General features: G+C 33.3%; 3 protein-coding genes, 1 long non-coding RNA gene and 1 other non-coding gene across 5 annotated transcripts; 1 reads left to right on the top strand and 4 right to left on the bottom strand.

Annotated features, from left to right (window-relative positions):
• Positions 1-4,372: 4,372 nt before the first annotated feature.
• LOC120195600 (dof zinc finger protein DOF5.7-like) lies at positions 4,373-5,465 on the bottom strand. The gene has a single exon (XM_039197574.1). It carries the CDS (start codon positions 5,336-5,338, stop codon positions 4,373-4,375), a length of 966 nt encoding a protein of 321 aa, XP_039053505.1. The 5' UTR covers positions 5,339-5,465.
• A 2,798-nt stretch (positions 5,466-8,263) lies between these two features.
• Positions 8,264-12,875, bottom strand: LOC120195540 (rhamnogalacturonate lyase B-like). Its single transcript, XM_039197537.1, has 14 exons — positions 12,685-12,875; positions 11,213-11,276; positions 11,014-11,135; positions 10,889-10,927; positions 10,705-10,815; positions 10,509-10,628; positions 10,092-10,404; positions 9,857-10,015; positions 9,619-9,725; positions 9,293-9,525; positions 9,036-9,192; positions 8,837-8,953; positions 8,622-8,748; positions 8,264-8,535 (listed from the first exon to the last, which is right to left on the bottom strand). The coding sequence occupies exons 1-14, from the start codon at positions 12,816-12,818 to the stop codon at positions 8,290-8,292; spliced, it is 2,049 nt and encodes a 682-aa protein (XP_039053468.1). The 5' UTR covers positions 12,819-12,875; the 3' UTR covers positions 8,264-8,289.
• A 31,970-nt stretch (positions 12,876-44,845) lies between these two features.
• LOC120195458 lies at positions 44,846-45,555 on the bottom strand. The gene is made up of 3 exons (XR_005523056.1): positions 45,437-45,555; positions 45,040-45,124; positions 44,846-44,956 (listed from the first exon to the last, which is right to left on the bottom strand). It is a non-coding gene; the product is annotated as an uncharacterized LOC120195458 (long non-coding RNA).
• A 4,714-nt stretch (positions 45,556-50,269) lies between these two features.
• LOC120195631 lies at positions 50,270-50,376 on the top strand. Its single transcript, XR_005523085.1, has one exon. It is a non-coding gene; the product is annotated as a small nucleolar RNA R71 (small nucleolar RNA).
• A 17,503-nt stretch (positions 50,377-67,879) lies between these two features.
• On the bottom strand, positions 67,880-70,445 carry LOC120195500. The gene is made up of 4 exons (XM_039197510.1): positions 69,923-70,445; positions 69,152-69,277; positions 68,252-68,898; positions 67,880-68,137 (listed from the first exon to the last, which is right to left on the bottom strand). Exons 1-3 carry the CDS (start codon positions 70,140-70,142, stop codon positions 68,759-68,761), a joined length of 486 nt encoding a protein of 161 aa, XP_039053441.1. The 5' UTR covers positions 70,143-70,445; the 3' UTR covers positions 67,880-68,137; positions 68,252-68,758.
• Between the last annotated feature and the right edge of the window lie 1,644 nt (positions 70,446-72,089).

Below are 72,089 nucleotides of genomic sequence, written 5' to 3'. Positions count from 1 at the left end.
ATGATGAGCGGGTAATGTGTCTAGTGTACCGACCTACATCATCGTGTCCGAAGCGTAGACCGGTGATTAAGCAAAACTCCTCCCGCCCAAAACACGTATACGCCGGTGGAAAATCAAACCATATCTCTTCATCACGACGTTGTATAGTCTCTGGTAGATCGCTAGTCATGGTTTGAAGAAACAGGTGTGTCAACATCGCATCTCCACCGGGATGTTGTACTTTCAGCCATGGCCCGAAGCATATATCCTCAAACATTTTTCTTTGTGCAGGTGAAAGCTTCGACGCAATTGTTTTGGCCAGGCTGACTTTATTTCTCAAGGTCAATTGAGCCGAATAAAAGTTCTACAAAAACAATAAACATACTAAATTAGATATACCAAAAACTACACTGTGAAGATATACCAAAAACAATAAACATAAATAGTAGTAGTTTATTCTTCAAACTTAAATATGCAACACTATGAATTTCGTATTTGTCTTTGTTTTTTGGTTGAAGTAATGCAATTCATTCAAGTTTCAATTTGCAGAAGAAGAATAGTTTCTGAAAATGAAAATCGCAACACGAAAATGACTATCGCAACGAGAGAATCGCAACGCGAAACTAAAATCGCGTTGCGATTTGTATTTCGCGTTGCGATTCTTGGTTGATTTAATAAGCAATCTAAGTGAAATGGTTAATCTATTATTGAAATTACCAGTAAACTTATCATCAATTTCAATATGAAAAACCTAATAATAATGCAAAAATTTCAAAAAGAAAATAATTAAAAAAACTAACCCTCGTTGGTTGATTTGGTTGATTTTCCATTTCTGATTGTGAGGGTGGCTCTGAGAGATGGAGATAGACGGATTTCGCCGGAGATGGGGACGAATTTCGTCGGAGATGGGTGAGAGAGTGAGAGATGGAGATGGGACTGAGTTGTGATTTTAGGTTTTAGGTTATGAGTTGCGATTACGGGATATACTGTGGACAGTTCAGTGTTCCAATATATTAATATTCATGTTTGGAATTTAAAAATAAAATACTTGGCCAGGATACTAATGGCGCTTTGAAAATCGCATTGCGATTATGTATTATCGCGTTGCGAAAGTCAGTATCGCGTTGCGAAAGTAAGTATCTCGTTGCGATTTTTTATTATCGCATTGCGATAGTCAGTATCGCATTGCGGTTTTCCCAATTCGCGTTGCGATTTACTTATTCGCATTGCGATTTTCCCAATTCGCGTTGCGATTTACTTATTCGCATTGCGAATTGGGAAAATCGCAACGATACTGTAGACCATCGCAACGCGATTTTCAACTATCGCATTGCGAAAATGCAACGCGAATTTGCGATAATGGAGATCGCGTTGCGAATTAGCGATCGCATTGCGATTTTGTTGGTCATTTTGGCAAATCCGGAAAAAGTTGGTTAAAATCGTATATTATATGGGATTTTTGGTCACTGAGGTTATTTTCTCTAATATATATATATAGATGTTAAAGTAAATAACATAAATATAATAATAATATATAGTATTTAAAAAGGAAAAAGAAAAATAAATAAATAAATTGACTTTTTAAAAAGGGATTAAATTGAAAGAAACGAAACGTGTAGGCCAAATTTCAGATAACAGTCTTTTCAGATTGGTGAAGACTAAGCTCAATGTTCTTCAATATATTTGTGCAGCCAAAATGCATGTTGCATCTGAAACTAATATTGAGCGCTTTTCGGCTCCTAGATTCGTAGATTTACAATGCAAATGTTTATTGGTGTTGCTTTTCTCCTAATATTTCTTAAGATATGATCTATCTATGTGCTTTTGCAGCAATACTCGGAGCCACCTCCCACGTTATCATCTATGCACGCATTTATTTATATCCAAAACGAGGACCCCAAGTCCAAAGCGAAATCGTGAGGTGAGGAGTTGAAGTTAAGGTGGTTATAAATGTTTTGGGAGTAGTGAAGGTTGTTGGAATTGGGCCCTGCAAAATAATAAAAATATTAATAATAATAATAAATAATATTAATAATATTTTTTGTCTACAGAATGAATGGAGGAGGCTTAAGACTAGCTAGGGTAATGTTTTACAAGATATGGAACCATAATTTTTCTCATATAAAATGGTGAAAAAGTAAAGAGAAAAAAACAGATGGGGCAAACTGCAAAAGGCAGAAGCAAAGCTTTATCTGTCTCTCGATCGGACCAATCACCAACAATGCTGACGATCAGTAGGGGCTCGAACCCATCTCAAAGACCCTACTAAAAACCTAAGCCAAAAACCATTCACTTTCTTTAATTTCTTTAGAGTGGACAGTCTTTACTTGAATTCACTTAGAAACCACCACCTTTTTTTACATACCAAATCACAGACACTGCAACGAATTATTTAAGAGCTCTCGGCATCGAGAGAGGGAAAGCAGTGACAGGCTTAAACACTGCAAGGCTAGGCTAAGGCAAGGAAGAGGGGGGCTTGAGCGGAGCAGCTACTCCAGCAGCTCGTGGTGTTTCATTTATATGGTGACAAACTGACATTGTTCAGTGGCCTCGATCAGCCTGAGTCTCACTCGGTTCCTTAATTTAGTAGGGAGAGAAAATTGAGTGAGACAGTACCGAGTCACTGAGAGTTTTGGACACTGACTCAAGATCAAACAAAGCGCATTTACTTAACTGACACTTTTTATCTGTAATATTCTCTTTTTAACACTTGTTAACTAATATTTCTCGAAGTAACACCCTTTCGGCTGACGTGGCGCAAAGACGCATCTCCGGGGACTCTCTTTCACGAGATTCTGATGACTCGGATGCTACGTGTGGAAGGCGCATCCCCGGGAACGCGCCTTCAATTTGGGTTCTGCTGAGTTAGATGCCACACTGGTATTTGTTTTAATAATAAATATTTTATTTTTATTATTATTATAAATAATTAATATGTTATGTAAAGTGTTTCGATTATAATTTAAGAATTATCGAATGTATTTTTTAAATGTATGAAATTATAATATTACACGTATTGTTATATATCTATTATTTTTTTATTATCAATCTATTAATTTTATCAATTAATTATTTAAATGTTATCAATCTAGTCATTTGTTATCAATATTTAAAGAAAATATTGATGCATAAGTTAATAAAATTAGTATAATTACACATTTAATATTTAATAGTTACATATTTTATCAATTTAGTCTTACTTTTAATTTGTTTAATTTAAGAGATGATTATCCAGCTCAGTTGGTAGAGCACAATGTTCTTAACCTTGAGGTCGTGGGATCGAGTCCCACGAGGGCATTTCATAATTCGGAGGTCTTCTACGGAAGCTGCTCTCAACCTGGTGTTGGGGGCAGCCTACTATCTTACCTCCCCTTACCCCATTATATATGGGAACAAGGGACAACCATTTTAATTTGTTTAATTTAACATTTTTTCTCTACTTAGAAGGTAGAATGATTATAATATTTTAAAATTAATAATTAATTTTTTATAATAAATATTATAAATGTTTGGAGATATGGTCAGCATCCAATCGCATCAACATTTCACTTTCCATTATAACTGTAGACAAAAAAAAATATAATTAGCACAAAATATAATTAATTAATAAATTTAAATAAATAATAATTATATAAATATTATTTTAATAAAAATAATATTTATATAATTATATTACTATAAAATATAAAACTATTTAAAAAAATACTAACTTAAAAATAAATTTTTTACCACTAATAAGAAATTTAAAACTCAAATAGTTGAAGAATTTGAGTTATATAAGAGAAGAGAAGATGATTTTGGTGTGAAGAATAAGGTAGGGTTGAGGGAGTTTATATAGGGGAGGAGGATGGGTAGTTGGGGAAAAACGGATGGGAGCATTTATGACATTTAATGGAAGGCGCGTCTCCGGAGATGTGCCTTCCACATGTGGCATCCGAGTCATCAGAATCCCGTGAAAACGTGTCCCCGAAAATGCGTCTTTGTGCCACATCAACTAAATAATGTTATTTCGGGAAATATTAGTAAACGTGTGTTAAAAAAAAATATTACAGACAAAAGATATTTGAGGCGCCTCAAACAAATGCCATATCAATGTCTTCAACGCAAACAGTTACCCACCCAAACGATATCTATCGATAGATTGAGTCTTTAAAAAACACATTTAATTTTACCATATATCAAACACAAACAATTAGTGGAAATAAAATGGAAAATTATATAGTGATTAAGTGAATGACGGTAAAAAAAAACCCCAAAATCTCACTCTTTTACATGTTGATAACTGAAAGAACCCAATGAAAGATATTAAACAGATGATTAACTAAATGGGTTCTTTTTGTAGAAAATATATTAGTTTTCTTCCTTTTGTTGCCTTCATGTATCATTCACGTTTTTAGAGCAACGTGCTGTACTGATGCAGATCATTCCACGGTTGAACCCCGTTCCAGTTGCAGCTTGTATTATCATTGCCATTCCCGCTATTGGTGGGAGTTTGAGTTACTGGTGCAGCATAAGAATTCCCCAAGAACCATTCATTGCTTGTGTCTTTCCTTGGAGTCCCAGCGGCCGAAATGTTTTCAGCTTTTGAAACCTCCATATTCTGGAACAAAATGGGCAATGGCTTTTGTGCTTGGTTCTCATCGAGTACCGGAGCTGAATAAGCAGTGGTGCTGCTATTTTCCTTTTGATTCTCACCATAAAAGAGCATAGCTAATCTTTGCTGCTGCAACTTCCAGTGTAAATATTGGTTTATGGAACTTAAAAACTCGATTGAAGAAGCAAGACTACTGTTAACATTCAACGAAGATTCCACCTCCTGAATTGCACAACTAAGGTCACAGTTGGGATAATTACTAAACCCCATGAAAGAACTCGAGCTTCCCGATGGATCAAGACATAAAGAAGGACTATTCCCATCTCCAAATGAAACAAACTGGTTGTAAATACCAGTTGCTGGTGAAGGGTTAAACCTAGGAAACGACAACCCACCGAGCTGAAAATCCACGGCAGGAGAAAGCTCATGAAGGAACTTCAATCCACCCATTTCTGAAGCTGAAGCGGAGGCTCTGGACTCACCTGACAGCCTTGAAGACGGTTTCATCTTCTTGTTCTTCCGGCTACCACCGCCTATGGGCACGTTACGCAGGGAACCACCTTTAGTCCAGTACCTCCTACAAGTCTTGCAGAAATGCCTGGGCTGAGAGAGACTGTAGTTGTTGAAGTAACAAAACTTTATGTTGGGAGATTCACATCTGGGACACTTTAGGGTTTGCTCTTGTGTCCTTGATGAACTTGTTTTTCTGTTGCCACTCTTTTGAGTTTCTTCTTTAGAACTACCTGGTTTTGCTGGAGACATCATGGAAATACAGCAGAATAAGAACAAGGAAAGAAGGTGAAGGAAAAGACAAAGAAATTGTGGGTTTATCTCAGTTTACTTTTGCAGAGCCAATACTGATACTCAATTGATTGGTTTCATGCATGGGTTAGATAGAATGCACCAGGAACTTATAATATTCATCAAAGAGCTTTATATATATATATATATGCTATGGTTTAATCTTTGAGGTTTGATATAGTGAAAATTGGAATAAATAAAGTTACACTAAAGACAAAGGGAAAGGAAATGAGAAAAAGAAACTATACATGATATCTGAATCATTTGGAAGAATGCCAAGAGATACACAACTAGATACTAAAAATAATGAGTCATAATCATTTTCTAAATAATATTTAATTATTTTTCAAAAAATGGTTATAACAGCTTTGATTTGGAATTAATTTGAATAAAATGGAAAAGAGCCGTCATCGACCTTTGAGTTGGGTAGGTCGAATACCTAAAAACATCTTTTAAAATAAAATTTAGTTATTTTTCAAAAAAAATGATTATGACAGAATGGATAAAGACCTGCTTAGGATTTTTTCTTCAAAATGTTATTATATTTAAAGTTGAAATTGAGAAAGTTCTACAGTGTGACACTATTAATATACGGCTAAAAAGGTGTTACTGGTTTTGTTATTAAATAACAAAATGGGTAAAAATTACCTAAAACATTATTATTTCTACCTAAAACATCAAGACTTTTTAATATTTTCGGTAAAGTGCCCAACAATAACAAAACCGGTAGCGATTTACCGATTTTGTTAACAAACCCGATAAAACGTCCAATAATAACAAAACCGGTAAAAATAATATTGTTTCCGATAATTTTTTATCGACTTTTTTGTTTAAATAATAACAAAATCGATAGCGCTTTTTTTTAACCGTATATTAAAGCGCAGCACGTGATCATTTCCCTTGAAATTGATCTCTAAATAAAGATAGGTTTTATTAGGTTGTAAATGAAATCAAACAAATTATAAATTATTTGAGTTTGATTAAGTTAAAATTCAATTAATATTTAATTTGAATGGAGTAGGATTCGAGTTTGAATTATGTTCGAATTCTTAACGAGCTAAAGTAAATTAATTAATATTCAACTCAAAAAAATTTCGAGCAATTCAAAAAATAATATATTAACTTTTAATTTTTTAAATTAAATTAAATTGTTAATTATGTTAACTTTTAAATGTTGTTTTTTTAAATGTAATATAAGATTTTAATGTTCAGGTTTGAGCTTGAACCGAGTTTAAGTTTGAGCTTCAATCAAACTAAAACTACAAATGTTTCAAGTTTTCTTAAGCTTGGGTCGAGCTTCATTTTTTTTTTCAAGTTCGAGTCAAACTTGACAATTTTAAGCTCGAGAACTTTCGAGTCGAGTCAAACTCAACTCTAACTTTTTTAAAATCAAATAGAGTTTAACAATACTTAAACTCAACTTGACTTATTTACAACCCTAATTTTATGAATATAGTTTTTTTAATACTTAAATAAAAAAGAAGACATGGGATTTTTGAGGACTAAATTTATAAATAGAGGTGATGTGCTTACATCTTTGATGCATGGTTAATTAATGATTTGCGAAATAATGGAGAAATTTTCGTTGGCAGTAGTCTAATTCATGGTAACAATTAAGACAAAAGAGATGCACTAAAACAAGAGGGACTAAATGTAGGTTTGATTACTGTAATGTAAAGGAAGCCTATATGGTTTTTGTCAGAGGAGGTGCTACTCTTATCTCCTTTGTGTCTTGTCCATCTCCCAGAACTACACATACAAAATGTCAATCTATTAACCCTAAATGGAACTTCAGATATACATTCATGTACTACCCTTCCTACACTCACCACCTATCTCTATCCTATATTTGACAATCTATTAACCCAAAAAGTATGTGAATTTTATTAAAAAAAACAAAAGTGTGCATCCTTTTATGCAACTAATTATCCATATAAAATAAAAAGTATGTGAGCTTACAAAATAAAATAATAAACAAGACGCTCTTTTACATTTAAATAAAGCTCGTACCCTCTTTTTAGACATAGAAACTGGCAACACCAGTCCCCCTTATATATATATATATATTTTAGATAATTTAAAATTTTATTACCCAAAAACACAATCAAACTACAACCAATAATCAATCAACAAAATAACAAAAGCCTAAATACACACCAATAATTGGTTAGATTATACCCTAAGCATTACAAAGGTTAAAGTTAATAATATCTAGTTTGTTAATAGCTTTGTCCCTAAGTCGGATACCAACAGTATCAATTACGTCTTTAAGAATTGCATCAACCGCTCGAAAACGACCCCGAAATATTCTCTGATTTCGTTCATGCCACAAGTAATAGATGAACGCATTCCACGAGATTTTCAAGATGGTGGTAAGAACTTTCCCTTTCAAGTTAAGCTAACACGATTAACCATATCTTCCCATGTCAAAAAATTATGATTAATTCTGTTCAAGTTTAAGATGGATTTCCAAAGACGAACAGCCATGGAGCAGTTGAAAAAGAGATGGTCTCTAGTTTCTTGGTATAAATTGCAATTAACACAGAGACCATATGTGGGAACTCCCATTCTGTGTAACCGATCTTTGATTGGTAACCTGTTCAAAATGGCCATCCAAGTGATTAAGCTATGTTTAGGAATATGCATAGGATACCAAATGAGACGATGCCAAGGAACTTTCTGCCCTTGCAACCGAATTCTGTCCCAAATTTCCTTTGTCTACAACGAACCAGTAGAAATAAGAGGAAAAGCAGTATGTCCCCTTATATTTTCATTTTACACTTCATGTAATAGATTACAGTTAAAATAAATAAATTAGTCATTGAATAAATGAACTAATTTAACAATCAATGAATGTAAGCCAGAATCAGGCTTGAATTACAGTATTTCTTCCGAATTCTAGTTGAATATTATAGCTATTTGACTAAACTGTTTGGCCCTTCTAATCGAATGTAGTCGTACATAACAGCTACGAAAGAGTTGAGGCTTCTTGTCTGAGTCAGATATATGGTGTTGTCCCCTTTATGAAATATATATCCTGGTACGTTAATATTATACAATCTGTACAGTCCATGAATTCCATGCCTTGCTACAGCGTTATCGTTACCGATTCTTTTCGTAGTGAAATAAGGTCGAACGGCATTCGGATCGTTGAATCTAACCTATGAATGCATCCGTAGAAAATTCATCAGTAAACATATCACTGATAAAATGATGGATGTGAGATGAGATTTTTATAGTTATATACCTGTACTTCAGCAAAAGAAGCTGCTGCTAATGCCAATTGGAGAGTGTAAGTTCCATTCTCGTTTACATCTTGGAGATTGTACTTGATTTGCCATGTCGTAGGCCGGTTCGTATTGTTCCCTGTTTTCCTGTAATTGAAAAACCAGACAATTAAAACAAGAAAAATCACGAACGACATAGGAGGATGTTGCAGAATTAGTGAGCTGAACATGTTACCTAGGAACATGAGCAAAGAACCAATCCCTCGAATAATTGCTAGTGCCCACAGTGTAGACGAGATCACCTTCACGATAAATATCCGAGTACCGGTCCCACAATCCGTATTGTCTGAATCTGTTCATTGTAGCAACATTAACAGTAAATTGATGAACATTGTGTTGAAACCTTAGGAAAAAGGGTTTTTGACCATGGTTACTTGTCAGTGTCATCTTTCGTAATTGAGTTCATAAACTGTGGGTACGGTTCCGGTATGAAGAACTCGGCGGCCGACCTGTCCGGAACTCCGATTTCCCACAATGTAGGGCCATTTCTTGGAGGATCATATATAAGTGTACCCAACTCGATCTTATTTCCTGTATTCAGACATTGTTTAAGGATGAATTTTCCTATGAAAGGTTGTTGAAATGGGAAAAGAAAGGCAAGACCATGAGGCCAATAATATATAAATTTTACCAGGATGGATGATGATGTTGAGGTCTAATTTGTAGTCTCCAATGAAACCAGGGACCCAGGCGTAGAAACTGTAATTCCCTGGTCGGACATTTTTTATACTGAAATGACCAATATTGTCAGTTTGAGTCCAGAATTGGTAGCCCTTTCCTTCTGTTTGCCATGAACCTGCGTCTCCATGGGCAGCCAACCCCACAAAGGCAGATTTCGCCTGCATTAATGGCCTAACCATATACCTAAACACCAACAAGATTGAAGTAAGATAAGCATTATGCAACACTCAGTTGAATTAGATGAAGTGTGACAAAATAGAAGAGCTAAACACATACCGATCTTGCACCAACAATTGCCCATTAACTTGTCCTCGTTGTTCAGAGTGAGGAAAATCTTCTGATCCAGTGAAATTGTAAGGCCAACTTTCGATTTCATCACTCAACTAATTGAACCAAAAAAGAAAATACATGTCAACATGATGAATAGCACCCGCTATTATTGCAATCACGATAAACGCAACCGAAAATACAACCATAACGGTAATTTAAATCCCTGGTTGAGAGAGATAAAAACCTGTCTTTTAGCGTCATTCCAGAGGATGTTGCGGTGGTCATCGTTTGAAGGAGCGGAATTAAGGTAGATTAAAACCGGACCAAAAACCTTTTTCCAGGCCTCTCCTTGCTTATAGAATGTGTCTATTTCGGTCCCGGTATAATGTGTACTGACAAACATCTACATCAAAAAAAGAAAACATAAGTCCAATCAGATCATACACTACAAGAATGCGTTGGCTTATAAGTAGACTTACCGAAAGTGCAGTCGGACCAACATGAGAAGTGAGGTCCTGTTTGTGCGGGCCACCAGTTCGGAACTCGTTGCTCGGGGTGATTATCCAAAAACCGACACCATCGTCATCAGATATCCAACCGTGAAGCTTGTTATCTTTGTTCTCAGTAGAGTATTGGTACTTGTCATCAACCTCTCCTTTAAGGCTTGGATTGGATGGATTGGTCAATACAACAGCTTCTTTGAAGTCAAGAGTCTTACTGCGATGTTCGTCCCGATCCTCACTCCGAGGCATGATCCTCTGTATCATATCCGATACGGCCACAAACCGAAACCTGATTCGAAACATCACATGAAACATTGGCATAACAATTAGTTTTCCTAGCAGAAAAAAATAAACATTTGGTACATTATCAAGGATTCATCTTTGAATTGTTACTTGTCTTCCTTGAGCTTGAAAGCAATCCTTATTTGGTACATTTGAGCACCCGGAAAATCTTCCTCGCGGTCGAAAACGCCATACATGTAGACCCCCGGAATGCCGCGTCGGACTATGAACCTGGAAGAAATGTTACAAATAAAGCATAAAGGATCATCAAAAACTTGTCCTATTTTTGTAAACTTGGATTGCTTACCTTTTTTGTATGTTTAAAGGAAGTGTCTTGCCATGGTTCCATTTTTTGGTGAAGGAAAGCTCTACTAAATCATCAGTTTGTGTTATGACATCAACATGTTCGGTTTCCAGTCTGTCATGGAACATTAAACAGTCAAAACAAATGTAAGATAAATTCATTAAATCACTTAAGTCGATCAACTTACTTGTCATAGGCATCTTCATCCCACACAATGTCCCAGTACCTAGAAAATATGAGGTGATAATTAATATTGCGGCAAATACCAACGTTAAAAATAATGTTATTTAAAACCTGTCACGGTTTGTATACCCTTTATTGTGGTTGTGGTTTCTACTTTCGAGCACATTTTGCATCTCTTTATATTTAAGTCCTATCAGATGACCAGTTGGATTTTGGATAGTGACTTCAACAAGCTCATTGTCAATAACCACCTGAAAAAATTTCTCAGCTAATTAATAATATGAAGAAATATTATAACAACTGCATAAGAAGGGGATTAGGTTCTTACTAGGCTATCACTTAATTGTAACCGGACATGAGTGTTACTGCTGTCGGTATGCTTTAGGAGTTTTCTGCATTTCAAAGATCCAATAATATGAGGAATCCTCTTACATAAAAAAAAGTTTAAAATAAAAGTACAATTTAAAAATAAATGAATAATGATTTTAACTTTTATCTTTTTTATATTTTAACTTCTAACATTTTATTTTAAGACAAAAGGACCACTGATGAAATAAATATAGTTAGTTCGCACTATCACTTTCGACAAATGTCATGTTATCAATTTTGACTAATGAATATGATAGATCATCATTTTCTAACACGTAACATGAGACACGTCACATGTGTCATGTGCCACATCATAACTTCGGACGCATTATAGTCCTATATCAACAACATATGTTGACTGGTAGTTAACTAATTATTTTCTATCAAATCAAAAATATTTTATCTCAAAATGAAATATTAAGAGTTAAAATGATTAAAGTATATAAGATTAAAATAATTATGTTATCAAATGTTAGTGAATTTTTTAAAAAAAACTTAAGAGTGAATTTTAATATTATGTTAAAATAAAACCGCATACATCTTTATCAATATCTAACGCTTATCCCAATCCCTTAAGATAACCCTGAAAATTTTGTTGACGAGGAGTCGTTGAGATACCAACTCTAATAAGAATTTATAATGGTGTCGCCGTTGCGGGTCGGAATTTAACCACACACTGTGATTTAGGTTAAAGTGAGAAAATGCTATGTTGCGTAGGGGGTGTGCAAATCCGGATACTCAGGTTTTTTGGTATCCGTAACATCTGAGTCGGTAATTTCTCGGCCCGTATTCTTACTCGGATATTATGGGTACACGATAATTGGGTACCCAAATTTTGCGGGTACCTGTATTTCGGGTATCAGATACTCGTTTTTTTTTTCATTTTCAAATTATTAATTTTAAAAAATATACACACAAATTTAAATATTCGAAACTTCGATTTACATACTCCAACATCGAACATGAAATTTAAAAATTCGAAATACAAAATCTAATAATCCATAATATAAATAATCCATTATATTATATATATATAACTGGGTACTCGGGTAAACGGGTACCCGAAAAACTTCAATTTTATGACTCGGACCTGACTTGAGAAATGTCGGGTCCTGACCGGCCAAATAATTTTTTTTTTAGAAAATGACCAAATTTTTTAGGTCTAGATCGGCGGGTCAAGTAAACCGTATAGGGTAATTTTGCACACCCCTAAATTGTTGCTCTAAACAAATAGGCCCAAAATCAATGGAAAGATGAGACCCAAAGGGATAGACCATAAAGCAACGGCCATAGGATATGTACATCCATGCAGGGATAGACCCGAAGGGTTGGTAGAAATGGTCGTACTTTTAAAATTTTTAAATATTTACTCTCTCTCTCTTTCCGTTTTCCATACACAGAAACTAACATCCAGAAAGCATAAGGAAGAACCTGGCCGGAGTTCCATCAGAGCAGGCAGAAAGGAAAAGAGATAAGTTGATCATCATTATCACCCATACAACAAGCCGCCTCCTGTTCGCCACCTTCTCCATTATGTCCAACTGTAAAACATGCGAGAGGAACATAACTTATAATTTATTGTTCGAGAACGGGTGAAGGAAATAGGAGTTACCAGGCTCAGAATAAAACGGAACAAAAGAATCCAATGAACCAAAACAGAAGAAGAAAGAAGAAACCAATGGCTGGCACAAGAAATAATGTTACAGCCCAATGGCTTTTATATACATAATATAAAAGGAGGACTGTTTTCAATTGTATATGTTTTCTCTTTAGTTAGGCTTAAAACTTATGACTCAGCAACGTTGTATGTTTCCTACCAGAGTTACTTTTTGCTTCTTTATGTCTTAATGAAATTAAGCGTCACATGGAGATAGAAAATCAGAAAAATTCAATAACGTTTGGTCTTGGCTTTGACGTTTGCCATTTTCCGTTCACCAAAATTTAGGTGCAGCAACAACATTTTAGCATAATAATAATAATATAATTCAAGTCCTACCATATTACTTTGAAATTTTCTAAAGACTTTTGCTCCGATGAGAAAATCGAATGGACCCAATGTGAAAGTTGAAAAATAAAAGAAATAAAGCCAATTTATCAAACCATACACTTTAATATATGATTATTCAATAGCAGAAAAGAAAATGATATGATTATTCTTGTTTGCCTTGTCAAACAAGAATTCCAGAAAAGCAAATTATCTGATTATTCAATAGCAGTTCCTCGTTTTCTAATATCCACATCAAAAACTTTAATATATAATTATATAAAATTATAAAAATAATTTTTCTCTAATTCTAAAATTATTTTTATTCTCGTTTTTTAAAATTTTGACATAATAATTTAAATCTTCTGACTGTATCACTGCATATTTATGTTATTTTCTGAAATGCTATGTATTTATATTAATTTTCTAATATATAACTAATTTATCATATAAATTAGGATATGTATCCATAAGTTTTATCTCTACCTTTCCATAGCAATGATGATTTTGGAAATTTTGAGGTATGAATTTAGTTATTTTATCGATTTGTAGTAAGTACAAAGTAATATTTGTTTAAATATGACTCTCAATTGTTTGACATTGAACGTCGTATCCTCGAAATTCACGGTGCTAAAACTCGTGACTTCAATAAATAACAATAATTATTTTACCATTAAAATCATTTAATTCGTGTAGTCTAATTTTTTTTAATAAACCAATAAAAATGATGATGTGATTTTATTATTACTCAATATAAATTTAACCACCATTTAACATATTCATAAATATAGTTTACGTGATTAATAAGTGAATTCTACATATGCACATTATAATGATTAGCAATAAAAGAAATGAATTAGATTTCAAACTAAAATCTTCAATACATTTTGAATAGATTATAAATTGATCAAAATTTTAATTGATAATTAATTAATTTTTTGTTTATGAAATATTATTTAACAAACGCATAAATATTAATAGTATGTAAATTTATTAGGCAATAAAAATTCTGGATGGTCCAAATTTGACAAGCACCAAAACCCCGCCGCGGGTGGATTAACAAAAGGTGTAAAAATGGTCCCAGTCCTGATGTGCAGCCGTGGCTTTTACGACGCGTTGGCGCAGACGCTCAAAAAATAACAAAAAGATAGCAGCACCGCACTGGTCTGGGCTGCGTCAATGTCTCGTGACATCTACCACCTTACCAGGCCACAAACTATGACTCTCAAAATTTTTCCTTTTCAAGCATTTTACTACTAATTTTGTCAACCCACGACACAATATTTTTATATATATAATCACATTACACGACAATGTAATACGAATATATTATTATTAAGATTATAATCTTATCAATGTTTTTGTTAATTTAGATATTAGATAAAATTTCTTAAATTATTATATTGTCAATATGGTAAGTTAAAGTGGTTGAAAATATTTTTAATATACGCCAAAAAGTCGTTAATTTAGTCGTTGAAACTTATTTGATAAAAAATGTGATTTGTTTTAATGGTTGAACAAATATCTTGAAACTCGAAAAAGACTCAGCTGTTCCTGCCTTCCTGCGTTGCTGAGTAATAGGACCACGAATTTGATTATATATATATATATATATATACGAACTTTCTGAATTCAATGTGTGGACAAATTGGTTCATGACCGTTGTTTCGCAAATCATATCATCTAGGATCTTTATGATTTCAATTTGAAGATTCGATTAAAAGATATGTTTTATGGGGACTTTCTTCCTTAATTCAAAGTAAATTCATTTCCATAACTCATATCATCTAGGATCTTTATGATTTCAATTTGCTCTAGGGGAATTATGAAAATTTAATTGGGTCATAAAATGCGTTAATTTGATATATATGTATGATCATAGTTAAAAATTTAAATATTAAATTAGATACATAAAATAGGTTTAATATTTTTTTTAAAAAATAATTCAAGTGTGAGATTTACGCCTATAAAAAAATTATATTTGTAAATGTTGAATAAGAAGGGTAACATATAAAACAAAATAAACTCTAAATCTTATGTAGCATAATTAACTTCTATGATCTCTAAATTCGAGAAAAAAATCTTTGAAGATAGACATATATTCTATCATTGGTATGCCTTTTTCCGAACGATAAGGAAAAAAAGTCATTACTTTAAATGCAGCTTCCTAGTTAAAATTGTCATTATAATTGCCGTAACGCATAGTTGTTCCAATTTTTTTCATAACGCACAATTCTATTTGACAAATATAATTTTGATAACGCCTTTCTCAGGGCCGGCCCTGTGCCAGGCAGGAGGGCACCCGTCTAGGGTCCACAAAATATTTTTTTTCAATATAATATTTTTTTATTTTTTCTGATAATATATTAAAAGATTATAAAATAAAATAGAGTAATTTATGTATTTAGTACCTATACTATCAGTTTTGATCCGTTTTAGTACCTAATTTTTTATTTTTTTTCAAAATCATATATAACTTTTAGTTTTAATTTCATTTTAGTACCCGTCGTTAAATACTTAATGCATTTAGTACATAACTATCAATTTTGGTTTGTTTTAGTACCTAAAATTTAAAAAAAAAACTTAATGTTAAATTTTGAATGGATACTAAAATGAAATAAAAAAATAAAGTTTTTAACGGCGGATACTAAAATGAAACAAAAACTAAACTTTACGTATGATTTTGAAAAAAATTAAAAGTTTAAGTATTAAAACATATCAAAAACTGGTAATTTAGGTACTAAATACATAATTTACTCAATAAAATTATGGGGCCCATGAATTTATTAAGGTGTCAATTATCTTTATTGAATTTTATATTAACGTTAATAAACTATTCTTTCATAAAATTCTAATTTAATATTTCTTTTTCAAAATTCAAAAAAAAAATCAATTGAACTCTTTAATTTTGGTCTTTCCAAATTCCCACTATCAATTCACCAAATCTCTTTTCCGATTTTTCATATCAATGAAAAAATTTATTAACATTATTTTTTTCAAAACTTAATGAGAGGAAAAAAATTAAGTATAATTAGTATGTTTTTTCTTTTTCATGTTTCAACAACAACAAAACCAGAAAAGAATGCTTTCTTTCTTATTCATTAACACTTCCTTTTACATGCATTATATAACATTCATACATTCATACGTTTACATGGTTGTTAACAACCTTAACCAACTAACAGCCTAATTGCAGCATTCCATGAGCAGTGATCAACTATAACTGCAACTAGCCTACTTCAAGCTTACTTCATCATTCTTCATACTTTCTCTCCTCTCCTGCTCTTCAACACAACTTCACTCACAGTTTTTCACGAAATTATTCAAAGGCATTTCGAGCCAATGGCTTGGTCATGCCATCAACAATCTGATGAGTTGCAAGCATATAAGTGACACGCATTTGTTTTGCTGCAACTTTCTCTCGAACAAAATGTATGTCAAGATCAAAGTTCTTGGTATGAGCATGGTAGACAGGGTTCGCGCTTATAGCCACAACACTAGTGTTGTCGCACCATATGATTGGTTCTTCTTTCTGAAAGATACCAAGCTCTACAAGCAAGGCTCTAATCTAGACCACATTTATGGTAGTGTAAGCAACACTCTTGTATTAAGCCTCCATTGTAGAGATATATATATATATATTTTTTCTTCGAGCTCCAAGCAACCTAATTGTTGCCAACAAAAACACTATGCCCAGACATCGATCTTCTGTCATCAAGGTTACCTCCCCAATCAACATCTGTAAAAGAAGTAACCTTTACTCTAGTTCCACCAAAATTCGTTTGACTGCAACCACATTCAACTATTGTGGTGTATGCATATTTTGTGCAACTTTGTTTACAAAAAGCGCAATATCAGGCCTTGTGTGGCACACATAAAGCAACCCTCCAACAATGTTGCGATAGTTGTGTGCATCAGCAATGAGTTCCCCATCATCACAATGCAACTTGGTGGCTGCTACCATGGGAGTTGGTGTAGGAGAAGCTTTCAACATGTTAGCTTTCTCCAAGAGCTCCATGATAAACTTCTTTTGTGACAGAACAAGACACTCAATGGTTCGTTTGACTTCAATTCCCAGGAAATATGAAAGTTGACCGAGATCCTTCAGTGAAAATCTATCACTGAGCAATCGAACTACTTCATCTATCTCGACACTCGAATGACCTGTAATGATTATATCATCAACATATACCAGCATATATATGTAGTAAATACCATTCTTCTTGATAAACAAATACATATCAGCTCGTGACTCTTTAAAACTAATACCCAACAAACTATCTCGAAGCTTGGTATGCCAACTTCTAGGTGCCTGTTGTGACCCATAGAGTGCCTTTTTAAATCGACACACCAGCTTACTTCCATCAAGAGCAACTTGTTCAAAACTTGGTGGATGTTGCATGAAGACCACCTCCTGAAGATCACCATTCAAAAATACATTGTTTACATCTACTTGTTGTAGAGCCCAGTTATTAGTTACTGCTAGTGAAAGTAATATTCAAGGTGGTGAATTTAACCACAGGGCTAAACATGTCTCTAAAGTCATATCCAGGAATTTGTGAGAAACCTTTAGCAACAAAGTGTTCCTTGTAACGACGAATCGAGCCATCAGGATTTTTCTTGAGTATAACCTACCACATTCCTTCTATCTGGTAACCTAGTGAGCTCCCAAGTCTCATTGCGTTGTAGTGCAATATATTACTCATGAACCGCCGCTTTTCACTCTGAATACTTAAGTGCTTCATGCACATTGCATAGAAAATTGTCAACAAACCCGATATAAGCTTTAGGTTTAAACATCCCAAATTTGCTCCGAGTCATCATAGGGTGAGTGTTGCCCTGACTTACTTCGATCTCAGCACCATCACTTATAGCCATGTCATCAGCATGTTGAATTTCAGCATCATCACTTATAGCCATGTTATCAACATGTCGTTTTGAGCCCATCTCATGCTCTACACTTTCATTACTAGAAGAAGTAGCATCTATAGGTAACTCTTCATCAACGACAGGAGCAACCTCAGTTCCTCCCATACCACGAGAACCATCTGATATTTGCAAGCTACCTGATGAACTATTGCTGACATTTGTGGACAACCTGTAATTTTCAGGTTGTTGAGTCCTGAACCTAGTGACATCAATAATCAGCTCAAGCGATTGAGACTGCTTCCCACTCAGGGCTATAATAGAATTCCTGCCAGAATTATCTACAAAAGGAAAAACATCCTCATTAAACACCACATTCCTGGAGATTTAAACATGTCTATCACTTGCTAAACATTGGAATCCTTTGTGTTGTGTAATGTATCCTAAAAACGTACACAACTGAGACTGAAATTAAAGCTTGTGACACAATAACGGTCTTAGGTTTGGAAAACATCTGCAGCCAAACACACTCAGCCCACTGTAATCTGGAAATTTGCGATCCAAAACCTCAAATGGAGACATATCATACAACACTTTCGATGGTAACCTATTAACAAGGTGCACGGTGGTCTGAACAACATAGGACCATAACTTAATGGGCATAGAAGCTTGAGCAAGAAGAACTAGGTCCATTTCAACAAGATGCCTATGCTTTCGTTCAACCACTCTATTTTGTTCAGAAGTATGAGGACAAGTAAGGTGATGAAGAACACCAGCCTTGCTTAATTCATCTGTCAGTGGTCAAAACTCTCCTCGCCAATAAGTTTAAAGAGATTTAATTGTTCCTCCAAACTGTATAGCAACCAACTTCTGAAACAACCTAAATGTTGTAACAACATCAACTTTTGTCTTTAACAATACAGTCATGTAAACCGAGTGGCAGCATCAACAAATGACACATAGAATCAAAAACCATTTGAGGAAATGTGTTGAAAACATTTTGATGTTTCGATATAACAAATTAAGTTAAATGAATTTTAAGATTTTACAAAAGATTTTCTAAGTATATTCGATGTAATTATTCAAATATCAAAATATTACTCCAAGTTTTTCAAAGTTCATTTTAATCCTTACTAAAGTGTAAAATTGTGTTTTATACTTAAACTATTTTAAAACAATTTTACAAAATATTTCGAGCCTTAATCGAGCCAAAAATATTTTTTTTTAAAGGGTTTCAAGAAAAATCAGATTGTCCAGGGGGTACAAATTCCCCCCAGGGGGAACATATTCCCCCCAGGGGGTATCGATTCCCCGGGTACAGATTCCCCCTGCATGGTTTGGCTCTGAGAAATAACAGATTACTCGGAGGGAACCAATTCCCCCCTTGAGGGTACCGATATCCTTACTGTACATCAGCCCAATGGTCATAATAGTTGAATATTATGAAGGGGTATCGATTCCCTATGAAGGGGTACCGATTCCCCCCATTCTGGGCAGCCTATTTTTGCAGAAAAATCATTCCCAAACGGCTCCAAAACATCCCCAACGGCTAGATATGACTTCAAACACATTCCAAGCTATAAATACAAGCTAAGGACACTTGAAGAAGTAATAGAACAACTATCCAAGCAATCAAACACAAGAGAAGAATTTTTCATTCTTATTTCATCTTTCTCTTGTATATATTTTGTTCTTGTGAGCTCAATCTTGTAAACACCTACCTTAGAGAGGTTTTCTTGTTTACATTTCTTATCCTTTTGTAAAGGGGAAAGGTTCTAGCTTAGCCCATATAAAATCTAGGGAAAGGTTCTAGTTTAGCCCGGAAAAACTAGGGAGTTTGTAAGGTTACTCTTTATCCTTAAAAGAAAGAACAAATTAGTGAATTTGTTGGAAAATCCTTGGTGAGGAGCTAAGGTAGTGGACGTAGATTTTGATTGAGAAAGTTGAACCACTATAAATCGCTGTGCAATTCTCTATTTTTCAATCTCCTTACTCCCTAAACACAAAACCGTTCCGACCCCTCTTTGCAAACCGTTCAGGTTGTCGATTCGAGCTTTCGAAAATCCTAACAATTGGCATCATAGCCTAACTCGTTAAGAAGGTTTAACCACCTTGAGATGATCCTAGAAGAAGCTCTACCAATTCCCGACGCAACCGACAAAGAAATGAATTTTTCCCCCGATGCTTATTATCTTGAAGAATATCCTATTATGGATTCACAACCGGTCAACAAGCCACCCTTCTTCAATGGAGCAAATTATGCACATTGGAAGAATAAGATGATGTACTTCATTCAATCATACAATCTAGGAGCTTGGTACTCAATCATGGACGGTTACTCATTTCCACCCGGCAAGTACAACGATTGGAGTAGAGAAGAGCAGAAAAATTTTCAGCTTAATTCTAAGGCTATACATATTCTATTTTGTGCTTTAGGCCCAAATGAATATGGAAGAGTCTCATCTTGTTCCAGTGCCAAAGAGATTTGGGATAAGCTCCAAGTTACTCATGAAGGAACCGACGAAGTGAGGGAATCAAAGAAAAGTCTTCTCAACCATTGCTACGAGAACTTCAAGATGAAACCCGATGAAGACATCAAAGCTATGACGGATAGATTCTCTATGATTCTTAACGATCTCAATGGATATGGAGAAGTAATCCCAAATGAGAAGCTTGTAAGGAAGATGATTTACTCTCTTCCAAAGGAGTGGCAATCAAAGAAGACGGCCATTATCGAAGCAAGAAACCTAAAGTCTCTCACTCTCGACGAGCTAATTGGTTCCCTTCTCACTCATGAGATGATGGTGAAGGAAGATGAAGAAAGGGAAGAGAAGAAAAACAAGAAGAAGAAGAATGAGGACGTAGGCATCAATGAAAGCTATCAAGATTCAAGTGATGAGGTGGGTGAAGACGATGATGAACAAAAAGAAGAGATGGTCAAGCTCTTGAAGGAACTCAAGATATTCATGATTTCCAAGGAATTGAAACATGAATCAACCAAGAAGAAGAGTCCCCCGATATGTTTTGATTGTCAAAGAAAGGGACATATCATGTATGAATGTCCTTTTCTAAAGAAAAAGGGGAAGAATGCATTTGTTGCATCTTGGAGTGATGAAGATGTTTCCAATGATGAAGATGAAGTAGTCAACATATGCCTCATGACCACTCAAGAAGAATTCGAGGTATCTTCTAACTCAAATGAATTTAATTCATTTATTTTTGATGAGTTACAAGATGCTTATAATAGGTTGTATTTGGGATTTAAGACCATGAATTCCAAATATACGAAATTAATTTCAAAACTCAAAATTGAAAATAAATCGATTTTGAAAGCTAGAGTTGATTTTGAAAATCAAAATGAAATTTTGAAAAATGATTTAGAACTTTTAAAAATCAAAATAAATGATTTAGAAAAGAAAAATTTTGAGTTAGAAGTTAAGGTTGAAAGCTTAACAAAAGAAAAAGAATTAATTTCTAAAAACAATCTATTATGTTTAAAAATGGAAAAATGCTCACATTGCCATTATCATGGTCATATGGAACATACTTGTCATTTGAAGAAAGGAAAACATTTTAAAATTAGGCAAGTATGGGTTCCAAAAGGAACAAGGGGCATTGTAACTAACGTTCAAGGATCCAAAGCAATTTGGATACCAAAATCTACTTAAATTTCTCTTGTAGGTGTGTGGAAGCAATTGTAATGAAAATGATGATAATCAAGATGCTCTAGCCACACATGAAAAAGGAATGGGTAACCTCCAAGCTTAATACTTTTAACTTTGGATTATTTGGTTGCTCATTTGATTTTAAGCATGCAAGAGTTTTGGTTTTAAATGATTATGCATCATTGTTTTACTCTCATGTATGTTGAAAAGATGATTATGATGAACATTTTAAAATTGTAATGATTTTTCAGAATTTTTAGTTCATCATAATAAAATTTTGGTCAAAATTTGTTTTAATGCAAATGATATCTCTCTAACAATTGACATCAACTTTTCAAATACTTTGATTTTATAAATCTTTAAAAAAATTGACCTAAATTTAAATGTTTATGCATGTGGTTTAAATAAAAATGATATCCCTCTAATAATTTATATCAAAAATTTTCAAAAGCATAACATTTTTAGAAAACTTTATGCATATGATCTTAAATTCAACAATTGGTATTGCATAAAGTATTTTAGTCTTGGATATATTTAATTTCATATGCTACTAACATGTTTGTTATTATTTGTTGAAATTCAATTTTGTTTAAGTGTCAAGATCCTAAAAGAAAAATTTTATTTGGAATGCATTTATTGAGGGGGAGATTTGATTTTTTTCAAATGATTTTTAAAATGTCAAATTTACTACTTACTCTCCAAAGTTATTTTGAACTTCAAATATTAGAGTCTTTTTGATTTAACAAAAAGGGGGAGAAGTGTGAAGGTGTTAAAGTGGAGAAGTGTTAAAGTAAGGGGGAGTAATTTCAAACTTGATTTCAAAATCTTAAAATTACTCAAATGTTTTGTTATATCAAAAAGGGGGAGATTGTTGAAAACATTTTGATGTTTCGATATAACAAATTAAGTTAAATGAATTTTAAGATTTTACAAAAGATTTTCTAAGTATATTCGATGTAATTATTCGAATATCAAAATATTACTCCAAGTCTTTCAAAGTTCATTTTAATCCTTACTAAAGTGTAAAATTGTGTTTTATACTTAAACTATTTTAAAACAATTTTACAAAGTATTTCGAGCCTTAATCGAGCCAAAAATATTTTCTTTTTAAAGGGTTTCAAGAAAAATCAGATTGTCCAGGGGGAACAGATTCCCCCTAGGGGGTATCGATTCCTCGGGAACAGATTCCCCCCAGGGGTATCGATTCCCTGGGTACAGATTCCCCCCTGCATGGTTTGGCTCCGAGAAATAACAGATTACTCGGAGGGAACCGATTCCCCCCTTGAGGGTATCGATTCCCTCACTGTACATCAACCCAACGGTCATAATATTTGAATATTATGAAGGGGTATCGATTCCCTATGAAGGGGTACCGATTCCCCCCATTCTGGGCATCCTATTTTTGCAGAAAAATCATTCCCAAATGTCTCCAAAACATCCCCAATGGCTAGATATGACTTCAAACACATTCCAAGCTATAAATACAAGCTAAGGACACTTGAAGAAGTAATAGAACAACTATCCAAGCAATAAAACACAAGAGAAGAATTTTTCATTCTTATTTCATCTTTCTCTTGTATATATTTTGTTCTTGTGAGCTCAATCTTGTAAACACCTACCTTAGAGAGGTTTTATTGTTTACATTTCTTATCCTTTTGTAAAGGGGAAAGGTTCTAGCTTAGCCCGTATAAAAGCTAGGGAAAGGTTCTAGTTTAGCCCGGAAAACTAGGGAGTTTGTAAGGTTACTCTTTATCCTCAAAAGAAAGAACAAATTAGTGAATTTGTTGGAAAATCCTTGGTGAGGAGCTAAGGTAGTGGACGTAGACTTTGATTGAGAAAGTCGAACCACTATAAATCGCTGTGTAATTCTCTATTTTTCAATCTCCTTACTCCCTAAACACAAAACCGTTCCGACCCCTCTTTGCAAACCGTTCCGATTATCGATTCGAGCTTCCGAAAATCCTAACAAAATGTGTGAAGATCCCCATAGATCATAATATAAAAGCTGGAATGGTTCGATATACACACTATCAGATTGAGAAAATGGCAACTTAAGACTTTTACCCAAATGACAAGCAACACAATTTTTTATTGGCGTCATGAAGTGTTTTTACATCAATCTGTTTGCAAACTTTAACAAGATTATCATAGGAAGGATGCCCAAGTCGCCTATGCCAGATTTCAAATTCCTTGGAGGATGCCATGGTAGCATGCACTTTAGCAATACCATCTATACCTTGAGAACTGCTAGCTTTGAAAGCATATAACCCATCATACTCTTCACCCCGCAGCAAAATAGCCTTAGTGACTTCATCTTTAACACAACAGGCTTTGACATGAAACTCAAGAAACACATGGTTATCCCTAGCAAGCTTAGAAACAGAAAGTATGTTCTTAGTTATAGAGGGAACATGGAGGATGTCACTTAAAGACAAAGTAGGTAACTCAGCCTTGCCAACCATATGAACATGCAAAGAATCACCATTCCCTACCATTAACTTACTAGGATTGGTACAATTCGTGTGATGAGTGATCGAGGTTGCATTGGAAGTAACATGGTGCGTTGCACCAGAGTCAATCACCTATTGATCTTGACTAACAGAAACAGCATGTGCCTGATTTTGCCAGTAGTCCTGTTATCATCACGATACTTGCTATTGTGATTACAACAACCACATGCACTATCATTAGTTCCATTTTCAGCATAGTAAACTTTTGAAGTTTCAGGACCCGAGGTATGATCATCAAGCATTATACCAGAGAAATCCTCATCGAACCTGTCGATACATATTTTCGTCCGAGCATTATATGGCATTTACACGTAGCATATAGTATATATATATATATATGTACTATGTTTTATTACTCATACATGTTGATTTTTTTACAAGCCCGAAGTAAAGAGTGACCCATACACAAATGATACCCAACAGCCCAGGTGGCCCAACACGTGACCCTCTCTGGAGCACCCGAACCAGGCCCTTAACCCAATGCAAGTTAGGGTTTTTTAGAAACCCTAGTTGCTTCAGCATCATCCCAGCGTTGCAAGGAATCCTCACCCGTGCCTCCGATCTTTACACGCCGAACCATTCGGCGCAAGAATCTCACGGGACTCATCCATAATCAACAAACGAACGTTAGAGTTCTATTAGGACTCAAAATCTTTCTAAAAATAGGGATAATCTAGACTATAAATGTTCATGTAAACCCAACAAAAAGGAGGGGGAGGAATTACAGAGGAAAAATAGGGAGATTGGAAGCAAGTTACACAAAAAAATCATTCGAAAAAAGGAGAGAAAATACAGAGTATTCGGGGGAGTTTTCCAGTTCCTATAAAAGCTCGTTCAGCTTCTGTGAAAGGTCACATGAGAATTGGGGGGCTGGAAATGGTGGTTTAGTCGATGAACAAAACCATTTGCAAGCTTCAGTGTCACCGATTCGTCGGAGCGTTGGATCTGACCGAGTTTCACTGTCTTCATCAAGTGGTTCAGCCGGGAAGAAGATGAAGACAAATCGACCCAAGACTCGACTTCTAAAGGCGACCAAGTCATCGACCCAATTCAAGAAGATATCGAGATTGAAATCGCAGAGATTCTTTTCAGATTGATGAAACAATCGCATAGCTCCAAGAAGAAAGATAGCGCTGAAAATACTTTGTCAAAGCTTGAATCTGAAGATATAAATGTTTCCTCCACCGATATTAAGCAGGATCCATTAACTGGTGATGCCTCGAAGAAGAAGAAAGTTGAAGTCGTGGATTCTCTAATTCCACCGAAAGTTGAGAATGAGCAGACGGCAGTTCTGGAAGCTTGTCACCGTTTTTCTAGTCTTCATGGTGGTTTAAGGTGTTTTGAATGGCCTGGGTCCCTTGCTTAGATTAGGTATGGCTCAATAATTAAATTTCATGGTCAGTAAGCTGTAAATAAACGTGGCAGCTTTCCCTTTGCACATTTAGCATACCTTAATTTTCATGTTTTGGCTTTGGCATTAATTGGTTTAATTAAAACATATACTAATGCTAATTGGATTAATTTTGCCTTGACTCCATGATTAGGTGCTGTTATATTTCCTAGATTGCTTGCTTGCAAAATGTGACCATTAATTGCCCTGTACTGTTTTGGTTGGTTATAATTTGGATAATTAGGGTGTTGACTGTTTTAATGAAATAGTAATTAGTGTGATAAATTTTCATGTTTGATTAATAAATTATTAGTAATTAGATCAGAATTTTTTGGAGAGTTTTGTTAATTGATTAATTGCTTTGTAAATTTAGATAATTACTATTACTAAACTCACATTATTTATTAATTAATTTTAATTGGTCTTAGTTTTGACACCTAGACACTCTCATTAATTATCATTATTCATAATTAGACTTCAAGGAAATAATTTGGTGATTAATTATATCTCTTTTAGCCTTAATTAAGAATTTGAATAACCACTTTGATGCATGTTGTTGAAATTGGGTATGTTTGAATCAAATATTTTTTATTTTTTCAATAGTAATTCCAATCGATCAGAGGTAATTTTTCGAATTGATGTTTTAGATTTAAATTTAAATTTTCGTAATTAAGACAACTGAGAAATTAATTGATACTGAAAGGGCGGTTCAAGGGTGCTAATCATTCCTTGAATGTAACCGACTCCCGAACCTGACACATTTCTGGTAAAACAGATCAGGTAAGATGATGTACGACCCACCTAAATTCGTTTTAAAATGGTCGGTGACGACTCTAATTCGTTTAATTCAAGTCGAAGCCCAATTCCGGGCCCAACAGAAAGACGGTTCCGACAACTTGGCGACTCCACTGGGACAGGTAAGTGAGTCAGGCCGAAATTAATTTTCGATTGTCTTTTTATGCGAAAATGGTAAATTTAAATTTATTTATTCGATTCCAATTATTTATCTTTGATTATTTTCAAATAAATAGTTGTATTGACGTTTTTTTAATGATTTCAGATTTTTCAAAATTGTCATCTCTAGCTCTATACCCGAGCTTCGAACCTTTTAAGTGGGGGTGAAAGCGACGCCTTCGTGAGAATTTATTCTCCGTATGGGCCTAGCAAGTAACCTTCAGGATTCATATACCTTATGTCTTCGTGTGAATTTATTCTCCGTATGGGCATACGTGAATGTTTCTTCTCGAGTTTAACTTAGTCCACATAAGCCTGTAATGGGCTTAGGACTAAGGGTCTGGCAAGCCCAAGGGGGTACCAGCAAGGAGAACTCGAGTAACTTTTTTTTAAACCTAAACCGGGAGAGTACAGGGAATTAGAGCCCACCCCAAAACCTCATTACAAACCCTAGGCTGCTTGGTTTTTATTTCCTGTTTTATTTTCTGTTCAAAGCATGTGAACTAGAAATGTATGCGGTTAGGACTAGTTTAAAATTAGCATGTGGGATAGAGATCATGTCCGGGTAAGGAATAATAAGTATGTGGGGTAGATATCATGTGTGGTAGGACTTTTATTTTCATGATTGTTTTTTTATTATTTTCATATCACTAACTTTTTCATTCTTTGTTTTCTTTTATTTTGTTTTTATCATTTGCATCATTTAATAGAGGTGTTGATCCACCAAAAACGTGTTTGTTAAACATGAATAATCTAAATTAATTGACAAATGGGTTGTAATACAAGAGATGAAAATACAGAGGACATTCTACAAGGCGACTATGTGTCACATTCAATCCCGAAGACGTGGCGCCCACAATTGAAGAGTATATCACTCTGTTGCGTTATAAAGGACTCAGAATGAATTGGGTCTACATCAAGCACAATGAAAGTCTATCTTGGAAGAACTGACTGGCAGAGGTTGCAGGGGAAAAATGAAGGTTACTGATCTTAGGAGTCCCTTTAAAAACAACAATGGAAAAACGATAGCTGAAATTGGAGACCATTACTGATGAATTCAAGAAACAGACGAATGAACTTCACATAGTTTCTATCAATTGAGGGCTCCAATGACGTATCCTTGGGAAAAGGTTCAACAGAAGATAAAATGCAAGAGATGCAGTCATTTGAGACTTCTTGGGCCAGTACAAAAAGTAACTCAACATTTGTACAGTTCATCCAGAGAAGCCAGAGCAGTTCATAAGGTTATTTAACGGGTGACAGACGAAGGCAGAAGACTAGTTAACATGTCAGAAGCTGTCATGATATTTTTTGTCTCTTAAAAGATAAAACATTTTTGTCCCCAATAAGGATTATTCATAATAACAGGCATTTTTTTTATCAAGGCCTTGAATATTTCAAGCATCATGTATTTAGACATTTTGTATTTTGTTATTTTCTTTGCATTCATTTTAACTAACGAAAGAGTGCTTCAATAAAGGAATAAATACTGGATACATCACCTCAAGCGCTGGACATACCCCATTCGCATAACACCCGCTTGAAAAAGAGGCGAATGAAGGCTAGAATTATTCAGATCGAAGAGAATATGGCAAAATTACAGAAAGAGCTGGAGGATAAGATGGCTCAGAATAGTCAAAGTACCTTGGAGTCCATCAGGAAGAACCAAGAGTTCTTGGTCGATCAAATTATGGCCAAGTTATCAAGTCTCCAACAAGCCAGTATACCAGGGCAGGTTCATATGAAAGAGTCATTATACCACCAACCCCACAAGTGGTTGTCTCTTCCGGGATCTTACCCGGACTGCAAGGTGACTCACCTGCCACCAAAGGGAAAGTTGTATCGGTTACAAATTTACAGACTTCTGTAGCAAATCCTGACAGTCATCCGGACGACTGCCCTATCTCGGATTTTGACGAGGAGGATAAGGCAAAGAAGATGGAAAAAAGATCAGGATGTTAGAAGATCAAATGAAGATGGTCCAAATGGAGTGGACGCAATGGAGCTGAGCTTGGTTTCAGATTTGGTGCTTCCACCTAAGTTTAAAATTCCTGAGTTTGAGAAGTTTGATGGGAACAGCTGCCCTTCAGCACATATCACTATGTTCCATTGTTTATAGGAGAGCCTGTCCGGTTCAGCTATCCGATGATACAACCAACTCAGCCGAACTCATATCAAGACGTGGAAAGACTTTGCCAAATCTTTCTTAGAGCAGTACAAGCATATCAACGATATGAGACCAGACCGTGTTATACTGTAGAGCCTGGAGAAGAAGCATAACGAGAGTTTCTGACAGTACGCACAGAGATGGAAGGATTTATCTGTGCAAGTTCATCCACCTTTGGATGAAAAGGAAACTAGAAAGATGTTTGTACAGACCCTGAAGACACCTTAATTCAGGCACCTGGTGGCAATCACATCGGGAAGTTTCTCAGATCTAGTTATGGTTGGTGAGATGATCGAGCTAGCTATAAAACAAGGGAAAATTGAGGGAAGAGACTCTAGTGAGAAGCCTCTCATTAAGAACAAAGAGTGAGAGATCAACAAGGTCAACACCTACAATGCTAACAAAGGTGTTATGATCTCAACCACTACAGATGTACCATTCGGTACTTCTAAACGAACTCAGAGAGAACCAAGGAATGAAAGGGAATCTTACCTGACTAATCTGGGGATTAGACCTCATAATGTCTTCCATAAAAAGACTCGCATCAGTCCAATCCCAATGACATATGAGGAGTTGCTCCCAACGCTAGTTGAGAAGAATCTTGTGACTCCGGTTCAATCCAAACCTAGAGAGGCCCCATATCCTGAAGGCCATGATATTAACAGAATATGCATCTATCATATTGGGAGCTCATGGCACACCACTGAGAACTGTGGGGCATTGAAACGTAAGGTCCAAGATCTGATCGATTCAGGGGCATTGACTTTCAATGTGTAATGGGGCATTCTGATCGAGAGTCGGATGGGGCATCCATCAGGAATTTTGTTTCATTTTCAAGTATATCATCTTGTTTGAACTTTTTTCTTCATTTTGTATTTCTTATGTGTGAATTTTTTTAAGGTTCACTTGACGTTCAAACATTTTAAATAAAATGCTTCCTTATAAGGAAATGAGAAAATTTTAAACTTGAATTTCTTGAATATCACCTTAATTAAAAGCTTTTTAAATTGATGTTGTAAATATTTGACAAATGACAAGATTGAACCCTACAAAACAAAGACCCATTGATCCTTACACCAGACTCATGCTCTTTTCTTACGGGGACCGAGCTAGTTTTCTCTTCTCATGAAAAGTCCATCAAGGAGTGGATAAAATGGGGCATCTAGTACCTGGAATTGCAAAGCTAATTGGTTTCTACTTCTGTTAATTACGTTCAATAATGATCATGATCTTCTCAGATGGAATGGTCAAGTAGGTGAATCTAGTTTAGGTCAGTTGCTTAGGAATTGAACTCTAACGATGAGATTTTCTGACTTTAAAAAACACCAAGACTATAACAGGTTCTTCTTAACAAACTTAAGAAATTAGATCCGTATACCCATATTATACTATTATATATATATATACAATAAAGCTTGAGCTGTCCCTCTAAAGCAATTGGTTAAATGCCCCGGCTTTATGGATGAGAGTCAGCTAGCCTGATAAAGGTGATCATACTATACAATAAAGCTTGAGTTGTCCCTCTAAAGCAATTGGTTAAACACCCCGGCTTTATGGATAATATTCAACTAGCCTGATAAATGTGATAATTATATCTATACAATAATACTGAGCTGTCCCTCTAGAGGAATTGGTTAAACGCCTCGGCTTTATGGATCTAGCAAGCTAGACAATGTCAAATTTAAATAAGGAGTTTCGGTAAAAATAGACTAAGGGAGTTAAGGAACACCTGTTATAGTCAATTTCACACGAGCACTCAGGAATTTCCTTTTTAGACCGATATTTCTGCGCTGCCTTTGTTAGAAGAGCCTACGAAAGATTTCAGAAAACTAAAACAAAAGTGTTTTGAAAGGTCTAGCCATTGATTATGCTAGTTGTGTCATTTTGTTCGCCTCCGATCAAAATGCCAAACCAAGAAAGAGGGACATGTCATTATAACCCACCTCTAAACAAACTTTTAGGTCTTGATATTTGTCAAAGATTTGCAGCTATCAAATCTTAAAAGAGAATTTGGTTCTTTTGATATCCAATAAACTCTCGTTTTATGTTTTGCTTCAATTGTGAAACCTAGAAGGATGCAATATTTTTCAAAACTCCTTTTTTCAAAATTTTGAAATTTCAAACAAGATAAGTTCTCTGGAAGCATGTATTGGAAATCAACGAATATCTCTCCAAAGCTCAAGATTGAAGCTGGGGCAAGAGAAGCTAAATTTTTTGGGGTAAAATTTGTTGGAGAAAGGAAAATAAATTGTCTTAGGTTGAGGTTTGCAAGAGTACACCCTGGTGGAAATGAAGACAAACTGAGTCAGAGATAGAATGAAGACTCCTCACACAATTATCCCCTCACATATCAACATTTTGTATATCGGATTTAAGCATGTTGAAGAGTCCAAGATCAAGAATCAAAAAATTAAGATACCAGTATCAAGAGCATCGAGACAGATAACCAGAAATTGAGATTTCTCTCCAAACCTTAAAATAACATATTTCACATATACATTTTAGACATACATAAGAGCATCGCATCGCATCCACAACATCACATATGTACATAATTTTGCAGATTCATGAAAGATATTGAACTCAAAAGAAGTGCAATTTACAAGTGTGGATATTAACTTCAGCGAATGAGCCATCTATGATTTCAATTTCACGAAGATGAATATCGTGCCCGATGAAGTGACTTAGTGTCACAACAAACCTGTCTTCCACAGATTTGACTTCCTTAAGTGAACGATTAAAGCTTCTGAAAGGATTTCTTTAACGTGCATGAACAAGCAGATTATCGATCACCTTTGAGATTGTTTCTCTCGAAATAAAGGGGTCGTCTCGCTCAAGACTAATTTACTCAAAATAAAGTTTTATCTCTCTTGAGACAGTTTCTCTTAAAACAAATTTTGTCTCTCTTGAGACATTTTCTTTTAAAACAAATTTGGTCTCTCTTGAAACAAAATCTTTGAATCTGTTTTCCTTGAAACAAATTTCGTCTCCCTTGAAACAATTTCTTTTAAAACAAATTTTGTCTCTCTTAAGACATTTTCTCTTAAAACAAATTTTGTCTCTCTTGAGACAGTTTCCCTTGAAACAAAATCTTTGAATCTGTTTTCCTTGAAACAAAATCTTTGATTCTGTTTTCCTTGAAATAAATTTCGTCTCCCTTGAGACAGTTTCTTTTAAAATAAATTTTGTCTCTCTTGAGACACTTTCTCTTAAAAATTTTGTCTCTCTTGAGACAGTTTCCCTTAAAACAAAATATTTGAATATATTCCCCCTGAAACAAGTTTTGTCTCCCCTGAGATAGTTTCTCTTGAAACAAAAAATCTTTGAATTTATTTTCCTTAAAACAAAATTTTGTTTACCTTGAGACCGTTTCTCATGAAACAACAAATATCTTTGAGAGCGTTTCCCTTGAAACGAATTCTGTCTCTTTTGAGATAACTTCTCTTGAAGCATCATCTGAATCATGTCACTCAGCTCAGGGGCAAATCAAATTTATAGTATAGCTCAAGGTAAGAAGGGCTATCTGTCAATAAAATGGTCGAGTTCAATTCCATTCAGCTCGATGACACCTCAATCACACTACTTTTCAGTCAAATTTTTAGCCAAGGTCTTTAAACCGAGAAGAAGACCAAAGCAGACTACAACGAGAAGCCACATTCTGATTCAAATCATTTCAAGTTGGGCTCGACTTCGCGACAGAGGAGCCATCTGCAACTCAAGTCGATAGAGAGTTATCCCTAATTGTAATATCAGAGTCAATTTCAGCTCCACAAAGGAGGATATTAGACTCAGGGACCCCTTCATACATAACGAAAATTTGTGTCTTTTTATATTTGCCCTATTTTTTGTTTCACGAAAAAGGACAAAGAGGGACAGCTGTCGACACATATTTTCGTTCGAGCATTATATGGCATTTACACATAGCATATAGTATATATATATATATATATATATATATATATATATATATATAATATATATGTATTATATTTTATTACTCATACATGGTTTTGTTTACAAGCCCGAAGTAAAGAGTGACCCATACACAAATGATACCCAACAGCCCAGGTGGCCCAACACGTGACCCTCTCTGGAGCACCCGAACCAGCCCCTTAACCTGATGGAAGTTAGGATTCGTTTGGAAACCCTAGTTGCTTCAGCATCATCCCAGCGCCGCAAGAACTCCTCACCCGTGCCTCCGATCTTTATACGTCGAACCATCCGGCGGAAGAATCTCGCGGGACTCATCCACAATCAACAAACGAATGTTAGAGTTCTATTAAGACTCAAAATCTGTCTAAAAATAGGGAGAATCTAGACTATAAATGTTCATGTAAACCCAACAAAAAGGAGGGGGAGGAATTACAGAGGAAAAACAGGGAGATTGGAAGCAAGTTACACAAAAAACATCATTCGAAAAAAGGAGAGAAAATACAGAGTATTCGGGGGAGTTTTCCAGTTCCTAGAAAAGCTCGCTCAACTTCTGTGAAAGGTCACATGAGAATTGGGTGGTTGAAAATGGTGGTTTAGTCGATGAACAAAACCATTTGCAAGCTTCAGTGTCACCAGTTCGTCGGAGCGTTGGATCTGATCGAGTTTCACTGTCTTCATCAAATGGTTCAGCCAGGAAGAAGATGAAGACAAATCGACCCAAGACTCGACTTCCAAAGGCGACCAAGTCATCGACTCAATTCAAGAAGATATCGAGATTGAAATCGCAGAGATTCTTTTCGGATTGATGAAACAATCGCATAGCTCCAAGAAGAAATATAGCGCTGGAAATCCTTTGTCAAAGCTTGAATCTGAAGATACAAATGTTTCCTCCACCGATATTAAGCAGGATCCATTAACTGGTGATGCCTCGAAGAAGAAGAAAGTTGAAGTCGTGGATTTTCTAGTTCCACCGAAAGTTGAGAATGAGCAGAAGGCAGTTATGGAAGCTTGTCACCGTTTTTCTAGAGTCTTCATGGTGGTTTAAGGTGTTTTGAATGGCCTGGGTCCCTTGCTTGGATTAGGTATGGCTCAATAATTAAATTTTATGGTTAGTAAGCTGTAAATAAACGTGACAGTTTTCCCTTTGCACATTTAGCATACCTTAATTTTCATGTTTTGGCTTTGGCATTAATTGGTTTAATTAAAACATATACTAATGCTAATTGGATTAATTTTGCCTTGACTCCATGATTAGGTGTTGTTATATTTCCTAGATTGCTTGCATGCAAAATGTGACCATTAATTGCCCTGTACTGTTTTGGTTGGTTATAATTTGGATAATTAGGGTGTTGACTGTTTTAATGAAATAGTAATTAGCGTGATAAATTTTCATGTTTGATTAATAAATTATTAGTAATTAGATCAGAATTTTTGGAGAGTTTTGTTAATTGATTAATTGGTTTGTAAATTTAGATAATTACTATTACTAAACTCACATTTTTTATTAATTAATTTTAATTGACCTTAGTTTTGACACCTAGACACTCTCATTAATTATCATTATTCATAATTAGACTTCAAGGAAATAATTGGTGATTAATTATATCTCTTTTAGCCTTAATTAAGAATTTGAATAACAAGTTTGATGCATGTTGTTGAAATTGGGTATGTTTGAATCAAATATTTTTGATTTTTTTAGTAGTAATTCCAATTGATCCGAGGTAATTTTTCGAATTGTTGTTTTAGATTTAAATTTTAATTTTCACAATTAAGACAACCGACAAATTAATTGGTACCGAAAGGGCGGTTCAAGGGTGCTAATCCTTCCTTGACCGTAATTGACTCCCAAAGCCGACACATTTATGGTAAAACGGATCAGGTAAGATGGTGTCCGACCCGCCTAAATTCATTTTAAAATGGTCGGTGGCGACTCCAATTCGTTTAATTCAAGTTGAAGCCCAATTCCGGGCCCAACAGAAAGACGGTTCCGATAGAACCTGTGCCAACACTGATTGACTAGGTGTCCATTTTTGCCACATAACTGGCACTAAACCCTAGGACGGATGATTAGATCGATGTTGTTGTTTTTCCCGATTCTTGTTAGAATCAGACTCGATCTTTCCTTGTGCATGATTGGCACTAACATGTAGAGATTCGGGCTGGTAATCGAAGCCCTCAAGCTATGTTTTAGCATCAATAAGCATGGTGCAGATGTTGTTAAGTAACAATGAATCACGCATAGCAGATATGACTATAATGAAGGGCTGATACTCCCTTGTAAGACCTTTAAGGATGATTGCAACATGTTCAGACACCGAAACTGGACTTCCACAGGAAGTTAATGCATCAGTAACTTCTTTCACCCTTGTAAGATACACTCGCATGCTATCTCCTCATTTCTTGAGGGGTTGAAGCTTATAATGTAAACTCATTACAGCAGTGATAGAACAATTAGTAAAGAATTGCAATACTTTGTTCCATACCTGAGATGATGTTTCAGCACCAACAAAATGAGGGAGTAAGTGAGGACTATCCGTTGATAACAACCAAGAAGCTAATGCACTATCTTGGGCCAGGAACTCCTCATACTCTTCATTGATAACTACAACTCCTTCTTCACCAACCACCGTTTCTAGAGGAGGCAACATCGTTTCAGTTAACATTCGCTCAAGACGACGGCTCCTCACAGTGAGTAACACTTGTTGCTTCCAAAAAAGAAAATTTGTTTCATCAAGAATCACGTTCACCCTTTTGTTGGTGAATACTTTGGTGTTTCTTGAAGAAAACTCCATTGAAGTGGCTGTGGAAGAAGCACTTTGATCCATAACAGCACGAATAGCGAAAGCAAACCCTAGGATACAGCCGCGAATGATACCATGTTGAGAGAACATGTAGCAACTAAACTCAACAACAACAAAACCAGAAAAGAATGCTTTCTTTCTTATTCATTAACACTTCCATTTACATTCATTATATAACATTCATACATTTATACGGTTACATGGGTGTTAACAACCTAACCAACTAACAGCCTAACTGCAACATTCCATGAATAGTGATCAGCTATAACTGCAACTAGCCTACTTCAAGCTTACTTCAACACTTTCAGCTCTAATTATTTCTTAAATCAAGCGGACTGGGATGGGAATGGATCAATGGGTAGCAGCTCTTAATAGAGCTGCGATGAAATAACATATTTTAGGGCATAAACCTTATTTATGGAATGAAAGACCTTAGAAAAATAAATAATACTGAAACTCTCGATTTGGAGATATGTTGTTCTTGCGAAAAGATGATGATCGGGGATTATAGGTTTTGGATCTTACTTGCGCTCCTAAGGTCTTTTTCTTTTGCCTAGGTACTACTCTACGGAAATCAATATCGAATAGAACGACTTCTGGTTCTCCAACCAAACTACCAGTTTAACATGCTCAACATTTATTAATCTCTTTTCTCCTTTGTGGGTTACACTAGGCTAGGCGAACTTTCTGATTCGTACCAAAAAAAGGTGATTTATGTAGTACGTCTAAAGAAGTAGTCTATATCGGCAACAAGAAATGAATGCCTTACAGCCACTAGAAAAATCTATATTCCAATAACTCGGATGAGGAATCAAAGGGTGAAGAACTACAAATGCTTATGATAGTTGACTAATAAGCATAATATTTTAGACTAAATCATATACATAGTTGTATGGGACTAATGGATTGGCTAAGGTTAATACAAAGACTCCTACAATGATAGTAAGAAAACTAGGATTGTCTGGAGGAACTTACCATACGACTGTTGGCTTTTAGCTTTTACTTGCTTGAAAAAGATTTGAAAGGTTTTCTTTCATACTCGAAAAGGACAGACGAGGTCACCCCAAGGATAACTTCAATATCCAGGGGTCGTGGACCGACCATAGAACCTTGTTTAATATGTGGAATGCATTAGTTGTCTGCTCGGAGAAGGGTAATTGCTTATTCTTAAAATCAGTATTCTTAAGACCAAAGAGTCACAGGGGTAGTGAAAACAGAAAAATAAATAAATAAATATAAACAAGAAATCATTAGGAATTTCGAGGGCGAGGGCTTGCCTTGAAAGAAAGTCAATAGATTCGAGGGATGGTGAGTTTCAAAAATATATTTTTTTTTATTGAAACTCGTTATGTGGGTGACAAATTTTAAGAAAATATATACTTTTTTATTAGAATTTGTCACGATGGAGTGATCAGTTTCAATAAAAAATATATTTTACTGAAAATTCACGTAATGAATTTTAAATCACTATAGTAATTTTTGTAGATTTCTAATTAATTTCTAAATCCTCCTATAACCCTAAATAGTTATTTTGTTTGTATTATTGGACTCATTTTTCGAGAGCTAACCCCAACCCAATAATCCATATCATATTTTATTATTTTTTAAATACTTGAATGATAATTTTATTTTATTTATCGTATTCAAATTTAAGGTTTAATATTTATATTTTATTTAAAATGATTTCAACTATTAATTTTATAATTTCATTAATTAGTGTTATAAATGATAAAATATATATCACAAACAATCAATTCTAAATCGAAAGAAAATAAATGGATAAATTTTACGTGAAAAAGTTTTAAGGAAAAATATAATGGATAAAAAAAGAAATTCATTATTATCAGTGATAATATTATAAGAAAATTGCAGAATTACACATATACATCTCTTAACAACAAAAAATCCTAGGTACAAACATATACAAGTACTAAATCATAAATAAAATTTTATATTATATTTTTTATTTTTATTCTTTATCAAATGAAAATTCAAATCAAACAAAATTTAAATTACGGTTTTTAACAATTAATCTAATTTGGCGTTTGGTTTAGGTAATCTTGGATTACCGGGAGAATGAAATGTCATTCCCCCGTTTGGATTACAAACATTTCCAATCCCCGGTAATAAGTTATTCCCAATAGTGGTATTTTGGGGGTATATTACTGGGAATGTGATTCCCTTCCATTCCCTTAGGTATTGTTACATTCCATGCGTTTTGGACTAAAATGCCCTTAATTTTTTTTTCCAAAAATATTATTTTTCTGTCGTTTTATAAAAAAAATCTACGAAAGTTAAATTACAAATTTATCCTTAAACTATTTTAGATTTACAAAAAAAGTTCATAATTAGAATTTTATATGAAGTTTAGGGGTTAAAATAAAATTTTACCCTTTCATTAAACCTATTTATCTTTTCAATTTTGTAAAAAAAAATTATATAATTTTTTTGAATTTAAAATTTTTAAAGAAAATATATAAATTAATTATAGTAAAATTATAGTAGAATTCAACTTGTTAAAAAACAAATATATAATAAGGACTATTTGGTAAAATATACATTCCAATAATATTTTATTCCTTTAATCAAACACTGTAATCCTACATTCATGCTAAACGAACCAAACACAACAACACAACATTTGCAGTAATCTTATTCCTGCCGGTAATCTTATTCCCGTCGGTAATCTTATTCCCGCCGGTAATCTTACATTTCGTTAATCAAACGCACCCTATGTAGTTAGTTGATATGTGAAGATGTACACAATTGGGGTCGTTGACCTTTTTAATGCATCAACTATTGGTTCAATATACAAGGATTTGGAGAGGTTGTTTCGTCTGCTATTCATGAATATAAGAAGAATATTATGAGCGTAAAAATAGATGGTCTATTAAAAAAAAGGGTAAACTAGACGGGAGACTATTAAACTATAGTCAAAAGTTAATATGATCACAAAACTATTTAATTGATTCAATTAAATCATTGGTCGTTAATTTTTAACAGAATTAGTGACGTGTCCATTAATAAAATTAGTATAATTATATATTTGGTTAACCAAACGCACCCTAGTTAGTTAGTTGATATGTGAAGATGTACACAATTGGGGTCGTTGACCTTTTTAATGCATCAACTATTGGTTCAATATACAAGGATTTGGAGAGGTTGTTTCGTCTGCTATTCATGAATATAAGAAGAATATTATGAGCGTAAAAATAGATGGTCTATTAAAAAAAAGGGTAAACTAGACGGGAGACTATTAAACTATAGTCAAAAGTCAATGTGACCACCAAACTATTTAATTGATTCAATCAAACCATTGGCCGTTAATTTTTAACAGAGTTGGTGACGTGTCCGTTAATAAAATTGGTATAATTATATATTTGGTCCTTAATATTTACATATTATATCAATTTAGTCAGTATTTTAATTCAATTAAATAAATTCAACTATCCAATTAGAACATGACACGTGTCAATACATGATTGGAAGGTTTTATTTTTGAATTTTAAATTATCTAATTAAATAATTTTTTAATCAATCAGGTGGTGACACGTGTCACCACCCAATTGAAATGGAAAATAGAAGAACAAAGATGCGACCAAGGAGAATCGAACCTGCGTTTATGGGGGAGAGAAGTAACCAGGCACCCAAATCATTGGGCCAAAGGTCCCCAATGGTTTTAACTTACAACAATTTACATTTGACTTGTAAAAAGTTTGTTAATGATAAAAAAATTAAACAAATTATTTGTTTAAATAAATTTTAGTTCGAATTAATGGTTACAGAAAAAATTTGGTTAATTCGATTCGGTTAATAATTTTTAAATAAATTTCGGTTCGATTAACAGTTAAGGAAAAATAATTTATTTTATTCGATTAATAATTTTCAAATAAATTTCGATTCTATTAACTGTCAAATAATTTCGGTTCGATTAATGGTTAAAGAAAAAAAATCGGTTGATTTGGTTCGGTTAATAATTTTCAAATAAATTTCGGTTTGATTAACGGTCAAATAATTTCGTTTCGATTAATGTTAAATAAAAAAATTCGGTTAATTTGGTTCGGTTAATAATTTTCAAATAAATTTTGGTTCGATTAACGGTCAAATAATTTCGGTTCGATTAATGTTAAAGAAAAAAAAAATCGGTTAATTTGGTTCGGTTAATAATTTTCAAATAAATTTCGGTTCGATTAACGGTTAAAGAAAAAATAATTTATTTTATTCGGTTAATAATTTCCAGATAAATTTCGGTTCGATTAATGGTTAAAGAAAAAAATTTGATTAATTCGGGTTGGTTAATAATTTTCAAATAAATTTCGGTTCGATTAACGGTTAAAGAAACAATAATTTATTTAAACAAATAATTTATTTAATTTTTTATCATTAATAAACTTTTACAAGTCAAATGTAAATTGTTTTAAGTTAAAACCATTGGGGACTTCTGGCCTAGTGGTTTGGGCTCCTAGTTACTCCTCTCCCCCTTAGATGCAGGTTTGAATCTCATTGGGTGCATCTTTGTTCTTCTATTTTCTATTTCAATTGGGATTGGTTAAAAAATAATTTAATTAAATAATTAAAATTAATAAATAAAACATTCTAATCATGTATTGACACATGTCATGTTCTAATTGGATAATTAAATTTATTTAATTGAATTAAAATAATTACTAAATTAATAGAATATGTAAATATTAAGGACCAAATATATAATTATTCCAATTTTATTAATGAACATGTCACCAACTCTGTTAAAAATTAACGGCCGGTGGTTTGATTGAATCAATTAAATAGTTTTGTGGTCTGATTGAGACAAAAAATAGTTCGGTGGTCACATTGACTTTTGACTATAGTTTGGTGGTCTCCCATGTAGTTTACTCTAAAAAAATACTAAAGGGTCTATTTAGATTGGGTGAAACTTAAAAACTTTGACTCGTCTATATCAATTTCTGTCTTGAAGGCCTCGATTCAATCGCTGGAAAGGAAACAGCTGGGAGTAGATGATGCTAATACCACGTCTGAAATTTCCACTCTGCGAAGCAATCTATAGAAGGAACTTAGGCATGAAGAGAGGGCTTAATGGCAAATGTCTAGGGTGACTAATAGCAATGAATAAGGTTGGAGTCATCGCAAACTTCAGTTCAAAAATGGGTATGTCTTGGAATGGGATATCCAACGTAAATATCTAGGGTGACTAATTGCTAACTTTACTGGCCTTGGTCTGGATCAGGACTGGGTTAAATGAAATGGAAACAATGATGGAGCCTATTCAGTTAAATAGGTCGGAGTTCTATTGTTTCCACATTTTTCTTCCAATTTCAACCGAAAAAGGTGGTTTAGATCGAATTAGCTCCTTCGAGGGTCAAATCCTTTATCTGGATGATTTTATATTATCGGATACCAACAAATGTAGCACTATTATCCCGTATACGTATCCGAATATAAATTAAAAATGTCACATTAACCATTTAAAACATTTGTTAATTGATTTTCGGTAAAATTTGTATCTTTAAAATTTACTCAACTAACCCTTTTCACCAAAATTTCTTAATTGTGTAAAACAAAAATAAAATATTTTAATCTCCAATTCAAGTATGACTTCAAGCAGTAACTAGGCAAATTAATACTATTTCATAACATAAACAAAACCGTATAAAAATTACCTAATTTAAAAATCATCTTCATAGCAAATAAAATATAATTTAATAGCTACTATTATTTTAAAACTACTAATTATACCTGATACTATCCATATTAAGACAATACTAATTTAATATTACAAAACCATTTTTATAACTAATCTTATCAGTGCAGCTAACCATTTTTATAACTACTATTCTTATTAATACTATAGGTAGATCTGATTTCACAAAAAGTGATGCCCACTATGCTCTTCACTCCGCAACTTTTTCCTTTCCTATACCTACACATGAAACAATAACACATTAAGTATAACTTAGTGAGATATTATAAACGAGTAATGAAACATATCATAATAGAAATAGCATAGAATTATTTTACAGAAAATATCTTATAAGAATATATAAACAGGTTTATTAAATTTTTTCTTTCTTCAGAACCTATATATAACAATTGTTACATAAGCACATATTCTCATATCTAATTATTCAATGAAAGTTTTACTTTCAATGAATCAGTAAACTAACATTTTTCAGTTTAATATGAAACATAGTCCAATGGATGAGAATGCATAGTACACAAATCAGACGAACATACACGTATTACACTTTTAGTGCTAGATAAATATATTGGTAATTGTAGAACACAATATGATTGTACCATAATTTAAAATATCATGATGCCAAAATCAGATGTATCATACATTCTTTTCTCAGAATATTATAGTCCAATATCATACGACTATGTATTGAATCAAACATGCTAGTACATAATACAGTTGCTATACTTCATCTCTATAGCATGCCAGTTATACCAGACAACTCAATATGCATATAGTGGACATTCTTATCAAATCATATACTATTCATTTATCAGAAGTATCCATAGATACTACCATATCAAAAATCATATAAAAGTGCATTGGGAAGTTCATACCCGAAATCATCTATAAAACCAATTAATAAAAAGTATTATATATATATATATATATATATATTTTGTGTAATTTATACCCAAATCATCTGAATACCTTTTTGTTAAACTAATATGAATAATATATCAAAATACGATTTAAATATTTTTTTCCTTCAAACCATTCGAAGTTTATTCATCGCAAGTCTTCCTCATATCATATATAATAATATAAGTAAGAATGCAGTCACCCTATACGCCTCACTATCAAACTTGTAATGTTGATAAACCTTCACTCTCGTGTTTTTCCTTCACTTTTGACTCGTTTTGATTATCGTTACAATCTACACGAAAGTCATTTACACAAAATACACATTTCAAAGCACATGTTAGTATCTTCACTAACATGATTGGCGTACAATAACATAAAATTGCTAAAACTACAATTAATATATATTCGATACAAATTCCCTTTTCTATGATCAATGCTAACTTTAACTTTTTCAAATAACCATTTCTAGTCTTTGAAGTATTCGTTCTTAACAATAGTTCAAAACACTTTAGAACATTTCACATTTAACCACTAATAAGTATTTCTTTAGAATTCATCCCAATATTTCAAATTCATTCAAAGTGCTCCTTTTCCATTTTACCTTAAATCCAGTACCAATCACTAATTTCAAACATTCCAATAATACAAATTCCCTAAGAAATATCTTTGGACACTTGTTTAAAAACTAATAAAAATAAATATAAAATTTATTTTATGCTAAAAGACATCTTTACCCTTAAAAATCATGATAATTACAAACTACCATGCTACATCATGCTTTCATCATCCTTCTACATCATCAAATTCAAACATTAACTAATATTTTATTAGTTTCCATCTTTGCCCTTGCATTTTTTCAAAAATTCCAATTTAATCTAACGATCCCAATTTAACATGTAAAATAAATCTTAAACCCAATGATCCATGTTAAATTCCACTAAAATAAAATAAAATAAATGAAATGAAATTATTAATCTTACAATATTCTTTTTGCTTTCAAAGAACACTTCTTGTACTCATTTTTATTCATTTCTCAAGTGTTCTTATTTGTTCTTGAATTGTGTAAACACATTCCTTGTGAGGTTTTTATAAGTTTGTAATTTATAATTTTCTCTTTGAGAGAGTGTCTCAAGAATTTGGGGTATAATTCTTGAGGGAGTTGTAAGGTTACATCTTATCCTCAAAGGTAGATACAAATTAATGAATTTGTGGAAATCCTTAGTGTGGATGGCCAATGTAGTGGATGTAGACTTTGGTTGATAAAATCGAATCACTCTAAATTCTTGTGATCATCTGTTTAATTTTTCCTCATAAGCTTCCACCAATTTTTTAATTGTCAATTCACCCCCTCTTGGCTATTTCATCCTTTCGATTGACTCAATAGGAACAAACGCCACTAAAGAAAATATAAGTAGTGGCGTTTAAAGAAACGCCGCTAAAAACCTATTTTGTTGTAGTGAAACAACTTAAAGTACTTGTTAATTGTGAATTCAAGTGAATTATCCCATACGTATTCTCTTGGAATTTATTGTCTCATGATTCTGAAAAGCTTCAAACATGTTTTACATGAATGAAAAGTAATACGTAACCACTCCAATACACTTGAAAACTGTTCCATTGGTTGATTACAATCTTAAATGGTGTTAGGTTTTATGTTTTTATTATTTTAGAAAGTTTTATGTTTTTATTTGAATGTTTGGTTTTATGAACTAGTACATGTCACCGATCTTTGATTCATTTTAATACATAAACAAAGGCCTAAACATCGAGCCACTCAATCCAACCACCACCACCAACTGGCTGAGCTAATAATAAATAGGGAATTTGAGAAATTGTGCAGTTCTACGTAGCTTAAGCTTCACCACAAATATGCTTTGCATGCATGGCGAGTGGCCACGCCCTCCGTGTAAATAATAGTAATATCAGACTTCCATGGGAGGCATATCGCTTTATGTAATTCAAAACCCCATTCTATTTAAATATATATATATATACACATTAATCAAGGTTTATGCTTAATTTGATTTTCTCTTTGGCAGTCCCTCCTCTCTTCTAGAATTTGGTTCACTTCACTTAAATCATTTACATTTCAAGTGATTTGATAATACATCATTTTCATTTTGACGTTTTAGTCCTCATCTTGGGACCAAATAGTTGAGTGCTTTGAATCGTTTACAACTGGATAAAACTGAACCACCGCTGTCTTTTTCATTAACCACTTCTTTCCTCTTTGATTGCATAAAAAATAAAACCCTATTCTTTCTCTGCAGTCTGCACTGTAATTATTTGCAAAGGAAAATGATAATTACTGGAAGGTAAATCTCAACAATAAATTCGATTATTATTTTCTTCCTTGCTTAAGAGAATTAAATTACAGGGATGAATATTCGTCAAACCATGTTAAGCAAAGTAGAACTTGCAGCAAATCATATAACAGAAACGAGAAGAAGAAAGAAGTAATTTCTTATTGATATCAGCTCACATTGCTTCATCTTACACCTTATATTTATAGCATATTTGTAACAACCTTAACAGCCTAACAGACCTAAACCGTTTCCTAACAACTTCCCTGTGATGGTTATCACCATTCATCTCCATCATACAGTGCTCATGCATGTTTACATGCATAGTATGCATGAGCACTCTAGCTCACGTGCATACACAGTTTCTGTTATCTCAACAAACCACAACACAACCACAGAGAATTAAATCAGGGTTTATTAGTAATACAGATGCAGTGATATTACAGAGATTTATTATCAGCTGATGTAGATGATGGAAGGATCACAGCAACACTCATCAATGAGGCAGCAGCAACACAAAGCTGCAAGTCTGCAAAATAACCAATAATTTAGAAGAAAACTCTCTAAACTAATTGAAACATCACTGCATGGGAAGAAGAAAATAGTATGTACCAGCCCTCAAGGAAACCAGGCTGTCTCCTTGGTGGTGGAGCGGCATATTGTGGTGGTGCCATCACTGGGGGTCCTTGATAATAACCTGCCAACCAAAATTAAAACAAAATCTACCCTTAACTTTCCTTTAATCCAAAGGGAAAACACAACTCTCACTAATTTCCCCTTTCTCTCAAGGAATTAAAAAATATATAACTCCAACTTAGAATCCCATGCCCATGAACATTAACAACAGAGCATGCAAAAATGTAAAGGCTACAACTTTACAAATAAAAGCTTCAAAATCTTAAAGTTTTGGAGAGAAACTGTGGCCATAAATACAAAAACTGAGATAAAGCAACTTGAATAGGGTAAAAGCTAAAGGAAAATGAACATACAAGCAGAGAAAAAAGAGTACCTTGAGCAGGGTAGGGATAAGCATACTTGGGGTCACTCATGCTTTTGCAAACTGCAAAACTTTAGGAAATACAATGAAAACAAAGAGGAGAGAAGGATTTTATATATATATAGAGAGAGAGAGAGAGAGAGATAGATAGATATATAGGGCTGAGTACATCTTTCCTTCTTTTTGTAATGTAATTTATTATTCAAAGTTCAAACTTTCTCACTGTCTAATGAATCGCTTTATGTGGTTTGTTCCAGAATTGATTCGGGCGCCCCCGCTTCATCTCAAACTTATGACGTGTGAATTGAGAAAAAAGGTTTTCCCGTGCTTACGTGGAAAGCTAAATTTGAGATAGGTGGCCGTTGGATTGCTAAAGGGCACCACTAGTGGTGTCGCTAAGCAAAAGCTTTCATTCCTCAGACAGCTCAGCCAATTGTGAAAACGCGGTTCTTACATGAAAAAAATGGTACACACTCTCCGTTCTATAATCTGTAAATTATATTAGGAAAAATTTTAGAATGCAAGCCATTCGCAATTCACATTAATTTTATAGAGTAAAATTTACAAATAATTATTGAATTATATTAAAATTAATTTTTGAACATTTAAATTTTAAAAATTTAAATAATAAATATTAAAATTTTATTTTATTACAAAATAGACACAAAATCATAAAGAAATATCTTATTTGACTTTTTAATTATAACTAAAATTTAATTTTACACTTAATTGTAATTGAAATAATTTTTATTAGGTTCATTGAATTGAAAATAAAATAAATATTGATAAAATAAATATCATCTTTTAATTTTATATTATAAATATTAAATTTATATTATATAAATTAAAAACTATTTGATATAATATTATAATATTATGAATGTATGAATTTTAAATTAAATTAAGTTTTTTAAAATAAAATTTAAATTCTTAAATCACATCATTAATAAAAAATTAAATTTATTATTTGATAATATAAATTTTCGGACGTCAAATATTATAAATGTTTTTTTATTTTACAAATACAACAACAGTTAAATAAATAATTAGTTATAAAATTATTTTCACTTAATAAAACTTAATTTCATTGCTTGATAATTGAAATTTTTGAAAATATTTTTTAGTTTTTAAAAATAATTTATTTCCATATATTTTTAAAAAATTCTAATTGTTTTAGAATTATTACTTAAAAACTTTAAAAAAATATTAAAAATGAAATTGTATTTATAATTGAAGGGATAAATAAGTTATTTTTTTAAATTAATTTAGTATGTATGTCATTCTTTAAGAATATTTAAGGATTGTTATTTATTTTTAACAACGTTTAAAATTTAATGTCTATTTTGTGACTTCTAAAAATTCAATGCTAAATAAAATCAATTTAAAAACATTTGTAATTATTTATGAATTTTATCCTATTTTATAATTTCAATGCATGTCATTAGTGGTGCATTTCAATGCATGTCATTAGTGGTGCATTTCAATGAATGTCACTCATTGTAGACTCATCCATTATATTTAGGGATATAAAAAATTGATCTAACGTGTAAAATTGATTGAAATCGACTTGAGTTAAAATTATTTTTGATCTCAGATAATGGTGATTCGAAATTGATTCAAATTAGAGTTGGAGTTGATATGAACCCAAATTGGATCTGAAAATTCTAGATCTGTACCTAACTTGAGAATGACCTGAACCCGAATTGAACCTATAATATGATAATCAGATATGAACTCGAACTCAAGATCAACCTATTAAATAACTGACATTACCCAACTTGTTATCAACTTGATCTGTTATGAACCTGACCTATAATTTATTCAACTTGTAAATGGTCTAACTTGTTATTGAATTGATCTAGCATTTACCTCACTTTGTATTTACCTAACTTGTAAGTTACAATTGATGAAGTTATGAGGTTTTAAATTTATAATATTATGTATGATAAAATACATCTTCATAATTAAAATTACATGATAAACCATGCTTATTAAATTAATGTGTTTACTTCTTTTATATATATATAAATCGTAATCTATAAATATACTCAAAAAGTTCTATTAAATTAATAACTTATGATTGATAAAATTAATTAAAATAATTCTACACAATTTAAAACAAATCATTAATTATAATCATTAGATTAATAAATTCACTTTCTGTAATAATATTAATTTTATTAAATGATTTATTTATTATTTATTAATTTTATTAGATTAAAATTTAGATACTATATACATATGTTAATTTTATTAAATGATATATTAATTTAATTAATATAAATTTAGTTTTTCAGAGGTTTTAAACACATGTCAACACACATGAGAGCGAGAAGTGGAAGTACAAGAGGTGAGAGGGCGGGAGATGGCAGAAGGAGCTTGAAGGATAATATCCAAAAGGATTAGAGTGTCATCTAGAGGGTACTTAGTGTTTGTGGACAACGAGAGCAAAATGATCCATTTCTCAAGCTAAAATGAAGCATTTTAGCCTTATGGAAGCATAGCATATGTCTTTAATTAATATAAATTTAATTTTCTCATCATTTTTTAAATTGGTAGAACAACTAATAAATATATGTGATTTAAAGGTGAAAAATTTCTAATGTCTCTAAGTATTGAGAACATACACCTATTGTTTAAAAGGGTTTCTATGGATCCTAATCCTAACAAGTATCTAAACATTTCACAACTAATTGTTCATTATCGAGTATAATAAAAAATTCATAAAAAACTTCATTAATCTAGCAACATTATACATGCAACACTACATATGAAATTTCCTAAATGCTCTAAACAATATGAACAATTGTGCACACATCAAATAAACAAATATAATATGACAAATTCAAATGTGAACAACATAAATGAATGATACAATATAAACAATACAAATGGACAACACACCCTCAAACATAAGATGTGTGTTGTCCTTAATGCATGCAACAACAAAAAATAATAAAAACGTGAATAAAAGTGAATGGGAGAAGTGAAGCAATACTCCCCTAGCGAGTCTTTCTTAGGCTGGAAAACGTTGGATGAGTCTTCTTTGTTGATGTCTTCTCTTTCAATTGTATTATTATTCTTATTGGCAAATGATGCTACAACAATGGATGTCTGTAACTTTAGTTGATATTGTGAAGCAAAGGCAACATGTGATGGGTGATGGTGCGCTGATCAATGTGAAAGCATGACCTCAAAAGAAAAAGAAAAGAAAATTAATAAAATAACAAAATCTAAAAAAATGAAAAAATAAAATATAAACTAGTCGGTCTTGAGTTCATAGAACCAAATCGAGGCAATGTGTTGGGGTATATTGCAACCATAATGTTTCACCCTATGCCCATTATACATGCTTCAACATTCATCCACGCGTGCTTGCATTATTCCATCAATAATGCTAACAACATAACAATATCTATGTGTGTTGCTTTAATCCCAAATGTCCTGAAAATAGACAAAGACATTAAGTTAATGCTGGAACCCAAATCACACAATACTCTAGAAATGAATTGATTGCCAATAGTGCAAGGAATAATAAATCTCTTTAGATTCTTTAACTTCGATCGCAATCTGCTCGTGACCACGGCGTTACACCCTTCAATGAGTGCAACGATTTTGAACTTGCCAATGCTATGTTTATTGGAAAACACTTCTTTTGTGAATTTGGCATGGTTCGACATTTTTTCTAAGGCATCAATCAATGGGATGTTGATACTTAATTTCTTCAGCACATTAAGGGACTTTTTAAATTATTGGTCCTCCTAGGTGTTTTGAAATCATTGAGGGAATGAAGGTGGTGGCATTACATGTGGCAGTTTTATTTGCATTGATGGTGGCAATGACTTGGACTTGGTAACTGGCCAATATCCTTTGTCACAACATCAAATGTTGGTGACTCAATCATCTTTTTCTGTTCTTTGTCTTTATGTTGCGGTTTAGACATTTAATTTTCTTTCCTTTTATGCTCATCATTTTTCCCAAGTTGGAATCTACTTCTCGTTGTTACGACTTTGCAATGCTGGTTAAAAGTAACATTAGTGTCACTTGGCAATGCTTGTTACAGTATGATGTTCATAGCATTGATCAACTGTCACATTCAATTCTCTAATGCTCTCAACGATGTTGTCTGAATTTGAATGATAACATCATTCCTTGAGATGTGCTCCATCAGTAGAGACTCAAGTGATGTCAATGTTGAATCTTGGTTAAAAGTCTGATCTTGATAGCTCTTCTGGTTGTTGCAGTATAGGGTGATACGTGTGTTGATCTAGTAACATTGATTGTTGTTGCACATACTGTTTCTGCGAATAATGTTGTGGTTGTGTATTATCAAAATATGGATTCAAAGCTTCATTAGGGTAGACTGTATCCTAACTTCTATATGGCAGATCAAAGTGATTCTTATAGTTTATATTGTAGGTGTTCTCATAGTTGTAAGTGTTATCGTTCTTATTATAGTTCCTCGTGAAATACACAGAATCAGGATTTTGATGACATTCCTCAAAATTATGATTGTCACCACAATAAACACAAGTAATAATGGATGTTGATTTAACTTCATTCATACATCTAGGTTGTTGCAACTTCATCACCATCTCAATCAATGTTTTAATCTCTTAGGCCATTTTGTTGATAACATCATTATCCATTGCTATAGCAACGCGTCTCCCCGATATTATCCTTGTGTTAAGATGTTGGTAGTCATTGTTTGAGATCCTTTCAAGGATGTCATAAGCTTGGTTGTAAGACTTGTCCAGTAATGATCCATTAGTAGAAGCATTTACAACCATTATTGTTTGCATGTCAAGACCATTATAGAATATTTCCATTTATGTCAAATGCCGAAAACCATACATAAGGCATTAACGCAGCAAATCTTTAAATTACTCCCAAGCTTCACACACATTTTCATTCTCTAATTGCTTGAAAGATGTGATTTCATTCCTCATTCTCGCATTCATGTTGGGAGGATTAAATCGTAGCAAAAACTTTTGATCAAGCTCGTTCCATGATGATATAGCTTCAGGCAACAACGAGTTAAGCCACACCTTGGCTTAACTCGCAAGGAAATAGCGTTAGCTTCAAAGCTTTCTCAATAAATCCTTGTTGAATGAATGAATCATATACTTCCATGAATGCTCACAAATATGCTCTAGGATCTTTAGTTAATGAACCACTATATTGCCCCATACACTGCAGCATTTGGAACATAACAGACTTCAGCTCAAAGTGGGTAGCATGGATGGAAGGTCAAATTATGTCAGGATTCAGATCATCTAAACTCGACATAACATGCTTTCAGATTGACATCTTGTAGTCATCGATGTTATAGTAAGTCTGCAGCATCAGAATATTTTTTAAAGGAAAACACCATATTGAGCCATGTTTGGTAGATAGTTTGCCCAATTTTGAGATCAAACGCTTCTAAGTCCTTTTTTTGTTGCGTGTAAAGAACCAACAACGTTACACTAAAAAAGGGCTACAAAAAAATAAAATTAGTGAAAACAGATAAACCAATTCTAATGTAATACCATAACTCCCCAAAAATGACGCCAAAAACTTGATGCTACGAAATTATTACAACATTCAAGGCAAGTATATGTATCTTATTCAAGTAATAAAGTGGAAACTACGAGAGTTTTGGATGTCAAACCCACAGAGAGTAAGGAATTACAAATTAGAATTGTTGATTCTTTGCAAAAGATAAGTTTGGAATGAAATATTGATATGTTTATAGCAAAGGTAAAAATTAAGAATATTAAAGACAAGAAATGCAGTAGTAAACATGAGAGCAAATAGACTACTGGACCAATGAACGTTGTTGTCATTTGGCAGTTTCCAATATGATTGTGTTGTAGCTATACGATTCTGTGTCGTGCAAAAATTAACACATTAATCCCTTTTCATGAATTAAACACTTATCCAATAGAAATGAATTTTTACTTACTTCATTAATCAATCCATTGACAAATCAACGAAAATCGATAGCATACATCTCCATATACTTAAACTCACTTTCATAAATATCGATGCTATACATAAGTAGCATGCAACCTCAATAATTTCATCTCTAAAAATAACCAAGATTGACATACAATAATATATTTCTATTTCTCAAAATATCAAATAAAGTTCTAGCACATAAAAGTATCATTTCAAGCAAAAATCATAAAACAAACATTTTATCAAACTCCTTATATTTGAATTCAAGCAACTCCATAAAAATAAATCATCCAAACTTAACAAAGTTCTTCATTTTTTTCAAGAAAAAGCACTATAGAAAGCTTGAACTGTAAATGGCCAACACTGTTACACGTCGTTGTTACTCCTCAACTACTGCTACATTCCTCGATATATTCAGATCTCTGTGGATGATGGAGGAAAGAAGAAAATAAAATAAAAATGAAGAAATATTGAAGAAGTGTGAAAGGGGGCCTTATTTATAATTCCTAAAGGTCAAAGCATTTACTAATAGGAAAAATATGATTTTTCATATATTTTCAGCCATTTAACAACTGTATTAGACAACTGTCTGATTCCATAATTTTCTATAGTTGTTTGTCGAGTCACCAGTTGCTGCAGCATCGACACAGAAATATAGCTCAACATCAGTGCACAACAACATCTACATCATCAATAATGTTACAATATCAGCGTACCAAATTGTAACAAAATATTATAAAATAACTAACAATATATAAATTCACTTCCAATGTGTAAATGTTGTAATATATGATAAAATAAACCTAAAATGATCCTAATGATGCTAAAGTTCAAGCTTAACCTAGTTAAAAAGTCCTAAAAGATAACTCTTTTAAAGAGTTACGAGTATACAACTTTCGCTTTTATCAAGTTTGAACGTGATTCAGAGGTAATGGAAGTAACCTTGAAAGAAAATAGATGACTCGTGGATGGTTACCATATGAGGGTCTATTTTGCTAAGAGAAGTACACCATCACAAAAAAAAAGTTATTAGAGAGGTTGTCAATTGAAAACAAGGCATCTCGAAGATGAGGAACCAAAGATCTTACAAGGATTCTCTGTTGGGGCCTCTGAGGGTGCATAGGGGGAATGTCTAACAATCCCCAATAAGATACTATATAGACGAGGAAGGGTCATATGTTATAGTAGAGAGGGTTGAGGTTTTAGTACTAAACGTTATGGGTGAGCAAGTGTTGGATGAGAGAGGCTCGAGACAAATCTTCATACCAAAAGCTAAGTTAAAGTGGAAAGAATATTGTCTATTTTTTCGAATTAAAAACATGTATAACCTTGAGTTAGTCTAAGAGGCATTTAAGTTTGATGGTGCAGAAGTTAATGTATGTCTGTGGCATGAGCTCCTAGTAGTTATTCAGTACCAATCTGTGGATAATTGTATCTCATTCTGAAAAAGTAGAGATGAGATGCTCCGGGTATGGTTTGATGAGATGGAGCTCCTAGAATGATATGATGAGAAGATAAGTATAAAAGTTTGGGTGTTAATGGAGGATTTTCCTCTTTTTGTATTGATTGCGTGTAAATGTGTATTTTTTGGCACACAAATATGTGCAAGTATACACAATCGATGCAAGTAATATAGTAGTGAATGAGTATCATTTCCAAAGGGATTGCAGGGCTTTTAAAAGATTGCTACATCTAGGAATAGGTGTCACTAACTAATCCTAAGTATCTAAGTCTAATGATATAAACAAGAAAAATATGCAGTGGCAAATGGTATGAACATATAGAAAAAAGTTTGGCCGAGGCAAAAAAAATTGAAAGTGAAGTGAACAGAAAAGTTTTGTCGTGACAAGAAAAATATGCAATGGTAAACAAATAAAAGTTGTAAAGGATAAAGTTGTCAAAACCCTATAAATAGACTGACAACCTCACACAATCAGACTTCTAAAAGAGCACTTGGGTTGGATTTGCTACGACGAGAAATTATTCTATGTCTAGGATTATCTAGTATGCTATGCTTATGCTGCCCGACAAGATTTACTAAAGTATTCTATGACTTTTGCTATGGAAATACTACTCGGTGTGAACTACAACCCTTGGTTTGTCAAACTATTAATGTGACAATACCCCTTAGTGTAAACTGTAGCTTTTCGCCTATCTTACTCAAGTATTTACCCTTTTTAGTCGAATGCAACCCTATCCTTATCTCTAAAGATTAAAACCTCCCTATCCCGGATTAGTTCCATTGTTCACGTTGATCTAACCTAACTCTCTCGATATTAGGTATCAACTCCTAGAAAAATGACAATCTCTTAAAAGCTCTTACAAAGACTAGGAATGTTTTGTCGTGGCACCAGGAAATCTCTCAAAAGCTCTTACAGTGCCAAGGCAAAATATTAAAACAGTGAACAAAACAACACTTAGCATAAACAAACTTAAACATTATTTAACAATTGAATAAAGTATCATTAAAGCATCACCCAACACCAAATAAAACAGTTTATGATGTGGTTAACATCATCCCAAAAATATTCATTAAGTACAAGCCTTTAGAAAAATAAAACATGAAGAAAAAGGGGAAGAAAAACTCCCAGAATAGAGATTTTCCGTAACATTAAACAATCACCATGACTGTTCTAGTGCACCTGCCTCTCTCGAGGGTATGGTCGCTGCTCCGATGAAGCCTGCCTATGGAGGGCACCAAGGACATATGAGTGGGGAACAGTGAAAAAAAGGACGCCACAGTTACATTTTTTCAAGGCTAGGGTATTTTTTCTATATGTTTCTGAACACTTTATGAAGAGTTATAATGGGGTATTTATAGTGGGAATTTCTAGGGTTTAGTACCCTTGGAAATTCCTTAAATACCCTTGAAGTTAAACTTTTTTTGTGAATAACATAGCAGCTGGTAGTGGTCAATTTCCATGATGAGGGCATGATTACACATGAGGTGAATAGGCCAACTGGCCAAGTGACGTTAGCAGTTCCATTAGACTTGCAAGATAAAACTCGCCTTGGTAAGAAAATTTGTTCCTCAATGTCATCGTCTTTTGCTCCACTAGCCCTAGCAAATTAATTTGTCTCAACAAATGAATTTGTCCTTAGTTATTTTCTGCATCATCGCAACCAACAAACAACCTTTCTCCTCAGCAGCATCAATTTAGCCAAATAAACTTTGTCTCGGTAAAACTTATCTGCCACATGAAAATATGTACTAAATGCAACTATATGTAGAAAAAGGCTATGTCAATGGCTTTTAGACAATCAATAACTTAAGTAAAAAAGCCTAAAATATAGTATTTTTACGGAGTTATCACATCCCCAAACTTAAGTCATTGCTTGTCCTTAAACAATGGATAATGAGCAATAAAAAAAATGAAATGCTATGGCAAAGTCTAAATCATGACCGTCAAGTGGTTTAAAATTTTAGCCCTAAGCAACAAGTTTTGCCTCAACATGATAAACTAACTGAGAAGCCAAGTGCTTTTTCTCTTGGTTAGGATCCTTTGTCAGTGTGTGTGCGTGATTGTATCTAGTCTATGCTTAATGAATTTAGAAAACTCCTAAGTAAGTTCATTTTTTTGCCAAGGCATAAAATTATTCATTAAGCACAACTTCACTCTTGTTTATTCAACATCTAGTTTCATATTATTTTTTTCTTGTTTTTTTAACACTGCTTCTAGGGGAGTCATCCCATCACACATAACGTCCCACACTTTAGGTGAATGAGAGCATACCTTCCACCCTCGAGCTAGTCAGGTAGATTCATCCTATGACTGCTTGGGAGCATGTTCTTCTAAAAAAACTAATATTAAAAAAGTAAATAAAGAAATAAAGTAAAGAAAAACAAACACACAAACACAAAAAAATCCATGACAATAAATAAATAAATAAATAAAGAGGGTTGAAGGGATGCAAACTCCAAACATCCTGAACTGATATGTCAGTTTTGTCGCGTTCGATTAGATCACCAATATAGACCAAAATACCCCACACATATAACAGTTCCACCTTCAAAATATTTTTCCCTAGCATTTTATGTCTTTCATATCTGGATTGTAGGACCTTTGCAGCAGTCATTTCTCCTTTAAAGTGTTCTCCACATGAAGCTAAATCGTAGTGGAATATGATCTATTCGTTATGCTTCTTTAACCTTTGAGGGAATGGTGGTGGAGGTCTGACTTCATCTGCTGCAGGTGGGGGTGAAACTTTTTTCGTGGCAATAAATTTTCCTCCATCAGTAGAGAGGCTGGTTGAACCCTTCCTCCTTGTCCTTTTCCATAGGCAATTCTCCTTGTACAACAAGTTTGGTTTGACCTTCAAATTCTTCTAGTACAGTGCCATAGCGAAATATTTCTTGCTTCTTCCACCCAAACTTGTCTTCTTGATTGAGCTGGGTATCACTCCTCATTGTAACCGCACTACATTGCTCATTTTCATGAGGCTTAGTGACCTCAATATCACTATGGAGGCTTTCTTGTGGGCGAGCATGTAATGTTGTGACAATTTGGCCCACTTGGTTCTCCAATACTCTAAAAAAATGAGTTTTGACTTTGTAATAAAGTTGTTTGGTTTTGCAACAGAGTGCCCTGGTTCTTGATTATTGGTGAGTGTTCTTGCACTAAGCCCTTTGTTGAAGCCATGAAATCTTTTTTTGAGGCCATTAAATCTTGCAGTGAAACTTCGAGGGAATTAAAATTTGAGGAAAATGTTGAACCCTTGTTAATATTTTTCCAGGGCATCTGTTGATGCTGAAAATTTGTAGGTTTAAAAATATTTTGTTGTGGCCTGTTAAGGTTGCCTTCATAGTTTTTGTTGGTCCCTTGATTACCCCACGAAAAATTTAGATGTTATCGCTATCCCATATTGTAGGTATTAGAGTAAGGGTTGTTATTGCTTCTGTTGAAATTGCCCACAAAGTTGATAGACTCCTAATTTTCTGGGTATTCACTTTCATGATGGTTGTCATGGAAAAATATTGCATGCTTAGCTGGTTACCTTGACTTCCATCACCTCATTAGAACGCTGCAAAATTTTCAACATATTTGTTATGGTATAACGTTAGGCAAACACTGAATCCTTGGCATCAAGTTCAAACTCCCTACACAATTTCCTTCCAGTTCCAAGCCTTGTAAACGATAATTGATAATCATTGTTGACTATCCTATCAAGGATATCAAAGGCTTCCTTAGGTGATTTTTCAAGTAAAGTATCATTCGCCGAGGCATCCAACATCATGCAAGTGGGTAAATTGACTCCATTGTAGAACATCACAACTTGAGTCCAGCGTGGAATCCATGATTGGTGCACTTGCGAAGAAAACTTTTGTATCGGTCCCAACACTCATACATAGACTCTTCATCACCTTGGAAAAAAGATGATATGACATTCGTAAGATGGTCGTTCATATTGGGTGGATTATGCCATAACAATTTTTTTGCACAAGTCCACCCAAGACCTTATTGAGCCAGAAGAGTCCATTAAGCCATGCCATGGCGTGATCTTTCAAAGAATATGGAAATAACTTCAATATCAGCATATCTTCATGCACACCTTGCTTTTGAAAGGAGTCGCATACCTCTAAAAATGCTCGAACATGTTGCCTTGCATCCTTATGAGGAGCACCACCAAACTGTCCAATCAAGTACAACATGTCTAACATAACTGGTTTGCTCAAAGTGGTCTGCCTGAATCTTGGGAGCTATAATAGCAGGCTTAAGGTCATCCAAGGTGGTAACTAAGTGATCACTAATAGTTCGCGGTTTTGCAGTATTCTTCACATTTTTATTTGCCGTGGCATTTAATTCTTCATGTTCCTCCACTTCATTTTGAACTTCTATATAGTTTTTTGAGATTCTTGAACATATATTTTTTTATGGAAAAGTTTTTCGATCTCAGGTTCAAAATGAGATAATGGTTCCTTGGGACTTCTACAAGTCATGCAACCGTACAACACCTGAAAAGGGTAAAAAAAGCGAATAAATCCATAAAAATAAAATAAAAAATACAATAATAAAAAAAAGATAATGCTTTAACAAAACTTTTAAAAACACCAGTTGACAATCCCCGGAAATAGTGCAAAAAACTTGATCGCGTGTAAATGTGTGTTGTGGCACGCAAATCTATGCAAGTGTACATAATCGATGCAAGTAATAGAGTAATGAGTGAGTATCATCTCCACAGGGATTGCAATTTTAAAAAATTGTTACAGCTAGGAATAGGTGTCACTAACTAATCCTAAGTATCTAAGTCTAATGATATAAACAAGGAAAATATGTAGTGACAAATGGTATGAACAGATAGAAAAAGTTTGGACGAGGCAAGAAAAATTGTAAAGTGAAGTAAGCAGAAAAGATTTTCGTGACAAGAAAAATATGCAAAGGTAAACAAATAAAATTTGTCATGGATAAAGTTATCAAAACCCTGAAAATATATTGACAACCTTACACAATCAGACTTCTAATAGAGCCTTTGGGTTGGATTTGCTACGACGAGAAATTATTCTATGTCTAGGATGATCTAGTATGTTATGCCTATGTTGCCCGACAAGATTTGCTAAAGTATTCTAGGACTTTTACTACGACAATACTACTCTACATGAACTACAACCCTTGGTTTGTCATATTGTTGCTGTGGTAATGCCCCTCAGCGTAAACTGTAGCTTTTCGCCTATCTTACTCAAATATTTACCCTTTTTAGTCGAATGAAACCTTATCATTATCTCTAAGGCAGATTAGAACCTCCCCATCCCGAATTAGCTCCCTTGTTCACGTTGATCTAACCTAACTCTCGCGATATTAGGTATCAACTCCTAGAAAAATGACAATCTCTCAAAAGCTCTTACAAAGACTAGGAATGTTTTGTCGTGGCACCATACAATCTTTCAAAAGCTCTTACAGTGCCAAGGCAAAATATTAAAACAGTGAACAAAACAACACTTAGGATAAACAAACTTATTCATTCTTTAACAGTTGAATAAAGTATCATCAAAGCATCATCCAACACCAAATAAAATAGTTTATGATGTGGTTAACATCATCCCAAAAATATTCATTAAGTGCAAGCCCTTAGAAAAATAAAACATGAAGAACAAGGCGAAGAAAAACTCCCAGAACAGAGCTTTGTCGTGACATCAGACCACCGCCATGTCTGTTCTAGCGCACTAGCCTCTCTCGAGGGCCTGGTTGCTGCTCCGACGAAACCTGGCTATGGAGAGCACCAAGCACAAATGAGTGGGGAGCAGCGGAAAAAAAACCGTCGCGACCGCCTTTTTCCAAGACTAGGGTATTTTCTCTATATGATTCTGAACACTTTATGAAGAGCTATAATGGAGTATTTATAGTGGGAATTTCTAGGGTTTAGTGCCCTTAGAAATTCGCTAAATACCCTTGAACTTAAACCCTTTTTGTGAATAACATAGCAGCTGGTAGTGGTCTAATTTCACGATGAGTGCATGATTACACGTGAGGTGAATAGGCCACCTAGCCAAGTGACGTCACTAGTTTCGTTAGACTTGCAAGATAAAAGATAAAACTCGCCTTGGCAAGAATATTTGTTCATAACTGTCATCGTCTTCTGCTCCACTGGCCCTAGCAAATTAATTTGTTCGGAAAATGAATTCGTCCTTAGTCATTTTCTGCATCATCACAACCAACAAACAACTTTTCCCCTCAGCAGCATTAGTTTAGCCAAATAAACTTTGCCTCGGCAAAACTTATCCACGACATGAAAATATATCCTAAATGCAACTATATGCAACTAAAATGTTATGTCAATAGTTTTTAGACAACCAATAACTTAAGTAAAAAGACCTAAAATATAATCTTTTTACAGAGTTATCATGTATGGGATGATTCTTTCTTTTTGGAGCTGGAAGATAGATGGGGAAGAGTAATAAAGATCTAGAGTTTTGGTCTTAGTTCAAAAAATCTCAAAAATTTCAGACAGTGTATCTATCCTCGTCAATGGGAAGGTCCGAAGAATTAAAGTTAGATCGAAGGAATATGATGGTGATCGGTGTTTCATCGATTGAGTAGCTCCGATGGACATAAATAGGAAAGTCGAGGTAGGTGTTTCAGATCCTTCCCAACGTAATAATAATATAGGTAGTGAGGATGAAAGGATATTTTTCAGCTTATCCTCATGCAACTTGATTGCTAATTATCATTAGAATTCATAGGAGAACAACGTAGAAGAAGGTTATAGCAACAAAAGCACCTACCAGTCAGAATCTTGGTTGTTCACACATGCTTCGATGAAGATTGTGCCTCTAAAAGTTCTCTTGTTCCTACAGTTTGGGACTTCACTAGGTTTCAGTTACGTTTGAGGTGGACCCCAATTTCAATGAAGAGAAAGAGTCTTCTATGCCCCTTCCTGAGGGATTAGAAGATGGGTATGACCCGACTATCTCAAACGAATCGAATCTGTAGAATGTACAAGTAGAGGTTGCAGATACTTGCCCCATTGGGACTTTTATTGATCCGACCTGCAATACTAGACCTCGACACTGTGCTGAGGGTCTGATTCGATTTAATAGCAGTTCAAATGTGGGCTTGAAGGCTGGTCCGGATAAACATAACTGGGGATCGATCAAAAAAAAAAGGAAAATCCAACCATAAATTAGACAAGCGTATGAACAGGAGGAAGATAGCAAGCTCATCACATGCAAACCCATTAGAACAAGGATTCTATTCATCGAATTTTGGGTTACCCATCAATATTGGCTTAAATAATTTTGAAGCAGAAGCAACCCTCGTTGTAAGTAGAATGTTGGGAGTCAAATTTGACAAGTCAGATGAAGTGGTTATTAAATGTTTCCAAGAATTAGAAGGGGTAGCCGATAGCTGACCGTATGGAGCTGGGTTTCTTATCGGTAATTTTATTATATTTTATCCATTATGAGCTGTTGTCTAATTACATGGAATGTTAGAGGTCTAGGCCGAGTTGAGAAATTGAGGGCAGTAAAAAAAAACAATTCTGTCAAATAAAGCGAGAGTAGTTTTACTACAAGAATTAAATTATCGGTGCTAAAACCATGGTTGGTTCGTAGAGTGTGGGGTTGTAGTTCTGGTAATCTGGTGTTTTCACCATCTGCTGTGTCAACTGGAGGTATAATTTATAGTGATAAACAATAGATTTATATTGCTAGTCGGAACACTTCACAAACAACAAATCCGGTGTAGACTATTAAACGTGTATACTCCTAATGTGATACAGTTGAGAATAAGGCTTTTCTTGAAATGTTGTCTGGTCTTGTTGAAGCTCAGAATCTACCTATCATTATTGGTGGGGATTTTAATCAAGTGAGATCCAATGAGGAAAAATGTGTGGCAATAATAAATTTACAAGCTATCAAAGTTTTATTGGACTTTATTCAACTGATCTATCTTTTTTTATGATGTATCGACACGTGGTTCAGGGGTGGAAGCACCGTTACAGCCCGTAGATTGGACCGTTTCATAGTTTTGCCAACATTATTGAATCATTTCCCCCTCTTGAAATAATCTGTGCTTTCAACTAGTATATCTTACCATAAACAACTGATATTGAAGGAAGAAATATCGGGTGGGGTGTTCGCCCTTTCAAGTACCTTATTGGGCGGATGAACCATGTTATGAAGATTTGGTTGCCAAGGCCACTGTTGATCTTTAGGGAGAAAATGTGCTCAAATTGTTGCGGTCTATTAAATCAGCCTCAAAAGCTTGGTACAAGGGGTTTAAATGTCAAACAAATGTCCAAATTGAAAACATATAGGAGAATATTGTGAAGCTACATTGGAGAGTTACCGAATGTAGAAAATCCCTTAAAAACTTGGAAGCAAATATGTGCACTAAAATCTATTGTTTGGGCCAAGCTTAGAAGGGATAAAAGAGAATGGCTCCAGAAATATCGCTTCAAGTGGTTCAAAGTGGGGGACAAGAACACAGGTTTCTTCCATGAAATCGACTCAATCATATCTCTATAATTCACGTGGGTAACAAAGTAGTATCTGAATCTAAGCAAATTTCCACTACCTTTGAAAACCATTTCCAAAAGACAATTTGCATAAGTATTTATAGTGGTTCGACTTCTCAACCTAGTCTACGTCTACTACATAAGCTCATCACTTAGGATTTTCCAACAAATTCAGTAATTTATTCTTTCTTTTTCAAGGATCAAGAGTAACCTTTACAACTCCCTAATTTTTCAATTGGCTAAACTAAAACCAAACCCTTTTTACAAAAAGAAAAGAAATGTAAACAAGAAAACCCTTAAAAGGTAAGTGTTTACAAATTGACGCTCACAAAAACAAAAACTATTTACAAGAGAAAGGAAATAAAGAGTGGAAAACTCTTCTCTTGTGTTTGATTGTTTGAATTGGTATACTAACCCTTCTTCAAGTGTCCTCAACTTATTTTTATATGTTGGAATGTGGTTGTGATCGTTTTTAGCCATTGGGAGTGATTTGCTGCCGTTGGGGATAAAATCTTTACAAAATAAAACTGCTCAGGACAGGGAGTATCGATACTCCTTTTATGAGTATCAATACTTCCTTTGTTATTTTTAAATAAAACAAGTCGTTACTAGCCGTTGGGCCTGACGAGTATTGATATTATGATGATGATATCGATACTACTATGTAAAGTAGTATCGATACTCCTTTGAGTATCGGTACCTATTTTGCATTCTGGAATTTGAGCAAGCTGGTAGTATCGATACTACCTTGAGAGTATCGATGCTTATCTTACATTTGGTATCAGTACCACATGAATAGTATCGATATTGTTCATATAATATCGATATTGTAAGAACAGTATTGGTACTTCATACTTTGAAAATCCATTTTGTGCTCAAATTCTAATTTATTGAAAAAATTCAATTAAGTCCAAAAACATTTTTTCTTAATTTGTTTTATCAAAATATTATAAAACATGGTTCAACAATCTCCTCTTTTTATATAACAAAACATTTGAAAAATTATTTTTGGCAAAACTCCCCCTTAATAAAACATTTAATGAAAAAGAGACATATTTTGGAAAATGTTAAAGCTCCCCTTTTTCATTGAGAAATTAAATTTTTCAAACTTATACTTCTCCCCCTTTTTGTTATATAAAAAAATTCAACTTTAAAGTTCAAAAATAATAATGGAGAGTAAGTGGTAAATTTGACATAAAATCATTTGAAAAATTAAAGCTCCCCCTCAATCAAAGCATTTCAAAAAAATAGCTCTAAAAACTTGACACTTAAAAGAAATTGAATTTCAAAAAAGATGAATAAACATGTTAGTAGCATATGAAATTCAATATATCCAAGTCTAATAAACTTTATGTAATATTAATTGTTGAATTTAATTACATGTGCATAAAGCTATCCAAAAAATTTATGCATTTGAAAAATTGATATCAATTGTTAGAGAAATATCATTTACAATAAATCTCATGCGTAAACATTTAAATTAAGGTTAAAAATCAAAATTTGTAAAAACAAAGCATTTAAAAAAATTATATCAATTGTTAGAGAGATACCATTTGCATTTAAAACCATTTTGACCAAAATTAATTATGATGAACTAAAAATTATGAAAAATCATTAAAACTTTAAAATGTCCATCATAATACACTTTTCAACATACATGAGATAGAAAATATAAAATTATTTAAGATCAAAACTCATGCATGCATAAAAAATCAATAGGCAACTAATTAGCCAAGACAAAAAACATTAAGCTTAGAGGTTACCCATTCCTTTTCACGTGTGACTAAAGCATCTCAATTTCTTCACTTTGTCTCCATTGCTCCCACACACCTACAAGATACATTCATTTGGACTTTGGTATCCAAATTGCTTTGGATCCTTGAACATTAGTTTCAATGCCCCTTGTTCCCTTAAGAACCCATACTTTGCTAATTTTAAAAGATTTTCTTTTCTTTATGGGACAAGTATGTTCCAAATGACAATGAAAATGACAATGTGAACAATTTGCCATTTTTAAATATGATGAATTGGTTTGAGAAATTAATTCTTTTTCTTTTGTTAAGCTTTTAAGCTTAACTTTAAAATCAATATTTTCTTTTTCCAAATCATTGATTTTGATTTTTGAAAACTCAAAATCATTTTTCAAAATTTCATTTTGCTTTTCAAAATCCAATTTTGCTTTCAAAAGAAAATTATTTTCAATTTTGAAATTAATTTCTTATATTTGGAATTCATGGTCTCAAATTTCAAATATAATTCATCATAGGCAACTTGTAACTTATTAAAAGGATATGAATTTAATTCATTTGAGTTAGAAGATACATTGGGCTCTTCACGAGCATTTAAGGACACCACATTTGTTGGTTTTTCTTTCTCGTTTCCATGAAGTTCATCGAGCTTATTCCAAATCTCCTTGGTATTTGAACAAGAAGAAACTCATTTATAAGTATCGGGACCAAATGCACAAAACACCATGTGCATGGCCTTAGCATTTTTTTTAGCTTTCTTCCGTTCTTGGGCACTTCACTCCTTCATCTTCTTCTATGGAGAAGAGTAGACGTTCTCGATCATCTTCCATACATCAAGATCATTGGATTTGATGCATAACTTCATTAATTTCTTCCAATAACGGTAGTTGACTCCATTGAATTATGGAGGCTTGTTGATCTGTTGGTAGTCTTCCATGTGGAACAAGTCGGAGTGGAAGCCATCTTCTCGATTGTGTCGAAAATGGATAGAGCTTCTTCAAGAATCGTCTCAAGGTTGTTAAGCCTTATAATGAGTTAATCTCTGATATCAATTGTTGGGATAATCGGTGAAGCTCAATTGAACAATCGAATTATTTGCCAAGAGGGGTGAATAACCTTTTTGAGATTAGGGAGTAAGGAGTATGAAAAGATAAACAATTTGCACAAGAATTTATAGTGGTTCGACCTCTTAACTAAGTCTACATCCACTACCTAAGCTCATCACTTAAGATTTTCCAACAAATCCACTAATTTGTTCTTTCTTTTTCAAGAATCAAGAGTAATCTTTACAACTCCCTAGTTTTTCAATTGGCTAAACTAGAACCAAACCCCTTTAAAAAAAAAAGAGATGTAAACAAGAAAATCCTTAAAAGATAGCTGTTTACAAATTGAAGCTCACAAAAGCAAAACTATTTACAAGAGTGAAAAGATCTTCCCTTGTGTTTGATTACTTGGGTAGGTGTTCTAACCCTTCTTCAAGTGTCCTCAACTTATTTTTATATGTTGGAATGTGTTTGTGGTTGTTTCTAGCCGTTGGGAGTGATTTGGAGTCGTTGGGAATAAAATCTCTACAAAATAAAACTGTCCAGGACAAGGAGTATCGGTACTCCTTTTATGGGTATCGATACTTTCTTTGTTATTTTTAAATAAAACTAGCCGTCGAGCCTGGCGATTATCGATACTATGATGATGGTATCGATATTACTATGTAAAGTAGTATCGATACTCTTTTGAGTATCGGTACCTATTTTACATTATGGAATTAGAGCAAGCTGGTAGTATCGATACTACCTTGAGAGTATCGATACTTCTCTTACCATTGGTAACGATACATCATGAACAATATCGACATTGTTCATATAGTATGGATATTATAAGAACAATATATGCACTTCGTACTTTCAAAATCAGTTTTGTTCTCAAATTTTAGTTTATTGGACTTTGAATTATTTTTGAAAACTTTGAACAAATTCAATTAAGTCCAAAAACATTTTTCTTTAATTTGTTATATCAAAATATTATAAAACATGATTCAACGCTTATAATGAGTCGGTCACAATCCTAGTAAAGAATCTTGTGGGAAACTTTAAAAGGTTGAGCGAAGATTCAGCCAATGCTTTAAAGAACATTTCAAGAAAAGGAAGTGTGAAAAGCGATCAGTTTAGCGGATGGATCTCATGCCCTTGTCCCGATGGTTTTAACATGGGATTTTTGAAGAAATTTTGGAATTTCATAAATCTTGTACCGAATATGGCTTCTGCAGAGTCAATTGATGAATTTAGGCCAATTAGTCTCGTGGAGTAGTTATAAAATTCTAGCACGGATCTTATCAAGAAGATAGGCGGGCTGCATCTCAGAGGTCGTCGGAGAAAATCAGTTCGCCTTCATCGTGAATAGACAAATATCAAATTGTGTCCTTATTGCAAACGAGACCATAGATTTTCTGAGGCGAACAAGAAGAGAAGTTTTCATGTTCAAAGAAGATTTTAAAAAGGCATACGACACTGTTAATTGGTGGTTTTTGGATCAAATCCTCATCAATATGGTTTTTCGTTCAAAATAGCACATATGGGTACATTTATGCGTGACAATAATATCAATTTCAGTGTTAGTGAACGGAACTTCCTCGGATATGTTCAATATTAAAAGGGTTCTCCGTCAAGGCTGCTCCTTATCTCCCTTCTTATTCACCCTAGTGGGGGAAGCTCTTAGAGTTCTCATTAGCAAAGTGATTCAAGCAAATTTTCTAAAGGAAAAGTCAATTGGATATGATAAAGTAGTAATATCTCATTTACAGTTTACAGACGACCTCATCTTGTTTCTAGAGGCATCAGAGCTTGCGATAGTAAACACCAAAAGAGTGATGAGAATCTTCAAAGTAGCATCGAGTCTGAAGCTTAATTTGATGAAATCTAAACTATATGGTATTAATGTTGCTAATAGTATATTGTCATGTTGGGCTGGTTTGATAAAATTTAATGCAGAATCCCCTCCGACACAGTACCCTGGGTTACCTCTGGGTTATAGTCGAAACTTTAAAGTAATATCGCGGTCGATCATTGAGAAATTTTACGCTAGGCTTGAGGGGTGGAAAGGGAAAATAATTTTTGTTTGGGGGTCGCTTGACGTTGGTAAAATCAATTTTTGCTAACTTACTGGTGTACTGCATGTATTTATTCAAATTACGGACATCAATTGCCTCTAAGTTTGAACAAGTTGGCAACAAATTTCATTTGGGGTTATGAGTCTAACCGTTCGATCCATTGGGTAAGTTGGAAGAGTATGACTAAGTTGAAATATTATGGGGCCTCAGTCTATTTGATGTTAAACTTTGTAATCCCTCCCTCATTATTAAGTGGATTTGGAGATACATGTCAGAGTCCAACTGCTATTGGAGGAGGGTTATGGATAGGGGTGTAAAAAGCTGACTCAACCTGTAAAACTGACTGAAACCGACTCGAGTCAAAACTATTTTTGACCTGCGCTGTGGCGATCTGAAACCAACTCGAGTCGGAACTGGTGTTTAACTGAACCCGAGTTAGACCTGGAAATTGTGGATCTAAACCCGACTGCACCCGACCTGAGAACGACCTGAACCCGAATTGAACCGAAAATATGATACCTGAACCCGAACTGCATCCGAATGATATGAACCCGAACTGCATCCGAATGATATGAACCCGAACCCGAGATTTACCTGGTAAATAACTGGTATTACACTACATTTTTCAACCTGGCCTGTTATGAACCTGACCTGTAATTGACTCAACCTGTAAATGATTTGACATGTTGTTAAAGTGATCTAATATTATCCTGACTTATAAGTAATAAATTACAATTAATATAATTATGTTATTTTAAATTTATAATAAACTTATGATAATTAAATTTATTTTTTATATTAATTACAATTCTTTATATTTTTATAATTCTTATATTATAATTTGTATATTATAAATTTGATTTTTATATTAATTCAAATTCTTTATATTATTTATAATTCTTATATTATAAATTTTATTTATAATCACTAAATTAAATTTAAATATCATCTTATTGAATATGATTTTATTAAATTATATAAATTGTGTTAAAATATTCATAAATCTAATTTACTTTTAATGTGAAAATTGATTAATAATTTAAGTATAACTTAATTTGAAATTTTAAAATAAAAAGATATTAGTTGAAATGATGAACGTATTAAAGATTTGAAACTTGAATAACATTACAAATACTAAAACAAAAAAATTATAAATGAAGTTAATTTTATTACACTTGCAAACACTAAAATTACAATAAAATCAACTAAACAAAATAAATTTATGTTGGAATAAATGCTCTCAGATCTTATATTTAAGGTTTTACAAGGTTAAAAGCCTAACTATACTACCAAAAATATCATCATCGAGCCTTTATACCTAAATGCTGCCAACATGTTTAATTATGGGCAATTTTCTAGCTTTAAAAGCCAAAATGCCACAACATAATTCCCCATGAGTAACCATTTAGATAAGAATTTATAAGGTTAAAAAATTGATTTAAGTCAGACCAACAACAATAATTTACAAGGCATTAGTAAGTAATAGACAGCACCAACCGGCAAGCATCAATGTACCAATTCAGCAAGCATCATTGCATCAATTCTGCAAGCATCTTGCATTAAGAAAGCATACAATCAGTGGTGAAGCCAAAGGAAATTCGATGACCAACAGTGCCAAACATTTCCGATTTACCAAACCCTTACAATTCAAACATAAAGCCTACTTTGAGATTCAACAAATAAGAACCACATAGGATATTGAGAAGCAACTAGAAACATACTCGAGATTAAGGACTATATGAGATCACATCTAAGCCAGAACAACCCCATAAGCTGAGTTTATTTAGTCGGTTGTGTTTGATGATAAGCTTTTGGTACATAAGGTGCATTTTATTGTTCAATACATTTGGAACTTCACTGTCAGAATTTTGATAGAAGGTGGATTCTGAGAATCAGGATCGCATATTGTCATCCCACAATCCATAAGTTCAAGAAGAGGTGGTTGAGCCGTGAAAAACTGAATTCCACCTGAGAAATGCAGAGAAACATGTTAGTGAATAGGTTTAAAGAAGAATAGGGCATTTACAGGATAAATGCAGGTATGCACAAGACGTATGTGTGAGTCTTAGACACGATGATTACTTGAAGTTATGTTGGGACAAAGAGCAAGGAGGAGTCTTGACAATGTGTTTGGGAAAACATTGCAGATCATTCCAATGCCACTATCTCTGATGCTAGACCTGAAATGAAGCAGCAAGCATCAAGAATATTTAGCCAAAGAATAACTAATAAAAAGTAATCCCTTCATTTTTGTTTGAATAAAGTTTAGTTCTAAAACTGTTTTTATACTTTTTTTCCTGCGTATTTAATATCAGCCTTAATAGTCATTCAAAAATTTACATATTAATAAAATAATAGGACTTCATTTTTCTGAAGAAATGGAATGACCTTATTTCACAGGTAAGACTGAAAAGCGAAATTATGTTTCTTATGCATTCCGCATAAACTATTTTCGTATCAAAATTTATAAGAAAAATTCCTAAGTTTTCATAATGGCAACTGTTATTTAGATGATAATGTTACTAGTAGTTGACATAAATAGAGCACATATCAACTCTAAGCTAGTTCATAAATAGAGCAACATTTCCTCTATCGATAACTAACAAGTAACAAGGAACAAGTCGGTCGAACATATACCACACCAAAATCATTCGAGAACTTTGCATCCTCACTAGGCCCATCCCTATATCCTGAAACATTCAACTTTCCTCCAGCAATAGTTGTGACACCTGCAAATAATTCCAAGTCAAACCATCTTTTTACGTTAGAAACTAATCTACAATGGGTCCTCTCAACTTTGAACTCCATTATCTTTTCTCCATACTGTAAATTGACAATCAAGGATTTCAATCAACAATGCTTAGAGTTGCTTCGATAGCTAAGTTATTTTAAAGTCTGCACAGAAATTTTATGAAGAAAACTCAACTTAATAATCAAGGTTTTTTTCTTTTAAATCTACTCTTTATCATTATCGGTCTATACCTGCATCTCTTATCTTTCTAATAGCAAGATTCATGATATCAACAACGTATACATTTCCCTTATCATCCATGGTTACACCTTTGGGATGATAGAAATGGGCATCACTCGGCTTTCCATCCACATGCCCTGTGTAACCGGCATAACAAAAAAGAGCACATATTCATAGCGTAAGATATTTGCCATTTGATCCACTAAATAACCGGCTGAAAATAACTAGAGACTCTCATATTCAAAGCCAAAATAGAACATTAATACCTATTGTTAAATCAATATTGAGTTTCATACTTCTATTCCCTGAAGATTTCGATATAGGATATCGGATAATCATATTGAGTTTCATACTCCTATTCCCTCATGACAAAGATTTCGATATCTGGTGATCGTATTGAGTCAACTGTTTTCGAATCAAATTGAGTAGATTCATACACTTGTATCAAATTTTTAGTTGACATTTGTTTACAATCGATTCGATTTCCGAAGAACCCTACCCTTCCTCCTCATAAAAAGTTAAAGATTCCTGCTATAAAGAACATATAGAAAAAGGCTAAAAAGAGTTGCCAACAGTGCTCAAACACCTCCATTAAAGCAAAGTTCTTTCTCTTAAAGAAAACCTATTTTAGAATTTAGAAATCCAATCAAATCATCATAAAATATGAAGAAACAAAAGCAAACAGAATCAACCAATGATTCAAAGGTTAATCACTAATTAACAATTGCTAGTGATCAATACTAGTATAGTAGTATTTGTATGTGGTATGAGAATTTGATTACCTAATAGAGGGATAGGAGCTGGAAAAGCCTTTTCAGTGTCGGCGTCAAGTGCGGGCTCCACCTTTTCCAAGCTCCCCCCACCGTCGTCCTGTTCGAAGTCCGAAAACAGCCCGTCCTCAGCTACCGCGCTCCTTCCACTATCAAAAACAGTCTCGGTATACTCCACCACGTCCTGCACCGCGAGAGTAGGAGTCAAAGCCGAAGCCAAATCTGGAGCCATGATCGAGGAAGGGTTTTCGGTGGCGGTGGCGACTCTGTTGAGGATATCGTAAACTTCCTTATCGAAGAACCCCGACAACTTCCATTTATTTTCTTCAACCTTGGTAGTCACACGAGCTCTGAGAGTTTGAAAACAGAAGCAGAAAGCATAGAAGATAACAATGGTAGTAACAAAATTTATTAATTGAACAACTAGACAACTAGGCAAACAGAAACAACAATGAAAGAGGGAAAATGAGATAAAAGGAAGAGGTTTTGGATGCTGAGCGGGGATGAAGAGAGATCGAAAATAAAGGAGAGAGGATTTGGCCGGGAAGAGATGCAGAAAATGGCTACTTTTAGCGCCAGTTTTCAATCTTATCCCTAAAAAATTTACATTAATAAACTATTTATAATTAATATTAAAATAATTATAATAATATATTTTATAATTTGTAATTAATATTAATATAAAATATAGTCTATAAAGTTAATATTAATATAAACTATATGTTATAAATTATATAGTATAGTTTTTGAACTATAGTTAATATAATTAATATTAATATAGTATAGTTTATAAACAATATATTATATTAATATAAATTATAGTTAATGTAATTAACATTAATATAAACTATATACTACATTAATATAAACTATAGTTTATAAATTATATACTATAGGTTATAAAGTATAAACTATATAGTACACTAATATAAACTATTGTTTATAAACTATAGGTTACATATATAGTTTATATAACATATAAATAGATTGTATATATACATATACTATAAGTTATATATATAGCTTATATATACTATACATAATTTATACATACATGTATTATAAGTTACATATATAGTTTACATGTATACATATACTATAGGTTACATATATTACCTATTGTTTATGCATAGTGTTTAGGGCTTATGGCTTATGGTTTAGGGTTTAGGGTTTAGGGTTTTTATAAAATATATACCTTATTATTTTATATAGTTTATGCATAGTGTTTCTATAAACTATATATATATATATATATATATATATATATTCTATAGATTACTTATATTAGTTATACATACATATATATACTATATTAATATAAATTATAATTTATAAACTATATATTTTATATAGTTTATACATATATAGTTTATATACACACATATATATATACACTATATAAATATAAATTATATTTTATAAACTATATACTTTCTATAGTTTATACATATATAGTTTATCTATATAGTTCATATAAACATAATTTATATATATAGCTTATAATAATTATATAGTTTATTATATAAATATAGTTTATATATATAGTTTATATATAAACTTATATTATATATATATTATAATTTTTTTCAATTTTTTAAATGAATGCAATTTAATATATACTTATATACTTTATATACTTTATATTTAAACTATATAAATTATATAATTTATACATAGTATATATAATTTATAGTTTATATATAGTTTATATTAATAAACAATACAATTTATACATAGTATATATAATTTATAATTATATATAATATATAATATATAAATATAAGTTGTATATATTTAAATATGATTCATATATAATTTATATATTAACTGTATAATTTACATTAATAAATTATATAGTTTATATAAAGTATATAATAATATAAATATAAACTATAAAATTTATATATATAGTTTATATATACACTTTATATATACACTATATAGTTTATACATAATATATATATATATATATATATATATATATATATATATATATAATTGTTTCAATTTTTTCTTAACTTTTGAAATGAATGCAATTTAGTCTATTTTATAGATTTTCTTCATATTTTATAATTATTTCGATTTAATCCCTTTGTGTTGTTTAATTTATTTAAATTTTTATCTGTAATTTCATATTTATTCAATTTAGTCCTTAAAATTATATTTTCACATGAAATCA

This window comes from Hibiscus syriacus, unplaced genomic scaffold (assembly GCF_006381635.1).
Source record: "Hibiscus syriacus cultivar Baekdansim isolate YM2019G1 unplaced genomic scaffold, ASM638163v2 tig00117016_pilon, whole genome shotgun sequence".
In the NCBI taxonomy this organism is placed as follows: Eukaryota; Viridiplantae; Streptophyta; class Magnoliopsida; order Malvales; family Malvaceae; genus Hibiscus; species Hibiscus syriacus.
This window is presented reverse-complemented; position numbering and strand designations above follow the sequence as displayed.

Excerpts from the sequence above, each read along its gene's own strand:
- LOC120195500 (XM_039197510.1), bottom strand. The coding sequence starts at position 70,142 with ATGGCTCCAGATTTGGCTTCGGCTTTGACTCCTACTCTCGCGGTGCAG. Across the intron at positions 69,278-69,922 it reads AGCTCCTATCCCTCTATTAG|GGCATGTGGATGGAAAGCCG; the intron begins GTAATCAAATTC and ends CCGGTTACACAG. Across the intron at positions 68,899-69,151 it reads TAGAAAGATAAGAGATGCAG|GTGTCACAACTATTGCTGGA; the intron begins GTATAGACCGAT and ends AATTATTTGCAG.
- LOC120195540 (XM_039197537.1), bottom strand. The coding sequence starts at position 12,818 with ATGTTCCTCTCGCATGTTTTACAGTTGGACATAATGGAGAAGGTGGCG. Across the intron at positions 9,193-9,292 it reads CAACATCATCATCCATCCTG|GAAATAAGATCGAGTTGGGT; the intron begins GTAAAATTTATA and ends GTCTGAATACAG. Across the intron at positions 8,954-9,035 it reads ACGAAAGATGACACTGACAA|ATTCAGACAATACGGATTGT; the intron begins GTAACCATGGTC and ends TACAATGAACAG.
- LOC120195600 (XM_039197574.1), bottom strand. The coding sequence starts at position 5,338 with ATGATGTCTCCAGCAAAACCAGGTAGTTCTAAAGAAGAAACTCAAAAG.